This window comes from Chiloscyllium plagiosum, unplaced genomic scaffold, assembly GCF_037043375.1.
Source record: "Chiloscyllium plagiosum isolate Xiang-an unplaced genomic scaffold, Cpla_swu_hap1 HiC_scaffold_45, whole genome shotgun sequence".
Classification (NCBI taxonomy): Eukaryota; Metazoa; Chordata; class Chondrichthyes; order Orectolobiformes; family Hemiscylliidae; genus Chiloscyllium; species Chiloscyllium plagiosum.
This window is the reverse complement of record NW_028270183.1, coordinates 9,442,956-9,515,044: the sequence shown is the minus strand read 5'-3', so window position 1 is coordinate 9,515,044 and position 72,089 is coordinate 9,442,956. Positions and strand designations below refer to the sequence as shown.

Here is a 72,089-nt window from a genome sequence, read left to right as displayed (position 1 = left end):
CACTGAGCGCTCTGATAATGCATTTGAGAGTAGATGCTGTTATAAATTCTCGACTACTTGTTGCTGCCACATTTTCATGAGAATCAGTTCAAATGGAGTGGCAAGAGCGAACATGGCACTGGTTATTTGCTTTTGTGCCTGTAAACTGCATTGAGGCTGATGTGACAGAGACTGCCTGCAGTAACTCAGGGAGGTCCTATCATCAGCCATGATCATATTGAAGAGCAGAGCAGGCTAGAAGGACTGAACGGCTTGTTCTGGCTCCTAGTTTTTAGTTTCTACCTTGTGGGAGTTTGCTATGTGCAAATTGGCTTACAATTTTATTGCATTGAAATTACTTTACGTCGTTTGAAAACATATTTAATTTGTTGTAAAGTGCTTTGAAGCATCCAATGGTCATGAAACGTTCTTTACAAATGCAAATTTTCTTTCCAAAATATCCCAAACCATGCCTTGCAAAATTGGCAAGGTAGAACTTCACTGTGAGTTGTATAAGGTCAGAGGTCAGACGACACCAGGTTATAGTCCAACAGGTTTGTTTGCAATCACAAGCTTTTGGAGCGCTGCCCTTTCATCAATTTAAGTGAGAGAGAATTTAGAGGCAGAGAGATCAATGGGCGGAGATATCAAAAGATCATACAAATGGTGTGAGTGGAGTGTCAACAGTCTGAATAATAGGTCTCCGCAGGAAATCAAGAATGTCAGACAGTGTGAATGAAGTGTCAACAGCTGAATGACAAGCGAAGGGATGACTTATGATCTGCTGAGATGAGGAGGGAGGTGATGGACACCGAATGATTTTGAAGGATGCCCTCATAAGAACGGGATACAATGCTCAACTCATCGATCGCCAGTTATGACGTGCCACAGCAGAAAATTGCAACAACCTCCTCAGAGGGCAAACACAGGATACACCGATAGAGTACCCTTCATTGTCTAGGACTTCCCTAGAGCAGAGAAACTACGCCATGTTCTTCATAGTCTTCATCATGTCATTGATGATGACGAGTATCCCACCAAGACTATCCTTACGCCTCCACTTTTCACCTTCGAACAACCGCCAAACCATAAACAGAGCATCGTCAGCAGCAAACTACCCAGCCTTCAACACAACATTGACCACAACACTGCCAAACCCTGCCACGACAACTTCTGCAAGACATATCAGATCATCAACATGGATACTAACATCATAGTTAGAACACTCCCCACCACGTACATGGCAGATACCCATGTGACTCAGCCAATGTTGTCTATCACAGATGCTGTGGGCAAGGATGCCCCAATGGGTGATTGGATACCATGCAACTATCGCCAGACAGGAATGTTCCCTCCTAGTTGGGGAACACTTCAGCGGTCAAGGGCATTCATCCTCCAAGGTGACCTTTGAGATACATAACAAAGCAAAATCACCAAGCAAAAACTCATAGCTAAGTTCCATATCCATGAAGATGACCTGGGGTTCATGTCACGCTACATATGACCCCACCGTACTATTCTGTATCTGTAAAATCTTCCTTACTGTTATAATCTCTCTACTTTAATTAGTTTGTACAGTTTTGAAATATTTATTACTTTGGTTAGACCCTCAGCATGCAAATCTTATACCTATTATGTTATTCCAAGTTTGTCTCCAGCAACACCTTATTTTTAGTTATTTATAATTACCTCTGTCTATTTTATTCAGATTTTAAGTCATCCCTTCACTTACTATTCAGCTGTTGACTCCTTATTCACACTGTCTGACACTCTTGATCACCTGCAGAGACCTATTATTCAGTCTGCCGACATTCCACTCACCTCATTTGTATGATCTTTTGATCTCTCTGCGCACTGATCTCTCTGCCTATAAATTCTGTGCCTGCTTCGCTCTCTCTTCACCTGACGAAGGGGCAACACTCCAGAAGCTTGTCATTTCTAACAAGCCTGTTGGACTATAACTTGGTGTTGTCTGACTTCTGACTTTGTCCACCCCAATCCAACAGTGGAACCTCCACATTGTGAGTTATACATGCAGAACAAAAAGGACTCACCAACAGACTGGCCTTCACAAAATTTAATCTTTAATAGAGTCATAGAGATGTACAGCATGGAAACAGACCCTTCGGTCCAACCTGTCCATGCCGACCAGATATCCCAACCCTATATAGTCCCACCTGTCAGCACCTGGCCCATATCCATCCAAACCCTTCCTATTCATATACCCATCCAAATGCCTCTTAAATGTTGCAATTGCACCAGCTTCCACCACATCCTCTGGCAGCTTTATCTAAGTTAATTATCTTTTTCATCCCTACATGAAAATTATGACATATAAGCTAAGTTGCTTGGCAATTGATGCATTTTTAATATAGTGTGCACTTTGTAAACTACTGTTACTGTTACTCAAAGTAAAATTAAAATAATTTATTAGATTTAAAAAAACATTGCTATCAGTCTATAATCTTTGCAACAAATGTTAGAAATTTAAACGGAAGCTTCTACTTTATTAGTTTCTAACATGGTCAGAGATATGAAAAGTGAAAGTACATTGGAATAATTTCTGCAAGATAACCTTTCAAAACATTTGAAAAATATGAAACCAAAAAATGCATTTTCAATTTTTTTTCAGTTCAGCAAGCAACAATTTTGATAAAGATTAATCTAAAATTTTCTGAAAGATATTAATTAAGCTTGAGTTCAAGTAATACATTTCAAAATGTCAAACTGAGATTGTTATAGGTTTAAAAAGATATGAAACTATGGTGCACAGATAGGTTTAAAATACAGATGAACCATGATTTAATTTAATGACAGAACAGGCTCAAGGGATGAATAAGGACAGCACCTTTTCCTAATCCCTACGTTCTTGCTTTTTTTAAGACTAAAAATAAAATGATTTCCTTTTGCATACTCTAAATTAATATTTGAAGCAACACCGAGTTTGTATGTGATATGCATGTAGTTGCACATCTGTGGTGCAAAGAATTGTCTACTCAGACAATACACAAAAGAATTTCAACTACCAACTCAAGGTGTTCAGCCACAAAACGTAGAACTGAAATTAAGAAATGATATGACAATTTACAGGTGGGAGACTCGTTTCGTCTGCTGCTCTCAATCAATTTTGCATTAAAATTAACTTCAAAATCACACAGGAAACAAACAGTTCTTTAATTCTAAAGAAGGGGGCGCCATTGTATGAAAATCTGATTGTTCTTGAGAATGGGCACACAGGGAGTGGAATAGGCACTTCCAAGTTTCTTATTAGAGATTCAAGCAACACAGCCCTCTTGAGGTATAGCGCAATCTGGAGATCGGGGCAGAAGCATCTGTTCAATCCCAACAATAGAGTTATTAACCTCAGTAAAGCACTTTCTAGAATCTCTTCATACATCAACTGATGTATCTCTGATTGAAACTGTTGCAGAATGAGGTGTTCTATACCTTGGTCGTGAAGGCTGAATTTCCTTTTGGGTTGAATTGGGCAATATTGCAAAGGAAACCAAATCCAATGACACATTGCTACCCAGCTCCAACCCCATTTACGCCAATTAAACAGAATGTTCTGGCAAAATATATCTGATTGAATTGCAGAGAATGCTTAAGGGTCATTCACTAAACTGTGGCTAGACCACCACTCAAAGCTACTGAACCCAAATTATATAAGCAGACCCCAGTTTCAAGGAGGTGGCATTAATGATTTATTACCCACTCTCAGTGCATTTTTTCTATCGCTATCTGCAACTAACCAGACGTAAAACTATCTCAACTTAAAGAAAATGCTGTTCTATGAATGCAAGACAGTTATTTGAAAATTGTTTCAGTTACATTGATACAGACTTTGAAAGCAGTGTCAATAAACTCTTGAAGAAAGGTAATTAGATTTGAAATGTTAACTCTGTTTCTCTCTCCACAGATATTGCCAGACCTGCTGAATTTTCTGGTCAGACCACATTTGGAGTATTGTGCATAGTTTTGGGCCCCACATCTCAGGAAGGATGTACTGGCCCTAGAGCGCATTCAGAAGAGTCCTTGAGGATGGTCCCAGGTATGAAAAACTTAACATATGAGGAAAGTTTGAGGACTCTGGGTTTATACTTGACGGTATCTAAAAGGATGAGGGGTGATCTAATTGAAACATGCGGAATACTGAATGGGACAGAGTAGATGTTGGAAAGATGTTTCCATTGGTAGGAGAGATTAGGACTAAATGACACAGCATTAGAGTAAAGGGAAGTCCTTTTAGAATGGAGATAAATGGTAAATCTATGGAATTCATCACCACAGAAGGTTGTGGAGGCCAGGTTATTCTGTATATTTAAGACTGAGATAGAAAGGTTCTTGAGTATCAAGGGGTTCAAGGTTATCAAGAGAAAGTGAGAGAATGAGGTTGAGAAACTTTTCATCCATGATTGATGGCAGAGCAGATGTGATGGGCTGAATGGCCCAATTTCTGCTCTCTGTGTCTTATGGTCTTATTTCTCCAGGATATTCGGTTTTCGTTTTGGATTTCCAGCATCTGCAGTGTTTTGCTTTCATTTAATAACTTTCTTGTTGATGAAGACAAATTGGAAAATCATAGTTTTCAGAATCGACTGTAAAAGAATGCTCCTACGAATTTCACTAGTATTCTATCCCATATATTTTAAGATTAACATAAAGCAGAATTTTCTGGTCCCTGTGAGAACCTTCTGTTATTCATTTGTCACTTAGACAATTACTTAAATACATTTTAAAGCACATCAAGCAAAGTCTAAAGAGTTTAGCAATCTTGACCTTTTAGAAAGTAGCTCCTTTGATACAATATTATTGATTACTATCCTCACTGCTTTTATTCAATGAGGCGATGGCCAAGCGATATTATCTCTAGACTATCAATCCAGTAATTCAAGTAATGTTCCTGGGTCCAGGGTTTGAATCCTGCTGTGGCAGATGGAAGAATTCAATTTCAATAAAAATTGGGATTTAAAGAGTCTAATGATGACCAAGAAACCATTGTTGATTGTCAGGAAAAACTCGTCTGGTTCACTAATGTATGTTAGAGAAGGAAACTGCCATCCTTACCTACAATGGTCTACACATGACTCCAGACCTATATCAATATGGTTGACTTTTAGCTGCCCTCTGAGCAACTTGAGATGGGTAATAAATGCTGGCCTAGCCAGTGATGCCCACATCCTGTGAATGAATTAAAAAAAAACAATTCTTGGCAGTTTTTCAACTCTCTGGAAAATATTCACTGTTGACATGGTAGAGTAGGATAAAAGGTCTTAGAGTGGAATAAAAGGTTGGCACAACATCGAGGGCCGAAGGGCCTGTACTGTGCTGTACTGTTCTGTGTTCTAGAAGCTGGGGTATAACAACTGATAAATGCTCCAGGGTTGCAGAAATAGGGCCCTTATGTAACTAACTGGTTATTGAGATGCAACTAAAGCAGGACATCAGTCATTATCAACCTGTCACGGTGAGCATCAGTTGAGTAAATCATATTGAAAGTAATATTCCTGCAGGCAAGCTTCTTGGAGGTATCATACTCTCTTGTGGAGGAAACCTTTTTTTATTTGAAGGCACCTCTTTCACTTGCTACTTTAAATCTGTTCTTGTAGGGTCAGGAGGATTAGGATCTGGATTCCAAAAAAAAAAGGGCCGTGGTTCATCTGTCTCACCATTCCCACCCTTAAGTCCTTCTTCTGAAACATATCTCAATGCCCAAAGGCCACTTTCTTTCTGAGTGGATAATCCTGTTTTGGGCTGGTTGGTTATAAATGATTCCTGACGAAGAGCTCCTGCCCAAAACTTTGATTTTCCTGCTCCTCAGATGCTGCCTGACCTGCTGTGCTTTTCCAGCACCACTCTAATCTTGACTCTAATCTCCAGCATCTGCAGACCTCAATTTCGCCTGGTTATTAGTGAGCCCTGGGGTGAAAATTAGCCAGCCTCAAATCAAATTTATTTGCAATATTTTACCTTACCACTCTCTTTATCCAAATATATCTAGCTTTGCAGCTGCAGTTAAAAAAATTCCAACTGCTTATTTTACAGTGATGTTGAAGCCACTCGTGAAGAGTTAAAAGCACATCATAATTTTGATTAACCACTGAGAGAGTTTTCATTAGAATATAGAAATAACATAAGAAATAGGAGCTGGGGAAAAGAACAACGCAATGGGATTAATTGGGATGCTCTTTCTAAGAGTTGGCACACATACAATAAGCCAAATAGTCCCACTCTGTGCTGTACATTCTGTGATAAATAATTTGCAATTATCTTTCAGATGACAAGAACATGGGACTGATGGTACAATTTGGATGGTTTGAGCATCTGTACTCTAATCACTTCACATAAAAATATCAGTTTGTTAACAAATATGGTCTGACATTCTGCACAGAGCCCAATGCACTAGAAATACATAAACTTCAGAAGGTAGAATATGTCTTTTAAAAAAAACTGTTGCTCTTCCTGAAACATACACTGCAGGAAAAACAGCTACAAGACATTTAAATTTGGAAGTGCTCTGGCCAGTCCTCAAAAGCAGGAATAGTTCTTTACAAACAATTCTTCAGCCAGCACACCCTGAATGAGGGTCTGAAAGAAAGAATGGTTTGCATTTGAACCTTCTACAGTTACATCCTCATTTTGATAAATCTGAGTCACACTTTCTCTTTGCTACTTGTAATATGATGATTAAAATTACTTTCAATAACCAAAGTTCTATTCAATTTCCCATACTTCATCTGCTTATTAGTTTTACCCCAGATTTTTGTCCTTCTTTCTTAATCTGCATTGCTACTCTTAACGATTAGTTTCTGTAAACCCCCATGTTGCTGCTCCTCAACCCTATTTAGCCTCACCATAAGGTCATAGAGTCATAGAGATGTACAGCATGGAAACAGACCCTTCAGTCCAACCTGTCCATGCTGACCAGATATCCCAACCCAATCTAGTCCCATCTGCCATATCCCTCCAAACCCTTCCTATTCATATACCCATCCAAATGTTTGTTGATGATCTTATAATGTTCAACACCAGTTATGATTCCTCAGATACAGAAGCAGTCTGTAACCATATGCATTAAGATTTAGATAACATTTAGATTTAGATTAGATTAGATTCCCTACAGTGTGGACACAGGCCTTTCAGCCCAACAAGTCCACACCGACCCTCCGAAGAGCAACCCACTCAGACCCATTCCCCTACATTTACCTCGAATAATACACTTAACACCACAGGCAATTTCCCATGGCCAATTCACCTAACCTGCACATCTTTGGACTGTGGGAGGAAATCCGAGCACCTGGAGGAAACCCACACAGACACGGGGAGAATGTGCAAATTCCACACAGACAGTTGCCCGAGGCGGGAATTGAACCTGGGTCCCTGGTGCTGTGAGGCAGCAGTGCTAACCACTGAGCCACCGTGTCACCCCAAACTTGTGCTGACTTGTGCTGTTATGTAGCCAATAACATCCATGCCACTCAAGCGCCATGGAAGGACCATCGCCAACAAGAAAGAATCTAAACATTTCCCCTTGACACTCAATGGCATTACTATTACTGAATTTTCCCACTATCAATATTTTGGGTTTACCAATGACTAGAAACTGAACTGGACAAACCATTAAGAACAAGTCAAAGGCTGAGAATTCTGAGGTGGTAAATGATTCCCCAATGCCGGTTTGCAATCTACAAGGCACAAGTCAGAAAGTGATTGAATACTCTCCATGTGTCTGGATATGTGCATTTCCAAAAACACACAAGAAGCTTGACACCATCCTGGACAAAGCAGCTGCTTAATTGGTTCCATAGTCAGCACCTTCTGAACCCACAATCACTACACAGGCAGCAATGGAAACATCATCATCTGCATGTTCCATTCCAAGCAATTCACTATCCTGACTTGTAAGTATATCGCTGTTCCTTCATTGTTGCAGCATCAAAATCCTGGAACTCCCTCCTCAGCAGCACTGTGGGTCCACCTACTACTCTAAATGAAGTGCAGTGGTTCAAGTAGGCAGCTCACCATCACTTTTTTAAGGTTAATCAGGGATGGACAATAAACGCTGGCCCAACCATCGATGCCCACGTTCCTGAAGGAATTAAATGAAAATGCTACCAAAATGCTGTTATCACACTAAATAATAGTGCCCCTCTTCACATATGGTTTACTTCTAAAGGATTCTTCAATCTTCCAAAACTTACATTGATCAATTCCATTGACTGCCAAATTATTCCAAGGAGTAGTTTAATTTTCACATTCTGGTTCTAGGAAGCTGAGAATACATTTTTTACCCTTCAAACCCACATCTCTAGAAATCTATTTAAAGTTTAAAAAAAAATCACATAACACCAGGTTAGAGTCCAACAGGTTTATTTGGAAGCACGAACTTTTGGAGTGCTGCTTCTTCCCCAGGTGGTTTTCAAGCAGGATCATGAGATACAGAATTTATAGCAAAAGATCACACAGTTGTAGCATCTGCTTGGTCTCACCAATGTACCATGCTTCATCCTTGCCTGCAGCGCATGAGCTAGACATTTTATTTCGTTCAAAAAATGCACAACCTGTAGGCAATCAATGCAGACAGTCAACCCATGTAATATTTGGATTCTGGATCAGTGGTGCTGGAAGAGCACAGCAGTTCAGGCAGCATCCAACAAGCAGCGAAATCGATGTTTCGGGCAAAAGCCTTTCATCAGGAATAAAGGCAGTGAGCTTGAAGCGTAGAGAGATAAGCTAGTGGAGGGTGGGGGTGGGGAGAGAGTAGCATAGAGTACAATGGGTGAGTGGAGGAGGAGATGAAGGTGATAGGTCAGGGAGGAGAGGCCGTTCCCTCCGTGACTACCTGGTCAGGTCCTCGCACCCCTACGACCCACCCTCCCATCCTGGCACTTTCCCCTGCCACTGCAGGAACTGTAAAACCTGTGCCCACACCTCCTCCCTCACCTCTATCCAAGGCCCTAAAGGAGCCTTCCGCATCCATCAAAGTTTTACCTGCACATCCACTAATATCATTTATTGTATCCGTTGCTCCCGATGCGGTCTCCTATACATTGGGGAGACTGGGCGCCTCCTAGCAGAGTGCTTTAGGGAACATCTCCGAGACACCCTCACCAATCAACCACACCGCCCCGTGGCCCAACATTTCAACTCCCCCTCCCACTCTGCTGAGGACATGGAGGTCCTGGGCCTCCTTCACCGCCGCTCCCTCACCACCAGACGCCTGGAGGAAGAACGCCTCATCTTGCGCCTTGGAACACTTCAACCCCAGGGCATCAATGTGGACTTCAACAGCTTCCTCATTTCCCCTTCCCCCACCTCATCCTAGTTTCAAACTTCCAGCTCCACATTGTCCCCATGACTTGTCCATACTTGTCCGACCTGCCTAGCTCCTTTTCCACCTATCCACTCCACCCTCTCCTCCCTGACCTATCACCATCATCTCCTCCTCCACTCACCCATTGTACTCTATGGTACTCTCTCCCCGCCCCCACCCTCCCCTAGCTTATCTCTCCACGCTTCAAGCTCACTGCCTTTATTCCTGATGAAGGGCTTTTGCCCGAAACGTCGATTTTGCTGCACGTCGGATGCTGCCTGAATTGCTGTGCTCTTCCAGCACCACTAATCCAGAATCTGGTTTCCAGCATCTGCAGTCATTATTTTTACCCCATATAATATTTGGCAAATTCCACTTTGGAAATGGAACCAGTCTGACTGAAGATTGGGATACAGATAGACTCTGACCTCATACCTTTAATGCATTGCCTGAGCTGAGATGTCACCTTTTTTTTAAATAAAACCTTAAGTTATCTTGAGAATGTGACTTAAAATTAGTTCTGGGATTTACATATTAATGAACCAAAACCTGTAACCCATTCTAAAAGATGAAAGACTTAACAACAATCTAGGTTTATTAAATGTATCATTTTACTTGCTTGTGCTTCCAAATAAACTTGTTGGACTATAACCTGGTGTTGTGTGATTTTTGACTTTGTCCAACACTGGCTCCACCACATCAAATCTATTTAAAGATAGTGCTCTTGTGATGAAACTGATTTGCTATTGTGTAGCTCTGTCGTGAAGGTTCGGGGATTCTGCTGGAGATTGATGGATGACATTTGAAGTGCGAATGTAATTGATTCCTTCCGTGAGAATTTATCATTTTACTTGTGCCCCACAATTTTGCAGAGTGGCAATTTTCTTTTACTGTATTGTGCAACCTTTCGTTGGCTCTTCCCATTAAATTATTTATATCAAGTCTTCTTTTAGATGTTCTGAATGTTGCCATGGTTTTGAGATGTTTTACCAAAACCATTATCTGAATGCTGGTATATTGAGAATTTATCAAATAGTGCTCTAGTTCTACATGTGCACATCAAATGATTTCTTTCAGTTGTTAACTCATTTTAATGCACTTTCAAGACTTGTTCCTAATTGGCCAAAAACAAGGAAATCCCCGTTCAGAAATTCAACAAGGTTCCACATGGTAGTCTAGTTAGCAATGTTAGATGTCATGGCATCCAGAGAGAGCTAAGCCATTTGGATACAAAATTGGCTTGAAAATAGGAGACACAGAGTGATCATGGATGAATTTCTTTTGGACAGGCGGCCTATGACTAGCAGTGCATCACAAGGATGAGTGTTGGATCCACTGCTTTTTGTCATTTATATGAATAATTTGGATTTGAATAAAGGAGGAATGGTTAGTAAGCTTATTGATGACACCAAAATAGGTGGTGTAGTGGACAGTAAAGAAGGTTATCTCAGAGTATAATGGGACCTTGATCAGATGGGCCAATAGGTCAAGAAGTGGCAGAAGTTATTAATTTAGATAAATGTGTGGTGTTGCAGTTCAGGCAGGCAAACGAGGGCAGGACTTTTACACTTCCTGGGAAGTGTTGCTGAACATAAAGACCTTGGAATGCAGGTTCACAGTTCCTTGAATGTGGGTAGTGAAGAAGGTGTTTGGTAGACTTGCCTTTATTGGTCAGTGCATTGAATATAGCAATAGGGATGTCATGTTGCAGCTTTACAGAATATTGATTAGGCCACTTTTGGAATACTGTATTCAATTCTGGTCTCCCTGCTACAAGAAAGATTTGTTAAATTTGAAATGGTTCAGAAAAGATTTACAAGGATGTTGCCAGGGTTGGAGGATTTGAGCTATAGGGAGAGGCTGAACAGGCTGGGGCTGTTTTCCCTGGAGCATCAGAGGCTGCGGAAGTCGGCCTGTTCTTTTCCTTGTAGACTGTCCTGGGACGTTTTCGCACTGGGTCCGTTTCCTCTGACTCAGCTTCGTGTGCGAGTGGTATGTACCTGACGGAAGCTCATTTCTTGTGCCTGAAGCATCTTGGAAGAAATTCATCCTCCTCTTCTGGAAATAAAGGCATTGAGGCAATGTCAGCCGCCGCGCCCATCTCAGACTGCAAGGTTTCTTCAACACGAGATAGAGGGGGGCAACCCACAGGTTCCGGCAGCCTTTCTGGCTGTTCTGAGGGTGCGAGTATTTATTTAGATTCACTACAGTGTGAAAATAGGCCCTTCGGTCCAGCGAGTCCACACTGACCCTCCAAAGAGTAACCCACCCAGACCCATTCCCCTACCGTATATTTACCCCTGGCTAATGCACCTAACCTACACATCTCTGAACACTCTGGGCAATTTAGCATGGCCAATTCATTGAACCTGCACATCTTTGGACTGTGGGAGGAAACCGGAACACCTGGAAGAAACCCACACAGACATGGGGAGAATGTGCAAACGCCACACAGACAGTGACCCGAGGGTGGAAGTGAACCTGGATCCCTGGCGCTGTGAGGCAGCAGTGCTAACCACTGAGCCACCGTGCCACCGAGTATGTTTTGCTCCTGCCCCATTTGTGAGTTTGCAGCATTCGTGTGCTTATCCAGCACCGCCTCCCCCACCCAAACTTTGTACGTCATGTCCCTTACCTTGCATCATCCATGCCTCTTATCCATGCAGGGCCAAACTTCATCCCCTGAAGTAAACTGTCTCTCTCGCTTAGAGCAGTATTGTATCCACCATTGGTGTTCATGATGCCATTTCAGATACAATTGTTCTTCCTTCCAGAATGGTCTTTGGAATTTATTCAGATATTCAATAAAGTACAGGCAGCACAGTTCTATTCAATTAAGGTCTAAATATAGAGTACATCAAGATGTGCACAGTACTCAGAATCATAAATTAACCACAACGAGAAGAGCACCCTTTCAGTGAAATTGTAAGTTACAATCTTGTGGACCAATGATGGCATTATCATTCAAATCACGCTCATGGAATTCTGCTGCCTGCATCAGCAGCCTGATATCACGGTTATCTGAAGAAGAGTCATTTCAGACTTGAAACATTAATTCTGTTTTACTCTCCACAGGTGCTGCCAGACCCGCTGAGTTTCTCCAGAACTTTCTGTTTTTTCTCAGAGTTCCAGCAACATCTGGTTCAGTTTTAAACCTAACTTTGGGCAAATTATCAAACAAAGAACATGGAACCTGAGGATTGGCAGGTGGAGTTTAATTTAGAAAAATGTGAGGTGCTGCATTTTGGAAAGGCATATCAGAGCAGGAGCGTTGAATCTAGACTTGCACTACAATATACTGAGGAGGTGCTGCACTGTTGGAGACATTGCTTTTTAGAACTAAATCAGGACATTGCCTAATGCTGCCAGTGGAGACAAAATGATCTATTTGCATGCCAAGAATATGACTGCATCATTAAAATTCTGCATGTGCAATTCATGAAGGTAACAGGAGGAAACAGCAACCCTGATGCAGATTAGGTTAAATATGATAAATGACAATTTTACACAAAGACTAATATGCAAATAATAGGTAATGTGAGATATGGGAGGTGGAATAGATTGCTTGATAGCACTATCTGATACAGATTTAACATCAATGCTGGGGAGAAGTGATGAGTGTTCTTTGTAGCAGAAGTGAGCTAACCGTTCACAGCTCTGTATAATTCCAAATGCCTTTTAATTATGTAGAATTTTGTTCAGAGCATTACAGATTTGGTGGAGGAGGATTTATATGTACTGTGACACTTTGTCCCCTGCATTTATTTATATCTGTTCTAAACAGATCATATTCTCCCTGGGCTGTTCGCACATGTTTCTTCTCCCAGCAAGAATTTGGAAAATCACAGAATTATTACAGTGCAGAAGGAGATTATTCAGCCCATCATGCAGAGAGAAAGTGCAGTGGATTTAGAAGTCTTAGAATATGAAGTTAATGGGATGGTGACTGTGAGAAATTTAGATAAGTCAATTAGAGCTGTTAGTAGCCAGTGCAGTTGCTTTGTGGAAAGCAATAATCAGTGGTCAATGTTGTTGCAATTCCAATAGAACCAATGCTGTACTGCACTGGGTGAGTCCATAATACTTCAGCCCTTATGGACCCACTTGTCAGTTTGGACTGTCTGTTGAATGTTAATAGTGTGGGACAGCTGTAGATACAGTTCCAGAAGATTGTGTAGGGGTTGCTGTTGCCCTGGGTGAGCCAGTGTTAGCACCTTTACTCTTAGAGTGTTTCTTTGGGAGGTATCTGGTTAGTCCAAATCAATGGAACCAGTAGTCAATATTCAGGGCATAGAATTGTTGAATTCTTACAGTGTGGAGGAATGCCATAAGGCCCATCAAGTCCACACTGACCCTCCGAAGAACATCCCATGCAGACCAACTCCATCCCTGTAGCCCAGCATTTTCCATGGCTAACCCACCTACCCTGTCCAACCCTGGACACTATGGACAATTAAGCATGGCCAATCCACCTAATCTGCATTTCTTTGGACTGTGGGAGCAAAATGGAACACCCGAAGGAAAGCCACGCAGACACCAGGAGAGTGTGCAATCTCCACATAGACAGTCGCCCGATAGTGGATCAAACCTGGGTTCCTGGAGCTTTAAGTCAGTAATGCAAACCACTGAGCTGTACTGTCCAGGCGGCGATCAATATTGTTAACCTGGGCAGGAGCTAGGTCCAATGCCGGTGTCCTGGTAAAGTTCCAGTAACCAGTGCGGTTACTCTGGGAGGACTCAGTCACGAGTGGTGTTGTCTTAGACTGGGGTCAGTTGTCAGTGCCGTCCTGTGGCAGGGAGCAGTGGCCAGTGCTGACATGGAGAGGGGATGATGATTGATGTTGTGGGATCGGGGGTCAATGATGTCCTGGGTGGCTGGCGTCACTGCTGCCCTGGGATGGGAAGGTGGTGGGGGGGGGGAGTGGGTGGTCAGTGCTGTTGTTGGGGGGAGTGGGTCAGTGCTATGCTGGGGGCGGGGTCAGTGCTGTCTTTGGGGGAGGGGGTCAGTGCTGTCCTGGGGGCAGGGTCAGTGTTGACCTGGGGGCGGGGGCAGTGCTGTCCTGGGGCGGGGTCAGTGTTGACCTGGGGGCGGGGTCAGTGCTGTCCTGGGGGCGGGGGCAGTGCCGTCCTGTGGGCGGGGTCAGTGCTGTCCTGTGGGCGGGGTCAGTGCTGTCCTGGGGGCGGGGTCAGTGCTGTCCTGGGGGCGGGGTCAGTGCTGTCCTGGGGGCGGGATCAGTGCCGTCCTGTGGGCGGGGTCAGTGCTGACCTGGGGGCGGGGGCAGCGCTGTCCTGTGGGCGGGGTCAGTGCTGTCCTGGGGGCGGGGTCAGTGCTGTCCTGGGGGCGGGGTCAGTGCTGTCCTGGGGGCGGGGTCAGTGCTGACCTGTGGGCGGGGTCAGTGCTGACCTGTGGGCGGGGTCAGTGCTGTCCTGGGGGCGGGGGCAGTGCTGTCCTGGGGGCATCACTGACCCCGGCCTCAGGACACCACCGACCCCCTCTCCCCCAAAGACAGCACTGACCACGCCCCGCCCCTCCTTCGCTGGTGTTTTTTGTTGACCGACTTTAAAGCGCATCCCTGCCTTAAAGGCGCATTCCCGTGACAGAGCTGGCCCCTCACCCTCCCTGAGGAGAGGGAGGCTCCCCAGCCACACAGGGTGAGTATTACATTCCTCTAGCCACGGTCACGTCCCCTCACTGTGCCACAGAATGAAAACAGTTTCCATTGGACGGACTGAGGGTTGCTCTTCAACCATGTGGTGCCTCACCTCATGGCCTCATTATGTCAGGGGACACAATGTGTTAAACACAGGGGAGAGGCTAAATATCACAAAAAGGAGCAAACACAGGGATCTGGGGAGTGCACTGCTGGGGCTGAACGGCCTCTTCCTGTGCCAATAATGTTTCTTCTTCTGCGCAAACTCTTGTCTTCTGACCTGAGGGGATGCTGGGTGGAATTAGAAATTCTTTGATATTGAAATGGATTGGGGCTTGGCTGCAAGAGGGAGTCACTGACAACACTGTGGGGTGGAAAGGGTTTGCCTTGCACCTCAAGGACTCAGGGGTTAGAGAAAGTGGTTCACCACCACTACCTTCTCAGGGGCAACTGGGCATAGGCAGTTAATGTGTAGAGATATCCCACTCCTGCGAATGATCAGGTGGTGCCTAAGATTCCAAATTGCTTTAATCGTTTGAAAAACAATTTGAAGATTTGAGCGATTCAATCATAACGCTGTCCCAGTCATTACGATCTGGGAGTAAGAATCCAGAGACCAACGGTCTCAAGGAGCTTGTTGTCAGTGTTCCACAGTTTCCAAGCAAGCTGGCATCTGAGATTGTGTACCCTGGTGGGCTATGAGTCTCAGAGCGGGCTTTGGAAATTTCTGGACAGCTGGAAGGATTGCACATATATATTTTTAAGGTTCAACAACCTTAACAACATATTAGACTTGCTAACAGAATTGGAGTATCAATGCATGTTCCCTGTAAATGGTGTGTAAGCAGAGTATGCAGCTATAACTACTTGCAAATTGGCATGTTAAAAATAACTGTTTTACTTGGTGAAAAAGAGAATCTCGTTATCAACCAGTGACACAAATGTAAGTTATTTTAAATAAAGGGACATTGGAAAATGCATATTCTCATTGACAAATAAATTGATTTGTTCAAATATGCTGAAAAAGTTCACGGGAAGCTCCACTTTTTAAATAAAAGAAGTAACACTATTTTAACATGTGGGGGCAGAAAGTAGCAAAAGCAGAACATCTATTTACCAGGTCCTTAACAGTTCCTTTATCTTAATATTACTCACGTATTCAGAAGAGCAAATGACATGCTTACTTTGCACAGTGTTTAAAAGTAAATATAATCAGGTTTTTCAACTGGAAATTTTATTTTTAAAGTAAATTAATTGCAATGAGTTATAATAGCCAGAATTTGGGGGATCGTATGGGGGTCAGGCTGAAGAAAGGCAGGCAGGGAACGTTCCACTTTTACCTCACTCTTATCTCATTGTTAAAGTCCTAGTTTAGGTTTGGGTTAAATAGATATAAGACTGTGACAGACATTTCTAATCAGTAAAGGAATCAAGGGTTATGGGGGAAAGGGCTATAGAGTTGAGGATTATCAGAATAGCCAGATCTAATTCAATGGAGGAGCAGACTTGATTGGCCAAGTAGCCTATTTCTCCAACATATTATGGTCTTAACTCTCATTTAGATGCTTTCATGTATCATGACTTGCAGCTTTTAATTTATATCTACTTCATATCCTCAGGAAACACTCTGTTTGATATAAAGCTTGTTCTTTTCATCATTTAAAAAAATCTAAATATGTTGGACTGCTTACTCCCACAAGCATTTGAATTTCTTCACTTACGTTGTCACACATGGTTTTTTTTCTAGTCTTTGACCAATGCTGCTCATAATACTTTGTTTCAGAAGAATACACAAATTATACTTGCTCCAAGTTATGTCATAGCGATGTACAGCACGAAAACAGACCCTTCAGTCCAAGTCGTCCAAGCCGACCACATAGATTCATAGAGAGATACAGCATGGAATCAGACCCTTCGGTCCAACGCGTCCATGCCGACCAGATGTCCCAACCCAATCTAGTCCCACCTGCCAGCACCTGGCCCATATCCCTCCAAACCCTTCCTATTCATATACCCATCCAAATGCCTTTTAAATGTTGCAATTATACCATCCTCCACCATTTCCTCTGGCAGCTCATTCCGTACATGCACCACCCTCTATGTGAAAAACTTGCCCCGTAGCTGTCTTTTATATCTTTCCCCTCTCACCCTAAACCTATGCCCTCCAGTTCTGGACTCCCCCACCCCAGTTGTCTGTTTATTCCTATCCATGCCCCTCAAGACTTTATACACCTCTATAAGGTCATCCCTCATCCTCTGATGCTCCAGGGAAACAGCCCTAGCCTATTTAGCCTCTCCCTGGAACTCAAATCATCCAACCCTGGCAACATCCTTGTATATATTTTATGAATCCTTTCAAGTTTCACTACGTCCTTCCGATAGGAAGATCAGAATTGCATGCAATATCCCAAAAGTGGCCTAACCAATGTCCTGTACAGCTGCAAAATGACCTCCCAACTCCTATATTCAATACTTTGACCAATAAAGGAAAGCATACCAAACATCATCTTCACTATCCTATCTACCTGCGACTCCACTTTCAAGGAGCTATGAACCTGCACTCCAAGGTCACTTTGTTCAGCAACATTCCCCAGGACCTTACCATTAAGTGTATAAGTCCTGCTAAGGTTTGCTTTCCCAAAATGCAGAACCTTGCAATTATCTCAATTAAACTCTGTCTGCCATTCCTCAGCCCATTGGCCCATCTGATCAAGATCCTGTTGTAATCTGAGGTAATCTTTTTCGCTGTCCACTACACGTCCAATTTTGATGTCATCTGCAAACTTACTAACTGTACCTCCTATGTTCATATCGAAATCATTTATATAAATTACAAAAAGCAGTGGACCCAGCACTGATCCTTGTGGCACACCACTTGTCACAGGCCCCCAGTCTGAAAAGCAACCCTCCACCACCACCCTTTGTCTTCTACCTTCAAGCCAGTTCTGTATCCAAATGGCTAGTTCTCTCTGTATTCCGTGAGATCTAACCTTGCTAACCAGTCCACCTTGAGGAACCTTGTCGTGCGCCTTACTGAAGCCCATATAGATCATGTCTACTCCTCTGCCCTCATCAATCCTCTTCAATACCTCTTCGTAAAACTGAATGAAGTTTGTGAGACACTGATGTAAAATACTTGTTTAGTTTCTCCCCCATCTCCTGTAGCTCCACACAAAGGCAGCCTTGCTGATCTTTGAGGGGCCCTGTTCTCTCCCTAGTTACTCTTTTGTCTTTAATGTATTTGTAAAATCCCTTTCGATTCTCCTTAACCCTATTTGCCAAAGTTATCTCATGTCCCCTTTTTACCGTCCTGATTTCCCTCTTAAGTATACTCCTACAGCCTTTATATTCTTCTGAAGATTCACTTGATCTCTGCTGTCTTTACCTGACATATGCTTCCTTCTTTTTCTTAATCAATACCTCAATTTCTTTAGTCATCCAGCATTCCCTATACCTACAAGCCTTTCCTTTCACCCTAACAGGAATACACTGTCTCTGGATTATCGTTATTTCATTTCTGAAGGCTTTCATTTTCCAGCCATCCCTTTACCTGCGACCATCTGCCCCCAATCAGCTTTTGAAAGTTCTTGCCTAATTGTCAAAATTGGCCTTTCTCCAATTTAGAACTTCAACTTTTAAATCTGGTCTATCCTTTTCATAACTATTTTAAAACTAATACAATTATGGTCACTGGCCCCAAAGTGCTCCTCCACTGACACGTCAGTCACTTGCCCTGCCTTATTTCCCAAGAGTAGGTCAAGTTTTGCACCTTCTCTAGTAGGTAAAAACAAGGACTGCAGCTGCTGGAAACCAGATTCTAGATTAGAGTGATGCTGGAAAAGCACAGCAGTTCAGGCAGCAGCCGAGTTGCAGGAAAATCGACGTTTCAGGCAAAAGCCCTTCATCAGGAATAATCTTTTCATAACATATACCATAACCACCCTATTATTCTTACAGATAACTGAAATCTCCTTACAAATTTGTTTCTCAATTTCCTGCTGGTGATTCGGGAGTCTATAATACAATCCCAATAAAGTGATCATCCCTTTCTTATTTCTCAGTTCCACCCAAATAACCTCCCTGGATATATTCCCAGGAATGTCCTCCCTAAGTACAGCATTAATGCTATCCCTTATCAAAAACACCACTCACTCTCCTCTCTTGCCGCCCCCCCCTTCCCCACCCCCTTTCTATCCTTCCCATAGCATTTGTACGCTGGGACATTAAGCTGCCAGTCCTGTCCATCCCTGAGCCACGTCTCTATAATTGCTATGATATCCCAGTCCTATATTCCTTAGCATGCCCTGAGTTCATCTGCTTTCCATGTTAGGCCTCTTGCATTTAAATAAATGCAGTTTAACTTATCAGTCCTACCTTGTTCTCTGATTTGTTCATGCCTGTCCTGACTATTTGACTAACTGATTTTCCCATTTGTACCAGTTTCAGATTGATCTCTTTCCTTGCTATTTCCCTGGGTCCCACATTCCTCCTCCTCCTCCTCCTCCTCCCCCCCACCCCCCACCTTACTGGTTTAAATCCTCCCAAGCAGCTCTAGCAAATCTCCCTGCCAGTTCAGTCCCCTTCTAATTCAGATGCAATCCATCCTTCTTGTACAGGTCACTTCTATCCCAGAAGAGATTCCAATGATGCAGAAATTTGAATCCATCTCCCCTGCACCAAATCCTCAGCCATGCATTCATCTGCTCTACCCTTCTATTTCTACCCTCACTAGCACGTAGCACCAGGAGTGATCCAGATACTTATTGCCCTCGAGGACTTCCCTTTTAAATTCCTGCTTAACTTTCTATATTCTCTGTTCAGAATCTCATCCTTTTCCCTTCCTATGTCGTTAGTTCCAATGTGTACAATTACCTCCTGCTGGTCCCTCTCCCCTTTGAGAACATTTTGCACCCTTTCGGAGATATCCTTTATCCTGGCACTAAGGAGGCAATACATCATTCTGATTTTTTCACTGCCAGCCACAGAAACGTCTGACTGTGCCTCTGACTAGAGAGTCCTCTATCACAATCGCTCACTTGGAACCCAACGTACCCCTCATTACCTTGGAGCCAGTCTTGATACCTGAAACCTGGCTGTTCGTGCTACATTCCTCTGAGAGTCTCCGACATTTTCCAAAACAGCATACTTGTTTGAGATAGGGATAGCCACAGGAGATCCCTGCACGACCTGCCTAAGCCTCCAACCTTTCTTGGAGTTAAACCATTGACCTGACTGTATCTGCAGATTTTCTCCCTTCCTTTAACTGCCATCCATCACAACCTCGAGCTCTTGTAAATTCCTTAATGTCTCTAACTGCCAGTCCAACCGATCTATGTGATCTGTTAGGATTCACAACCAAAGACACTTACTGCAGACATAATCATCAATAACACAGAAACTCTCCATAAAACCCCACATCCGACAGTAAGTGCACATCACTCTGCTAAAGGCCATCTTTGCTCCTTCACAATCTACAGACCCAGAAAATAGCACCGTCTTATGTCAGTTTTAAAATTTTATAATTAGCAATGCATAGATTTGTTTAGTTTGCCACCGGCTTTTTAGGGAGCTTCCAGAATAGTTGCAACTTTTGACTGGGGAGATTCAGATATGTGGTTCTGGGCAAAAGATAACAGAGTGGAGTGTGAGAAAGGACCTTCCTTGTAGCTTGATGCCCATGCGGGTGCTGGAAGTGGCGATATACAATAGACTTCAAAAAGGAATTGGGCAGATACTTGAAGGAAACAACCTCCAGGGCTAGAGGGAAAAGAGCAGAGGAATAGAACTGCATAAAATGCTCCATAGAAACAGCAGAGACCTGAAGGTCTGTATGATCTCTTTTTGTGACGGGACTAATTTGATGCATACTGGAACATCGTTGTTACAAATCTTTTTTGTGGGAGTTGTCATGTTCACAACTGAAAATTGCTTGCCAGAGTGGGTACAATATTTGTTGCTTGTGGACCTTCCTGGTTTGTAAGTCTTTGTAGCATCTGCCTTATTACCAGCAAAGTACAAAATGACCATTTTTTCAGTCTGGCATTTGCCAGTTAAGTTCAGCAAGCTGTTTTGGTGTTGGGAATTGCTGCTCCCAAACCTAAATCTGTTCTTGCACAGCATCAATACTACATACTTTACAGAAAGAAATACCCAATGTGAAGCTGCAAGAAATTTGCTTTTACTTTCAGTAAGACGTTCAGGAAAATTGGCACCAGTTGCTGGTCAGCAGTTACCTGAGAGCAGCTAACTCCACAAACCAGGGGGCAAATTTCTAGTTGGAACCTTTACCAATGAAACCATTGAGAAGCACGTCCATCAAGCAGCTTTTGCAAGGGGCCAAAGGATTTCTTTTGCCAATTATTATTGGCAACTGCTTTGCCAAAAATGTAGCCAGGTTGAAGCCCTTTTAAGTGCAATGCAACCTATGAAAGCTACATATTATGCAACCAGTGGGGTGAACATTAAACTTACTCAATTTTTTTTCTCCCCAGTGGGAGAAAGAAGGGATCAGCAGAGATCAGGTGTGGAACCAGAGTATACATCAGGGACACTGTGGGTATAGGTGTGCGCAAGCAGAAAAGACGGCTTTCATTCAAGCTCCTAAAACTACAGTGCTGCTGCTTTGGTTAGGAGACTTCAAACAGGATTACTGACACAAAAAGCGTGGACTGAAACGGGCAACTTCAGATTTGAGCAGAATACATCAAGGCTACTACGTGAGGTAAGCTGACAAACCGATTGTTTGAAATCATTATCCTGTCTCTTAGGAAGTATAATTTGTTGATGCAAAAGTGAATTACAGTTTCCATTAAGAGTGAAATTTGATTGTGGACACACATTCAGTGACAAAATTTGAGGTCTTTGTTCTTTTAATTTATTGATGGAAGTTTTCCCTGTGAGATGGTATATTTGGTTCCATTTTATAACGCTTACTCCAACTTTAATTAAAGAAACAATAATTAAATTTTAGAGTAATTTTGAGTGCATTGATAAACTGTAATAGTACATTCGGTTGAAGAATGTAAATCTCCAGTCTGTTGAGAGTTCCTGACCCAGCAGCATAACAGAAAATAAAAGGTGGAAATTAGGGAAAAATATAAATGGTGTTACTACGCAGTCATCTAATCTCAAAACAAATTATGCATCAGAAGTTCAAAAATGAAAGAAAACTTTATGAAGTGGTAGAATATTCTCTCTGTAGGTTTCCAAAAGGAACAATGGATGATGCTATAACTGAGCCAGAATCAGAATTTTTGTTTTTGTATTGTTGGGGCAGGAGTAGTTTAATGTTTTTGCCTATATTCTTTGCAACTTAAACCCATATTCTATGATGTCCCCATAGCTAACACTTCAGTAAATCCATACTTGCAAATCCACCCAGGTCTGGGGGAAATCAGTGAAAAGCAAAAATAACAATTAATTTAAACTTCAGTTTATCTTTGCAAATCCTACTTTTGAAAGAGATTTCTATACAAAATGGCTGCCCTCAGACATCCTCTGAACCTCGGCGTTATATTCATTTCACGAGCCTGAAGGCTCAGATACAAGAAATATTCAGGTATATGTGAATTGTTAATAATCAACATGTTGATTCATTAAACAAAGATTAACTTAATATGCCATGAGGATACCACCTCCAAATGTAGCATGAAATTTTGAAATGATAAAAGGTTGTATCTTGCTTTACAATGATCTGCATTTATATCATGTCTTTCATGATCACCAAATATCACAAAATACTTTATAGCCATTGAACTGTTTATAGGGTCACTGTCATTTTGTAGGAAACACAGCAGCTAATTTGTGCACAGCAAGCTCCCATAGAGATGTGATAATCTGGTTTTGTGTGATACTTGTTATTGGATAAATATTGGACAGGACTCTTTTCCCGCACATCTTTGGAACACTGCATGGGATTTTTAATGGCTGTCTGACAGGGCATCAGTTCAATGACTCATCTGACAGATTACACTTTTGACAGTGTAGCACCCATCAATACCGCACTGAAGTGTCAGTCTTGATTTTTGTACTCAAAATGCTGGATACAGCTTAAACTCACAACATCCAGACTTGGGGCGATAGTGCTACTAGCAGAGCCATAGCTGATCTTATTATTTATTGTTATTAGTTACCTATTTTAAGTCCATTTTTTCACTTGTGCAGTGGAATAGTTAAGAGACATGACTGTCTCATTCCAGTTCCTCAGAACTTAAGAAAACCCAGCATGATTCAGCAATATTTCATTGAGCAAATGATAAATTTTGGTTAAGCATCAACTTCATGAATTTTGAGTCTATTTCTCCTTGTGTTCAAACTTTAATCGAGAGTTTGTGAGCTCTTGACAATAATTAATGATTGAAATGCAAAAGATACTTTGGTTCCAGTAAAGAAATGCTAAGGTAGGGCTAAAAAAACGTTGCTGTTGAAAATGTTACTACGATATATACACATGAACTAGGACAGAAGGTATTGCTATTCAGTTTACTGAACAGGCACGAGGGGCTCAGTGACCTATTGGGTAGCTGGATCCAGAGGGTACAATTTGACCTTTAAAATCAGGAAAAATCACAGAAATGTGAAAGCACAGAAAATAGATGAAAATTGCAGAAGAATTTAGTATGCAGAAGAATTTCAACCATTTTCAAATGAGATGAGGTGGAATCTTTTAAAGGATTGCGAATCTTTGGAAAACTTTACCCAGAGAGCTGTGAACTGTCACTGAATATGTTTAAGATAGAAGGTGACAGTTGTTGGGCACTGTGTGAATTAAGAGATGGAAGGATAGTGAGGGAAGCTGGGGTTGAGGTAGCAGCTCAGCCATGAACTTGCCGAGTGACAGAGTATGTTTGAAGGGCCAAATTACTTGCTCCAGCTGCAATTTTTCACGTGCTTAAATAAAGGCCATTCAGACCTGTGCCTAACTTGTTAAAAGAAGAATAATAAATTCCAGTTCCCTGCAGGAAAACAATTAGGAAGATCCTGGGTTTGACTTCATTTCTGCATAATCTTGAAGACACCACAGCATTCCTGTTGTACAGAATCCGGAAAGGAGGCAAAGTAGGACTGAAGTATCAATTAAAGTAGCAAGTAAAATGGGACCTGATGAAAATACAATAGAAAGCAAATGGTATGGAAAAAGTAAATTTAAAATGCAAACTTCAAATGAACCAATGGCACAACTAGGATAGAAAGTCAACCCAGTATGAATAATGTGATATAAAATAAGGCAAATTTAGGGCTGTTTCCAGAAAGATCTTTTTCACTCAGAGGGATCAGTATTTAGGATAGTTTATTTTTACATTAATCAAAACAAGTGTTGAAATATTAAGAGACAGTTTAGTGCTGTATTTTGGGAAAGGTAGATTCTTTCTGTAGAAGCTAGGATGAGCAGGCTGAACTTTCCCATCCTCATCTATCTGGTGATCTCATGAGAGGAAAGGTACTTGTGAAGTGGTTGCTCCTGTTCAGTATGCGTGTGGAGATTGGATCTAGTCCCAAGGCCGAGTGGTTTTACTAAAATCACAGTCCAAGCACATACCTTTAAGGGCACCACTGAGAGTGAGTTACTAAGGGTACTCACTATCTTTGAAATGAGCCTGAGAAAAGGGAAAGGAAACGGAGAAAGAAAAATGTAGCCTGGTGTCTGTCTTAAGGAGACAACAAATTACAGGACCGAGCTCTCTAAAGAACAGCAACTCCATGACTCACTCCATGAAGTGCATCATCTAGCAAGTCCCATACGTCGGAACATGCTGTCATATTGCACACCTGTGCCCTGGTTTATTTATATAATAATCTCAATGGTGAAATGTACAAATAAAATTCATGGAAAAGTAAAAAATAACTTATTAATCTAACAGACAGGACAATTTAAAATTGGAATTATTTCAGTGAGTGTATGTGAGCGAAGGTTTACCAATTGAGCCGCTTACTCCAAAATGATTGCTTCATCAGGAAGCTGAGTGCTTTACTGAATCCGTTGGGATCAAGTCAGTCTTTTTCCATAATATTACATCAACATTGTGCATGTAAATAAAGAAAAGTACTGTTTTTGCCGTTTAAATCGGATCTAGATACCTCTGTGGTTATAGTTAGCAACAATAAGGGACTTACATACCATTGAAACAAATGTATAATTCTTAGCCGCTCCTCCAATTAACTGAGGTTTATGGAACCTCATTTGAGCCAAATAAGAAGCATAGGCAAATATCTTTTCTTTGTTTCCCAATTGCAAAGAATAGTATGAAGAGAAACGGTGGCACAGTGGTTAGCACTGCTGCCTCACAGCGCTTGAGACCCGGGTTCAATTCCCGACTCAGGCGACTGACTGTGTGGAGTTTGCACGTTCTCCCCGTGTCTGCGTGGGTTTCCTCCGGGTGCTCCGGTTTCCTCCCACAGTCCAAAGATGTTCAGGTCAGGTGAATTGGCCATGCTAAATTGCCCGTAGCGTTAGGTAAGGGGTAAATGTAGGGGTATGGGTGGGTTGCGCTTCGGCGGGTCGGTGTGGACTTGTTGGGCCGAAGGGCCTGTTTCCACACTGTAAGTAATCTAGTCTAATCTAATCTAAATACCACAAAGAGGATATAGACATACTAAGTGACAGTTTAAAAATTTGGCAGATGGAATATTATGTGGAAAAATGTGAAGTCATACACTTGGACAGGAAGCACAGAGGAGCTGTTTATTGTTATCGTTTTATTCATTTATGGAATATGGGCTGGGCCAGCTGGGCCAGCTTTTATTGCCCATACTAGTTGCCTTTGAGAAGATGGTGGAGAGCTACCTTTTTGAGCCACTGTAGTCCACGTGCTATAGGCAGATCCACAATGCAGCTAGCAATGGAGATCTAGGATTTTGACCCTGCATCACTAAAGGAACAGTAAAATATGTTTCCAAGTCAGGGTATTAAGTGGCTTGGAGGGGAACTTGCAGGTGGTGTTCACATGTGTTAGCTGCCCTTGTCCTCCTGGATGGAAGTGATTGTAAATTTGGAAGCTGCTGCTCAAGAAGCCTTGGTGAATTTCTGCACTGCATCTTGTAAATGTTACACATCAAACGTATTGAGAGTCAGCGTGGAGGAAGAGGATGTTTATGGCTTCAGTGTCAATCAAGCGGCCTGCTTTGTTCTGGATGGTGTCAGACTTCTTGTTTGGAGCTGCACTCATCTGGGCAAGTGGGGAGTATTCTATCTTGACTTGCCCCTTACAGATGGTAGACAAGCTTTGGGGAGTCAGGAGATGAGCTACCTGCTGCACAATTCCTTGTTTCTGAGCTGCTTTTGTAACCACTATATTTATATGGCAAGTCCAGTTCAGTTTCTGATCATTGGTAACATCCAGCATGTTGATACTGGGAGAATTCAATGATGGTAACACCACTGAATATCAAAGGAAATGGTTAGATTCTCTCTGGTTGAAATGGTCACCGCCTAGTACTTGTGTTATCGGCCACTTTTCAGTCCAAGCTGAAAACTAAGAAAGACTGCAAAAAGCTGCAACACAGAGGCATTTGGGACTTCTCGTGCGTAAATCACAAAAAGCTAGCATAGAAGATCAGCTAGTATTCGGGAAGACAAATGAAATGTTGGCCTTTATTTCAAAGGGAATGAAACATAAAAATAGGAAAGTCTTGCTAAATCTATACAAGACACTAATTAGACCTAGAATACAGAGAACAATTTCTGTAATCTAAGGATATATGCTGACTTTGGAGAAAGTCCAGGGAATATTTATTAAGTTGATCCAAAGTATGAAGGAACTTTCTCATGAGGAGAAATTGAGGAGGTTGGGCCTGTAGTCATTAAGGTTTAGGAGAATGAGAGGAGATTTTACTGAAACTATCAGCATCTAAGGGGGGCTTGACTGAAGTCATCATAGGAATAGTCAGCGTGGCACTGTGTAGGGGAGGTCCTGTCTCACAAACTAGATTGAGAAAGTGATGAAGGGTAGGGCAGTGGAAGTTGCCTACATGGACTTCACTAAAGCATTTCACAAGGTGCCTCATGGTAGGCTGGTAGAAGATAAAGTCACATGGGATCTGGGGTGAGTTGGTTACAAAATTGGCATGGTCTAGAAGACAGAGGGTATTTGTGGAGGGGTGTTTTACTGACTGGAGGTCTGTGACTATTGATGTTCCACAAGGATCAGTGCTGGAACCTGTTTTGTTTGTAATACATATAAATGATTTGGATGAAAATGTAGGTAGTCAGATTAGTAAGTTTGCAGATGACACAAAATTGGTGAAGTTGTGGATAATTAGGGAGGTTGTCAAAGGGTATAGATCAGTTAGAAAGTTGGGCAGAGAAATGGCAGATGATGTTTAATCCAGACACGTGTGAGGTGATGCATATTTGGAGGTCATATGCAAGAGAAAAGTATACAGTCAATGGCAGGACCCTTAGGAGCATTGATATACAGAGAATCTTGGGGTACAAGTAAATAGCTCCCTGAAAGTGGCAACACAGGTGGATAAGGTAATAAAGAAGGTGCAAAACATGCTATATATAAAAATTGGCAAGGCATGTTACACCTGTATAAAAATCTTAATTAGGTCACATTTGAAGTATTGTATGCAATTCTGGTTGCCACACTATAAGAAGGATGTGGAGGCTTTGGAGAGGGAACAAAAGAGGTTTATCAGGATATTGTCTGGATTGGAGTGTGTTAACTATAAGGAGAAGTTTGAGAAACTTGAAACAAAAACAAAATTGCTGGGAAAGCTCAGCAGGTCTGGTAGCATCTGTGGAGAGAAATCACAGTTAATGTTTTGGCTCCAGAGACCCATCCTCAGACCAGTGAGGACCCACAAACAACAGTGAGATACATGATCAAATGACCTGTTTTAATCTTATTGCTTGAGAGGTAAATATTTTCCAGGATATCAATAATTCTCTCTACACTTGTTCAAATGGTGCTCCATTTGACAGCTAGCTGAGAGAGCTGAATTTCTCCATCAAAAGGTGACACCTCTGATGGTGCAGCACTCTTTCAATACTGCATAGAAGTATTTTCATTTTTTGTTGACATAAGATTTGTATGGAACTATTATCAGATACAAAATAAGTCTTGTTTATTTCACACTGTTGATAGCTTCAGATGTACCAAAGTGTTTCACTGCGGGGGAATTACTATTGATGTATGGCCACTCTTAAGTCATGAAATGCAGCAGACAATTTCCATATAGTGAAACCTCACATATAGCAATGGTTATTTAATCAGTCTTAGTTCTGTTAGATAAGGAATAAGTGCTAGCCAGTACATCATGATAATTCCTTCCCATTCAAACAGTATTCTGCAACTTCAGTTTAACATCTCCAAAGGTTCAGTACTCCCTCAGTCATGCTGTGGCGGGTCAGGCTAGATTACAAGCTAAAGACAGCTTGTATTCAATGTTGCTTCACAGAACGTTTCAAGGTAAAAATGGGCCCTTTCATCAATAACCTTACATCTGTTTTTCTCCATAAACCAGCTTGTCAAATTCCAGCTCCTGCCTTGTCCCACAGACATTTTAATATTCCCCAAGATCGAGGAAGTAGACACTCTTTAAAAGAAAAAACTCACTAACTCCAATTGTTTGGGGTGATGTTTTTTGTGTGTTTATGCCGGGGCCAGACGGAGATATTTTTGAGACATTTGCTCCTAATTTTGGACACGTGTCCAGAATCAGCCAGTGAAATGCTCTTCTCCACCTTTTGATTAATGAGTTTTTATTTTAACCTCCCATTTTCAGCTCGACACCTGCCATTACACTCAGTAAACCGGAGAAGGGCTTCACAGCAGATGTTCGTAGCAAGTCTTTCCGTGAGTGACTCCATAAATTTGGCACACTTTGATAGCCTTTTTTGGCTCAATGTCAGCCGTTGTAAAATCTACACCACCATGTTGTTGAAATTAAAATTTATTTGTGAATTCAAATGAAAATAATCCCCTACATAACATCATAAGAAATGGGAGGAAGAGAAACCTGAGTCTGCTGCCCCGCCAATAATTATTTTGTTGATCTGATTGTGGCTTTTACTCCACTTTTTTGCCTGTCCCCCATAATCCTGGACTCCCTTGTCAATCAATGATCTATCCAAACTTTGCATTGAATGTACTCAATGACTAAGCCTCCTATGCTGTCTAATGGTGTAGAATTCCAAAGTCTAATGATTATCTGAGACAAAACATTTCTCCTCATTTTCATCATAAGTGGGAGACCCGATTAGTTCTAGATTCCTGCATGAGAGAAAACATCCCCTCAGCATCTACCGTGTCAGACCCCCGTGAAATCACATATCCTTCAATAAGGTCACCTCTCCATTTTGCTAAACTCCAGCGAGTATACGCCCAGCCTCACCAACCTTTTTTAATAAGGCAAACCCCATTATCTCAGGATTCAGCATAGAAACTCTCCACTGAACTGTCCCCAAAGCAAATATACTCCTTCTTCGTTAAGGTGACCACAGAGATATCTCACCAATGCCCTGTACAATTGTTATAATACTGTACTTCCATTCAATACTGCGGTAAAGGTTACTATTCCATCAACCTTCTTAGTTACTTCCTGTGTGCTTCATGTAAAAAGACTATTGCATTCTGCAGTCTCCCCATTCAACTAATATCCTGCCAACCTCATATTTTCCCAGATTATATTCTATCTGCTAACTTGTTGCCCACTCACTTAATTAATCAGTATGTGTTTACAGGCTGCATGTATACTCCCCATAACTTGTTTTCCTTTCCATATTTCTATCATCTGCACATTTGGCCATGATACGGTCAGTCCGTTCATCAGTCATTAATGTGAATATAACTAGTCAAAGCCTCAGTACTGATCATATTGGGACTGCACTGGTTACAGTTTTCCAACTTGACACTGATTTATTGATCCTATCTCTTGGTTTCCTTTTAGTTGGCAGTTGCTGCTATATCACCCCAACATCATATGCTCTTGTACAATAATCTTTTATGTAATACTGTATTAAATGCCATTAGGAAATCCAATGATGATGCAGGTGGGAAGGTAGCAGTTCTAGAGGGATCATGAGGAAGAAAGTGAAAGTTAGCAGGTGTTTCTGATTTTAAAGCTGGCAACTAAGATATTTATTTACAAAATGTACTTTTTTGGTGGTACCATTTAAGGATTACTCATTAAGCCCCATGTTCATTTTGTGTAAATGATAACTTTTTGTGCTTATGGAACGGAGTGTCGACATTGGAACAGATCATTCCGTCTTGCTCCTAATTTTACCTTTAATCATCTTTGAGTCAATGAATAGTGGAGGACACGATTCAGTTTGGTAAAAGAAGCGTTAAATGGATGTTAAACCCCTTAGTTGCATATGAAAACCATCCAAAGCTTGTTTCAAACCATGCAGGTCTCTTTAATTGATAATGTACCAATATTGTTGACATTGTCCAGACTGTGTACACATATAATTTTGGATTTAAATGACAATTGTTTCAATCATGAATATTGACACTCTTCACTTCTATTTGCAAAAACATTTTTTTTAAAAAACTAAAAAGAATTTACAGTTTGGATGGGCAAACAGGTGGGAGTTTGTCCCAATGTGCAAATCAGCATCTTGCTCTGTGATAGGACTGTGATAGGATTGAAATACAAACATGCCAGGATGTGGGCTCTGTGATATGTCGTTCTTAAATAATTAGTTGCTCTGCAGAACGTTTATTATACTGTTCAGAAAGTTAGCTTTCTCAGCTCTGCTGTCCCTACTTGAAGAAGCTGAGCATTGCCATGGTCCAACTACATAGGCATCAATAGCCTTACACTACTCTGTCTTTGACCTCAACCAGTTACTTCAGCCCCAGGTGCATCAGAGTTCAGCCTCATTCTGCGCTCATCCAACATCAACCTTTAGAGCTGAAGGAGACGTCAAAGGATACCAGTTGAAAAAATCCTAGTTGAATAATTATATCTCTTTGACATAGGTTCCACATCTACATCATCCCAGACTGAAGAATGAATCATTGAGATTCTCAAGCCTAGCTACTTCATACAATTTTTAAAAAAATTTCATGTGTACTACCAAGCCCCAGACATTACCTTTTTATTTGTTATGTTTTACAGTGTTCATCATGGAGTTTTGTAGCCCATTCAGTAGCTACAGAGTGAATGATTATATAAGCATTCTTCCCTAATCTCACAGAGGTTGAGTCTGATGCTTAATCTTTTTTAAGAATTTACTAATATTTCAGTCACATGATCAATGCATTTGCCTAAGTTGACGAAATTCGCTGATAAAATGTAAGATTTGTATTTGAGGCTTTGCCCTTCTCAGTGTTCAGTTTTCTGGTGGGTTGATGATTCAAGACGGTGAAAGTGTTTTCGTCACACTTTATCCAAGAGTAGATGGATGGAGGAAATAAAAATCCAACACCATAAGCAATGCAATATCACCACTACTGACTGAGGTGGTAAAGTTCTGAATGACTTATCTTCCAACTTACCTGTTAAAGATGCATATTTTCATGACAGCATTGGTAGGAGTGATCATTGCACAATCCTGATGAAGGTGAAGTTCTGTCTTCACATCAAAGACACTTTTCATCATGTTATGTGACACTACCAGTAGTCCAGATGGCATAGGCTTAGAACAGAGCCAGTTGCTCAAAACTGAACATCTAGGATGTGTGACAGGCTATCAGCAGCAGAATGGAATTTCACCATTATCTGTAATCTCACTTCCAATATGTTCTTCACTGTACCAGTATCATCAAACCAGGCACCAAACCTGGTTTAATGGTAGTGTAGGAGAGCATACAACACAGAAGTGTGTGCATGCTGAAAAACAGAACCAGAATGTGATAGACAGTGCTAAAAAGGATTCACTTATAGCTTTGCAGTTCCAACACATCCAAACATGAATGATGATGGATGGTTACAGTAGAGGCTCTAAAAATGTCTCCATTCTCAATGATGATGGAGCTGAGCATCAGTGCAAAAGACAAGGCTGAAGAGTCTGCAACAATCTTCAGCCAGGTTGTCCATCTCAGTCTGCAACTCAAATGCAAGTCTTCAGACAATTTACTTCTCTCCATGAATTATCAAGAAGTGGCTGAAGCAATTGAATACATGAAAGGCAGTGGGCTTTGACGACAAGTATAGTTAGTTCTGCTATGACGCGCATTTCTTCAGCATGAATTGGCTATAATGCTATTGAAGAATTTAGACTATTATTTGTAGAACACAAACTTGTCTTACCTGTATTGGCTATAATGCAATTCCAGCCCCATTAGTTTAAATGGCACTGCTGTAACGCGATTTTCATATATTGCAGGATCTCACGGGAACAGAACTATCATGTTATTATCAGAGCCGACTGTAGTCATGAAGCCTTGTGCGTCAGAATTAGCCATTACCACAACCAAGCTATTCCAGTCTAGCTGCAACATTAGCATCGAACTGGAAGTGTGGTAACTTACTTAGGTATGACCTATCCACAAAAAGCAGGACAAATCCAGCCTCGCTATCAGAGCTCCACCAAGCTACACTCAATCATCAATAAAGTGAGAGAAAGCGTTGTTGATGTTGCTACTAAATGTCTCTTGGTTTACGAGGACCATGCAGCTGCAGTATAGATTGCAGCTTTAATCTAAAAATGAATTGAGGTCTTGAGGTGAGGTGTGAGTGACTGTCCTTGACATCAGGAATTCTAAACAAAATTAAAAGTTAATGGGAATCAAAGAAAAGAATCACCACAAAGGAAAATGGATGATTTTGGTTGTTGGAGGCAATTCATCTCCACTCCTGGATATTGTTGCAAGAGTTCCTCAAGGTAATGTCCTTGGCCCAACCATCTTCAGTTGCTTATTAGTGGCCTTCCCTACAACAAAACCTCTGAGCCGAGAATGCATCAAGATCTGTACAATAATTAGGCATTGTTCTGACAAGTGCCATATAACATTCATGCTTTACAAGCACCAAGCATTGTGGACTGCAACAAGAGAGAATCTAACTAACTCCCCTTCGCATTCAAAGACATGACCATTTCCAAATCACCCACTGTCAACATCTTGGATTTTCCCTCTGATCAGAAATTTAACTAAAATCAGCCGTTTAAATACTGTGGCTGCGAGAGAAATTAGAGGCTAAGAATTCATAGGTAAGCAACTCATCTCCTTTCTGTCAAAAGCCTATCCACCATCTACAAGGCACATGTCTGGAATATGGTGAAATGTACAGAGCTATTGAGTCATACAGCCAGAAAACAGACTCTTCCATCCAACTCGTCCGGCTGACCTGGTCCTAAATTGAACTAGTCCCAACTGCCTGCATTTGGCCCGTTTCCCTCCAAACCCTGACTTACTTTTGGGAAATAAGGCAGGGCAGGTGACTGGGGTGTCAGTGGGGGAGCCTTTGGGGCCAGCAACCATAATTCTATTAGTTTTAAAATTATTATGGAAAAGGATAGACCAGATCTAAAAGTTGAAGTTCTGAATTGGAGAAAGGCCAGTTTTGACGGTATTAGGCAATAACTTTCAAAAGCTGATTGGGGGCAAACATTCGCAGGTAAAGGGACGGCGGGAAAATGGGAAGCCTTCAGAAATTAGATAACGAGAGTCCAGAGACAGTGTATTCCTGTTAGGGTGAAATGAAAGGCTGGGAGGTGTAGGGAATGTTGGATGACTAGAGAAATTGAAGTTTTGGTTAAAAAGAAGGAAGCATATGTCAGATACAGACAGAAGAGATTGAGAAAGTGCTTAGAAAAGTATAAAGACAGAGGAGTATACTTAAGAGGCAAAACAGGAGGGCAAAAAAGGGGACATGAGATAGCTTTAGCTTTAGTAAGGAGAATCCAAAGGGTTTTAATAAATCCATTAAGGACAAAAGAGTAACCGGGGAGAGAATAGGGCCCCTCAAACATCAGCAAGGCGACCTATGTGGAGCCACAAGTGATTGGGGAGATACTAAACGAATATTTTGCATTAGTGTTTACTGTGGAGAAGGACATGAAGATATAGTATGTGGGGAAATAGATGGCGACATTGTTAAAAATGTCCATATTACAGGGGAGGAGGTACTGGCTATTTTGAAATGCTTAAAAGTGGATAAATCCTCAGGACCTGATCAGGTGTACCCTAGAACTCTGTGGGAAGCTAGAGAAGTGATTGCTAGGCTGAAAATGTGTTGCTGGAAAAGTGCAGCAGGTCAGGCAGAATCCAGGGAACAGGAGAATCGACGTTTCAGGCATAAGCCCTTCTTCAAGAATGAGGAAAGTTTGTCCAGCAGGCTAAGATAAAAGGTAGGGAGGAGGGACTTGGGGGAGGGGCGTCGGAAATGCGATAGGTGGAAAGAGGTCAAGGTGAGGGTGATAGGTCAGACTGGGGTGGGGAGGTCAGGAAGAAGATTGCAGGTTAGGAAGGCGGTGCTGAGTTCGATTGATTTGACTGAGACAAGGTGGGGGGAGGGGAAATGAGGAAACTGGTGAAATCCGAGTTCATCCCTTGTGGTTGGAGGGTTCCTAGGCGGAAGATGAGGCGTTCTTCCTCCAACCGTCGTGTTGTTGTGGTCTGGCGATGGAGGAGTCCAAAGTCCTGCATATCCTTGGTGGAGTGGGAGGGGGAGTTGAAGTGTTGAGCCACAGGGTGGTTGGGTTGGTTGGTCCGGGTGTCCCAGAGGTGTTCTCTGAAACGCTCCGCAAGTAGGCGGCCTGTCTCCCCAATGTAGAGGAGGCCACATCGGGTGCAGAGGATGCAATAGATGATATGTGTGGAGGTGCAGGTGAATCTGTGGCGGATATGGAAGTTTCCTTTGGGGCCTTGGAGGGAGGTGAGGGGGGAGGTGTGGGCGTAAGTCTTGCACCTCCTGCGGTTGCAGGGGAAGGTGCCGGGAGTGGAGGTTGGGTTGGTGGGGGGTGTGGATCTGACGAGGGAGTCACGGAGGGAGTGGTCTTTATGGAATGCTGATAGGGGAGGGGAGGGAAATATATCCTTGGTGGTGGGGTCTGTTTGGAGGTGGCGGAAATGACGGCGGAGATTGGTGGGGTGGTAGGTGAGGACCAGTGGGGTTCTGTCCTGGTGGCGGTTGGAGGGGCGGGGCTCAAGGGCGGAGGAGCGGGAAGTGGAAGAGATGCGGTGGAGGGCATCATCGACCACGTCGTGGGGGAAATTGCGGTCCTTGAAGAAGGAGGCCATCTGGGTTGTACTTTTTTGGAACTGGTCCTCCTGGGAGCAGATGCGGCGGAGACGAAGGAATTGGGAGAATGGGATGGCGTTTTTACAGGGGGCAGGGTGGGAGGAGGTGTAGTCCAGGTAGCTGTGGGAGTTGGTCGGTTTGTAGTAGATGTCCGTGTTGATTTGGTCGCCTGAGATAGAAATAGAAAGGTCGAGGAAAGGGAGGGAGGAATCTGAGACTGTCCAGGTGAATTTGAGGTCGGGGTGGAAGGTGTTGGTGAAGTGGATGAACTGTTCAACCTCCTCGTGGTAGCACGAGGCGGTGCCGATACAGTCATCGATGTAGCGGAGGAAAAGGTGGGGGTTGGGGCCAGTGTCGTTGCGGAAGATGGACTGTTCCACATATCCTACGAAGAGGATATGTGGAACATAGCTGGGGCCCATGCGGGTGCCCATGGCTACTCCTTTCGTTTGGAGGAAGTGGGAGGATTGGAAAGAGAAGTTGTTCAGGGTGAGGACCAGTTCAGTCAGTCGAAGGAGGGTGTCAGTGGAAGGGTACTGGTTGGTACGGCGGGAAAGGAAGAAGCGGAGGGCTTTGAGTCCTTCGTGATGGGGGATGGAGGTGTACAGGGACTGGATGTCCATGGTGAAGATAAGGCGTTGGGGACCGGGGAAGCGAAAATCATCGAGGAGGTGGAGGGCATGGGTGGTGTCCCGAACATAAGTGGGGAGTTCTTGGACTAAGGGGGACAGGACCGTGTCAAGGTATGCGGAGATGAGTTCGGTGGGACAGGAGCAGGCGGAGACAATGGGTCGGCTGGGGCAGTCAGGTTTGTGGATTTTGGGCAGGAGGTAGAAGCAGGCGGTGCGGGGTTGTGGGACTATGAGGTTGGAGGCGGTGGATGGGAGATCCCCCGAGGTGATGAGGTTATGGATGGTCTGGGAGATGATCGTTTGGTGGTGGGGGTGGGGTCATGGACAAGGGGGCAGTAGGAGGAGGTATCTGCGAGCTGGCGTTTGGCCTCAGCGGTGTAAAGATCGGTGCGCCAAACTACTACCGCGCCTCCCTTGTCTGCTGGTTTGATAGTGAGGTTGGGGTTGCAACGGAGGGAGTGGAGGGCTGTGCGTTCCGAGGGTGAGAGGTTGGAGTGGGTGAGAGAGGTGGGGAGTTCAGGTGGCGGTTAATATCGCGGCGGCAGTTGGCTATGAAGAGATCGAGGGCAGGTAGGAGGCCAGCACGGGGTGTCCAGGTGGATGGGGTGTGTTGGAGGCGTGAGAAGGGGTCGTCAGAGGGTGGGCGAGAGTCTTGGTTGAAGAAGTAGGCACGGAGGCGAAGGCGGCGGAAGAATTGTTCGATGTCACGCCGTGTAGCCGTCACGCCCAACCACCCTGTGGCTCAACACTTCAACTCCCCCTCCCACTCCACCAAGGATATGCAGGGCTTTGGACTCCTCCATCGCCAGACCACAACAACATGACGGTTGGAGGAAGAGCGCCTCATCTTCCGCCTAGGAACCGTCCAACCACAAGGGATGAACTCGGATTTCACCAGTTTCCTCATTTCCCCTCCCCCCACCTTGTCTCAGTCAAATCCATTGAACTCAGCACCGCCTTCCTAACCTGCAATCTTCTTCCTGACTTCTCCGCCCCCACCCCAGTCTGACCTATCACCCTCACCTTGACCTCTTTCCACCTATCGCATTTCCGACGCCCCTCCCCCAAGTCCCTCCTCCCTACCTTTTATCTTAGCCTGCTGGACAAACTTTCCTCATTCCTGAAGAAGGGCTTATGCCCGAAACGTCGATTATCCTGTTCCCTGGATGCTGCCTGACCTGCTGCGCTTTTCCAGCAGCACATTTTCAGCTCCGATCTCCAGCATCTGCAGACCTCACTTTCTCCCCAAGTGATTGCTGGGCCCTTGCTGAGATATTTGTATCATTGATAGTCACAGGTAAGGTGCCGCAAGACTGGAGGTTGGCTAAGTATTTAAGAAAGATGGTAAGGACAAGCCGGGGAACTATAGACCGGTGAGCCTGACATTGATGGTGGGCAAGTTGTTGGAGGGAATTCTGAGGGACAGTATTTACATGTATTTGGAAAGGCAAGGACTGATTAGGGATAGTCAATATGGCATTGTGCATGGGAAATCATGTCTCACAAACTTGATTGAGTTTTTTGAAGAAGTAACAAAGAGGATTGATGAGAATTTGGGGAAAAAGATGGTGACATTTTGAAAAATGTCCATATTACACAGGAGGAAGTGCTGGATGTCTTGAAATGCATAAAAGTGGATAAATCTCCAGGAGCTAATCAGGTGTACCCTAGAACTCTGTGGAAAGCTAGGGAAGTGATTGCTGGGCCCATTCCTGAGGTATTTGTATCATCGATAGTCACAGGTGAGGTGCCACAAGACTGAAGGTTGGCTAACATAGTACCACTATTTAAGAAAAGTGGTAAGGAAAAGCCAGGGAACTATATACTGGTAAATCTGACCTCTGTGTTGGGCAAGTCATTGGAGGGAATCCTGAGGGACAGAGTGTACGTGTATTTGGAAAGGCAAGGACTTATTAGGGATAGTCAGCATGGCTTTGTGCGTGGGAAATCATGTCTTACGAACTTGATTGAATTTTTTTGAAGAATTAACAAAGAGGACTGATGAAGGTAAAGTGGTGGACATAATGTATATGGACTTCAGTAAGGCTTTTTAAAAATTCATTTGTGGGACTTGGGCATCACTGGCTGGCCAGCACTGATAGCCCATCCCTATTTGCCCTCAAGAAGGTGATGGTGAGCTGCCTTCTTGAATTGCTGCAGTTCACTTGCTGTGGGTGAACCACAATGTCAGTAGGGAGGGAATTTCAGGATTTTGACCCAACGACTATGAAGGAATGGTGGTATATTTCCAAGTCAGGGTGGTGAGTAGCTTAGAGGGGAACTTGCCAGGTGGTGGTGTTCCCAAACACCCGCTGCCCTTGTCCTTCACAGTGGTAGTGGTTGTGGGTTTGGAAGGTGTTGCCGAAGAATCTTTGGTGAATTTCCGCAGTGCATCGTGTAGATTGTACACACCACTGCTACTGAGTGCCAGTGGTGGAGGGATTGAATATTTGTTGATGTGGTGCCAATCAAGTGGGTTGCTTTGTCCTGGATGGTGTCAAGCTTCTTGAGTTGTTGGAGCTGGACCCATCCAGGCAAGTGGAGAGTATTCCATCACACTCCTGACTTGTGCCTTGTAGATGGTGGATAGACTTTGGGGTGTCAGGAGGTGAGTTACTTGCTGCAGTATTCCTCGTCTCTGACCTGCTGTTGTAGCCAGTGTTTATGTGGTGAGTTTTTGGTCAATGGTAACCCCAAGGATGTTGACAGTGAGGGAGTCAGTGATTGTAATACTGTTGAATGTTAAGGGATGGTGGTTAGAGTGTATCTTATTGGTGATGGTCATTGTCTGGCATTTGTGTGGCGTGAATGTTACTTGCCACTTGTTTGCCCAAGCCTGGATATTGTCCAGATCTTGTTGCATTTGAGCATGGACTGCTTTAATATCTGAGGAGTTGCGAATGCCACTGTGCAATCATTGGCGAACATCCCCACATCTGACCTTATGACAAAAGGAAGGTCATTGATGAAGCAGCTGAAAATTGTTGGGCCTCAGACATGACCTTGAGGGACTCCTGCAGAGATGTCCTGGAGCTGAGATGACTGACCCACCACAACCATAACCATCTTCCTTTGTGCCAGGTGGAGTGTTTGCCCCTAATACTCATTGATCCCAGTTTTGCCAGGGCTCCTTGATGCCACACTCAGTCAAATGCGGCTTTGATGTCAAGGTTGTCACTCTCACCTCACCTCTGGAATTCAGCTCTTTTGTCCGTGTTTGAACCAAGGCTGTAATGAGATCAGGAGCTGAGTGACGCTGGCAAAACCCAAATTGGGCATTGCTGAGCAGGTGCTGCTTGATAGCACTGTTGATGACACTTTCCATCGCTTTACCAATGATGGAGAGTAGAATGATGGAGTAGTAATTGGCTGGGTTGGATTTGTCCCACTTTTTGTGTACAGGACATACCTGGGTAGTTTTCCACATCGTTGAGTAGATGCCAGTGTTGTATCTGTACTGGAAGAGCTTGGCTCGGGGAGCAGCAAGTTCTGGAGAACACTTCTTCAATACTATTGCCGGCATATTATCAGGGCCTATTGCCTTTGCAGCATCCAGTGCCTCCAGCCTTTTTTTGATATCACGTGGAGTGAATCGAATTGGCTGGAGACTGGTATCTGTGATGCTGGGGGACCACTGGAGGAGCCTGAGATGGATCATCCACTCGGCATTTCTGACTGAAGATTGTTGCAAATGCATCAGCCTTATCTTTTGCACTGATGTGCTGGGCTCCTCCATGATTGAGGATGGCGATATTTGTGGAGCCTCCTCCTCCAGTGAGTTATTTAATTATCCACCACCATTCACGACTGGATGTAGAAGGACCACAGAGCTTAGATCTGATCCATTGGTTGTGGGATTACTTAGCTCTGCCTATCACTTGCTGTTTATGGCATGTAAGTAGTTCTGTTTGATAGCTTCGCTAGGTTGACACCTCATTTTTAGGTATGCCTGATGCTGCTCCTGGCATGCCCTCCTACTCTCTCCATTGAATCAGGATTGTTCCCTTGGCTTGATGGTGATGCTTGAGTGGGGGATATGCCAGGCCATGTGGTTGCAGATTGTACTGGAGTACAGTTCTGCTGCTGTTGATGTGCCTCATGGATGCCCAGTCTTGAGCTGCTAGATCGGCTTGAAGTCTGTCCCATTTAGCATGGTGGTAATGCCACACAACACGATGGAGGTTGTTCTCAATGTGAAGGTGGGATTTCGTTTCCACAGGGACAGTGCAGTGGTCACTTTTAGTTATACTGTCATGGACAGATGCTTCTGCAGCTGGCAGATTAATGAGAATGTGGTCAAGTATGCTTTTTCCTCTTGTTGGTTCCTTCATCACCTGCTGCAGACCCAGTCTAGCAGTTATATCCTTTAGGACCAGACCAGCATGATCAGTAATGCTGCTGTCAAGCCACTCCAGGTGATGGACATTGAAATCCCCCACCCAGAGTATATTTTGTGCCCTTGCCAGCCTCAGTGCTTCCTTCAAGTATTGTTCAACATGGAGGAGTACTGATTCATCGGCCAAAGCAGGACGGTACGTGGTAACCAGTAAGAGGTTTCTTTGCCCATGTTTAACCTGAAGCCATGAGACTTCATAGTGTCTGAGTTAATGTCAAAGACTCCTAGTGCAACTCCCTCCCGACTGCAGCCCACTGTGACGTGACCTCTGCTGGGTCTATCCTGCCGGTTGAACAGGACATTTCTAGGGATGGTAATGGTGTCTAGAGTGCTATCTGTAAGGTATGATTCCATAGGAATGACTATGTCAGGTTGTTGCTTTACTAGTCTGTGAGACAGCTCTTCCAATTTCAGCACAATCCCCCAGATGTTGGTAAGAAGGACTTTGCCTGTTTGTGTTTTTGCGGTTGCCTTTTCCGGTTCCAAGGTCGATGCTAGGTGGATCAACAAGGTTCCTCACAGGAGACTGGTTATCAAGGTTAGGTCTCATGGAATACAGGGAGAATGAGCCATCTGGATACAGAACTGGCTCGAAGGTGGGTGATGGTGGTGGGAGCGACTTGCTTTTCAGACTGGAGGCTTCTGGCCAGTGGAGTGCTACAAGGATTGGTGCTAGGTCCATTACTTTTTGTCATTTATACAAGTGATTTGTGAGGTTCTCATTATTAAATAAGCTTGTAGTTTGTACATTAGTAAGTTTGCAGGTGACACTAAAATTGGAGGTGTAGTGGACAGCGAAGAAGGTTACCTCAGAGTACAATGGGATCTTGATTGGATGGGCCAATGGACTGAGGGGTGGCAGCTGGAATTTAATTTAGATAAATGTGAGGTGCTGCATTTTGGAAAAGTAAATCATAGCAGGACTTATACACTTAATGCTGAGGTCTTAGGGAGTGTTGCTGAACAAAGAGACCTTAGAGTGCAGGTTCATAGTTCCTTGAAAGTAGAGTCGCAGTTAGATAAGATAGTGAAGAAGGCGTTTGGTATGCTTTCCTTTATTGGTCAGAGCATTGAGTGTAGGAGTTGGGAGGTCATGTTGCGGCTGTACAGGACATCAGCTATGCCACTTTGGGAATATTGTGTGCAATTCTGGTCTCCTTTCTATCGGAAGGATGTTGTGATATTGAAAGGTTTCAGAAAAGACGTACAAGGATGTTGCCAGGGTTGGAGGGTTTGAACTATAAGGAGAGGCTGAATAGGCTGTGGCTGTTTTTCCTGGAGTGTCAGAGGCTAAGGGGTGACCTTATAGAGGTTTATGAAATTATGATGGGCTTGGATAGGATAAAGAGATAATGTCTTTTCGCTGGTGTGGGGAAGTGTAGAACTAAAGGGCATAGGTTTAGGGTGAGAGGAGAAAGATATAAAAGGGACCTCAGGGGCAACCTTTTCACACAGAGGGTGGTGCGTGTATGGAATGAGCTGCCAGAGGAAATGGTGGAGGCTGGTACAATTGCAACATTTAAAAGACACCTGGATGGGTATATGAATAGGGAGGGTTTGGAGGGATATGGGCCGGGTGCTGGCAGGTGGGACTAGATTGGGTTAGGATATCTGGTCAGAACGGACGGGTTGGACCGAAGGGTCTGTTTCCATGCTGTACATCTCTATGACTCTCTGATTCTATTCATTTATCTATCCAAATGTTTTTTAAATCTTGTAACTGTACCCACCTATACCACTTCCTCTGACAGTTTACTGCATACATGCATAATCCTTGTCGCTCATGTCCCTTTTAAGTCTTTCCCCTTTCAACCTTAACCTATGCCCTTAGTTTTGGATTCCCTTACCGTGAAGAAAAGATCTTGGCTATCCACCGAATCTATTTTCTGGAGTCCTGGATGGATACAATTCCAACAAGACTCAAGAAGCTCAACATCATCCAGGACAAAGATTGGTTCCCATCCATCATCTTAAACACCTACTCCTTCCATCATGGGTGCACGGGGGCAGTCGTGTGTACTATCTTCAAAATGCAAGCAATAATTCTCTAGGTTACTTTTAACAGCCTCGTCCAAATCCGTGACCTCCACCAGGACAAAGGCAGCGCATACATGAAAGTTTCCTCATAGCTACACACCATCGTGATTTTGAACGAAATCAGCATTCCTTTATTGTTCTGGGTCAAAATCCTGGAATCCTATGGATGCAGCTATACCATATGGTCAGCAACTCAAGAAGGCGGTTCACCATCATCATCTCAAGGGAAATTGGAGACAGACAATAAACGCTGCCCTTGCATCTACCAACAAAGGACAAAAAAGAACACATGGAAAAAGACAGTTCTGAAATGCCTAATTGCTTCATTCCTATCAGAACAGACAGAATTGATTAGATTAGATGACTTACAGTGTGGAAACAGGTCCTTTGGCCCAATATGTCCACACCGACCAGCCGAAGTGCACCCACCCAGACCCATTCCCCTACACCTAACACTACGGGCAATTTAGCATGGCCAATTCACCTAACCTGCACATTTTTGGACTGTGGGAGGAAACCGGAGCACCCGGAGGAAACCCACGCAGACACAGGGAGAATGTGCAAACTCCACACAGTCAGTCGCCTGAGTGCTAACCACTGTGCCACCGTGCAGTTCACATTGTGGTGATCTATGGTTCCAGCAAACTATGTATTTATCTGACAGCCCCCTTATTAGGAGCACTTGAGGCTCAGTGGTAGCATCCTCACCTCTGCAGCAGAAACTCCAGTTTCATAACTAACCCAGGACAGATACACTATGGAAAGTGCTTTTGTAATGCGGCCAAGTAGGTAATTTGTCACCCTGTAAATTCTTCCAATCCACTTGATGGGCAGGTGGTTAGAGCAGGAGATTCTCCTGGTCAGCCATTCTGCAGAAGCTAATGGCAAAACACTGCAGTACTTTGCCCATAAGCATGGACCAACCCAATGGAAATCCATGACCCAGCCTCGGAAAAAAAGGATTGGAGAAAAGATGCCTGTTAGTATACAAGGCAATTAAATAAATGCCCACTAGCAGCTTTACTGAAGATATTGAACGTGTTTTATTTGTCATACAAAGCTCAGTGATGGTCACATTACAATATTTTTTAACATGTTTATTAGACTAGTCTTGGTGTATTTTACGCAGGAAAAGATATTATTGTTACCCTTGTAAAGACATAACTTTGCAACGGCAGGTTGCCAACAATATTTCATTATCACGGTGAATTATTGACCTGAGGTTTAAAGAGGTAAATTGCACAATAATGTATCAAATCTTTTGAAATTTATCATCAACTGCACAGAGGTTTAGATAATACTCACATTTTTCAGACATATCCTCGATCTATATTTATTTAAAAGAACGGATAAGTTTATTCTCATTTTGGCATATTATCGTTCAAATTAAACACTCTTGTACTTTGCAAAGTCAACAGGAAGCTGATTTTCATTGTAGGCAATTGTATTTTCAATAACTAGTTAACTAGTTATTGGTTAACTAGTTTTAACCAGTTAAAAACTGTCTCAATATAGATGCAAAGGAGGATTATAGATTTATAAACGTCACCAGAATTGTTCCTTTTGTTAATTATCTGAGGTACTTCAATCACATTTTGATCATTACCTATCCATTTTGTTCCATTTGTTGTGAAATGTAATTCTACTTAAAGATTGCCTGGGCATAAAGGAACTTGTTATATCACTTGTATCCCACAATCAGATTTTGCAGAAAGCAAAACCACCCAATCCTTCACTGAAAACAGATGTTACTGCTGACCTCCTCCATTGAGGATGTTGTCCTAATATCATGTGTTTCATGTATGTGTGTTCAGCACCTGTTGCCCACCCCTAATTGCCCTTGCAATCAGTTAAGAATCAATCACATTGCTGTGGATCTGATGTCAAATGTAGCCCAACTGGGTAAGGATGGCAAATTTCCTTCTCTAAAGGACATTAGTGAACCAAACATGTTTGCAGCAATTGGTAATAGTTCCAAGGCACCCTTTATTGAGGCTAGATTTAAATTCCAGACTAATTGGATTTAATATTGACCATTTGCTATGGTTACATTTAAGCCAATCTGAGCCTCTGGATTATCAGTCCAGTGATATTACCCATGGGCGACCATCTTCCCCTGTATATGATACTGAGTCACACCTGGAAGATCCTGGGTTCCAATTCTTGTATATGATGTATATCTGTGACAACAGGTTGACAGCATTATAAAACACAGTCTGATATGTGTTCAAGTTTGAATGAATTCAAATTCAGAAACCAGTTGTGTGTCTCTTTTTCACGTGGTTCATTGTACAGGTTTATCATTGTGTGAAAACAGGTAGCATCAACCTGCTTGATCGTTCAAAATTACTTATAAAGACACAGTTATAACTAATAAATACTGGATAAGTCTGTAAGCATGACATTACTAAAGAGCATTCCAAAGATGAAATATTTGAAGGGAATCATTCAACAGCTTTTACTGCTTATATTTGTTATTTTTCTTAGATGAAAGATGAGAAAAAAATTGTCTTTTTGATGTTTAGATAACAAAAGATAAAGAGAAGATGAGTTGCTTCAAATTTTTGAAGATGATGATGATCTGCTGCAATTGTATCGTCTTTGTAAGTATCATAATAACTAATTCACTGGAGTTCTTGGCTAAATGTTGGGAACACTAATATCTAGAATCATAGAGGGTCAAACATAGGCTTAATGCTCAGCCCCAACTAAACCATGCAAAATGTAGCATTATCGAGTAAACATCCTGGACACATTGGACAGTGAGACAGATAAAGTTTGAGTATTGTATGGTGCAGATAGTACTCTGTACCTACAGGCTATTCTCTCGTTACTTTGTTCAACATAGCTTCTTCTTCTTAATTTTCTTAAACTTTAGCTTTATTTTCCTGATTTCCTATTCTGTATCTTTTCTTTACCCAAACCTAAATCAACAAATTGAGTTGGAGAATTTGCTAGAGGGAAAACATTGCTTGTAATCATGCACATGCCTATTTTTTGTTTCAATTTCCCGAGTTGTCTAAACTCACCATTTTCCTGGATGAGTGCAGCTCCAGCAACATTCAGGAATTTGAACACCGTCCAGAAAAAAACAAACTGCTTGAGTGGCACCCCGTCCACCATCTGCAGGAATTCATCTCACCATGTGGCCAGTTCATGTTATGCAGAAGCAGTCACAGATAAGACAGGACATGGGATGAACCCTATCATAAATTTATCCAGGAGCTCATTACTCTTACAAAAACGTCCAGCTAACTTTTTTTTAAGCTTGTTTTCAAGCAAGGCTGTCCAGTCATGCTCAGCACTAGGTTCAAAGAATCCGACTTTGGACCCATCATTAAGGATGTTATGCATTTTGATGGTATATTCACACTTCTTTAGGATGAGTTTTCCTGCTTCTTTGTCAGGTTTACTGATATGTATATTCAGGTTCCTCTTGAGGCTGCCAGAGATTCGCGTTGCATGTGAAAACTTGGAAATCATACAGAATCCCTGAAAATAGGGCCAAGCCGTTTGTTCACCTTGTGAGCTTAATGCCAAAATCAGGTTCGTCAAAGTTTCCTACAGGGTAATAGCTGCACGGTTCAGATAATTTCTTGGTGTATCGCACAAATTCATGATTGTGCCTAAGACCGTTATATTTAGTTCTGAAACTTGCCTAGTCCATCTGAGAGTACCCTCCGAGTATCTCAATCATTTGAATAATAAGTGAAGCTATTCCTGATGAAGTGCGTTTGCCCGAAATGTTGATTTTCCTGCTCCTCGGATGCTGCCTGACCTGCTGTGCTTTTCCAGCACCACTCTGATCTAAACTCTGGTTTCCAGCATCTGCAGTCCTCACTTTTGCCTAATAAGTGAAGCTAGCTGAGTCATGTTTCTACTGTACAGAAGTGGTATTCGCCACTGACAGGATGCCATCATAAAGTCAAAAAGACGTTTTGCCTATGTTACAAATGAGTCATGTGGGAGATGAATTTCTGTCAGGTTTGTATGCTGTCCTTCTGTACAAAACAGGTGTATCCCTGTATCCAAACAAACAAAAATAACTTTGTCTGTTCACAGCAGTTTAGAAACTGACTATATGCAACCAGCTTACGTAGCTCAAAATACAGAGTTCCACCATTAGATGTGATATTGTTGGGGGCAATTTTTACTAAATAATTCTGTATGCTCAGAATTATGCTGGCAACCAATTTAGGATTGTTTGTCAGACTCACGATGTGTCATGTTTGCATGCACTGGAAGCTACATTAATGAATATACACTGTCCTGTTCTTTACAGAGAGAAATAACATGTAGCCCTGTTTAAACTCAGTAAAACTGCATGTGGCTCAGTGGTTAGCACTGTTGCCTCATAGCGTCAGAGACCTGGGTTTGATTCCAGCCTCAGGCGACTGTATGTGTGAAGTTTGCACATTCTCCCGTGTCTCTGTGGATTTCCTCCTGGTGCTTCAGTTTCCTCCCAATATTTAAAGATGTGCAGGTTATGTGAATTGGCCATGCTAAATTCCCCATAGTGTTTAGGGGTTTGTAGGTTAGGTGCTTTTGTTAGGGGCAAATATAGTGTAATACTGTAGGGGAATGGGTCAGGGAGGGTTACTCCTCGGAGGGTCGGTGTGAACTTGTTGGGCCTAATGGCCTGTTTCCACACTGTAGGGATTCTTTGAAAACAGATGACAGCCACTCTCTGGTCCAGTTCTCAAGGGAAGGATTTTGCAATCAGTTTGACAGTTAACTGTCAGTCTTCATCTAGCTGGTGCATTCTCCTTGGCAATCCTGTACCAATCAGAGTCCATTGGTTTGCAAATCAGTATTCTGTTCTTGTACAGTATAAAATTCTTTTTTCTCTTTACAGTTGCATTTCTTGCAAATTTGTTCTGATAGGCAGGCTCAGTGGTTAGCACTGCTGCCTCGCAGCATCAGGGACCAAGGTTCAATTTCAGCCTTGGGTGACTGTCTGTGTGGAGTTTGTATGTTCTCCCTGTGTCTGTGTGGAAAAGTGAGTGCTCCAGTTTTCTCCCACAGTCAAACGATGTGCAGGTTAGGTGGATTAACTATGGGAAATGCACAGTTAGGGGGATAAGGAAGGGGCTGGATTGGTGGAATGCAGTTCAGAAAGTCAGTGCAAACTCAGTGTATCAAACAACCTCTTATGCAATGTGAGGTTTCTATGAATGCAAGACAAAAAGCTTTGACAAAATGTGTCTGTTTTTCAGTAACACCTAAGTTATATACTACAAAATTACTATATACAGTAGAATTAAATGTCAGCTTTATGTACACAAAAAAAAAAGAAATAGGATTTGGAGTAGGCTGTTTGAACCTTTGAACCTACTCCATTATTCACCCAGATCTTGGCTTATCTTTTATCTCAACTCCTCCATCCTTCACTATCTCCATATTTCTTAATGACCTTTTCATCCAGAACTCTATGCAACCACAGCCCACAGGATTGGAGAATTCCAAAAATTCATAACCTATTTGAGTAAAGAAATTTCTCCTTACCTCGGTCCTAAATGACCAGCCAAGGGAAATAAGCTCTCAGAGTCTATCCTGTCAAGTCCTGTAAGAACATCATATATTTCAACTTCACCCCTCATTCTTCAAAACCTCGCCCAGAATGACCCCTTCTCCAGAAAACAATGCAATTTAATTCCCTTTAGATCAATTATGTGCTTCCAAACAGTAGTCTCAGTGTGGCCCTCATCAGTCCCTGTGTAATTGTAAACACAGATATACATGTGCAGAATGCATAGATAATTTTATTCGCGTGCACAGCATATATAAATACAATATTAACTCTTACCATTGATTGATTGGAACTAAGATCCTTTGATAATGCACCAATTTGCTTTACAAATCTGTTCACTAACAAAGATGTCACATTTTTTGTCATTTCCAGCTCGGAGGCAGTGCTATATTGGGAGTTGGAGTCTGGGTGAAAGTGGATGGTGGTTCCTTCCTTGATATCCTGGCAAAACTAGCACCACAGCTGAAGCAATTGGTGAATGTGGGGTATCTCTGCATCGCCATAGGGGCCTTCTTAGTACTGATTGGTTTCCTGGGTTGCTACGGAGCTGTGAAGGAGAACAAGTGCATGTTGATGATAGTGAGTAAAAACTTCTTGTTTGCTACAGTTCTGGGTTCTGCTGTTTAATGGCTTTGCTGGATATGAGATTGAGTAGCTGAGCTACACAGATCAGTAACATTTTGCTCAGTCAATGTTATCTAGTCTCAGCTGGAACAAGGATAGGGTTGTTCCAATCTTTCTCAGGTATCCCATGTGAACGATCTAGAAAACCATCAGGAATTCTTGACTGCCAGCTAATGACCCTCCAGGATGTCAAATTTGGGTGTGTTAAGTTCAGCCATGATACCCCCTTCAATCAAATCTTAACCCACATTTTTTATACTCAAACTGAAAAAATGGGTACTTGGTTAAGGAAATAAGGCTAATAAGTAGCTGCAGAAAGCCTAGAATCGACTCTTGCAAGAGTAATATAGAGGAACAAGTTGGAAGAAGAAAATAAAAGGGAAATTAGAACTAGAAATTAGATTGACATGAGAGTGTGAGTCAGTTTTGTGCAGTGAGGAAAGTGTGTTAGTTGGATGCTCTTACCTTTAATAACTCGGAATTTCATAAGTTATATCAATTCACTGTAAGTCACCTGTGATAGGATCAGGGATAGGCTTCAGGCTGTGAAGGTTTTTCTCGAATAATATATCTAATTATTATTGATGTATTTCTTTCCACTTTCAATGTTCAGATCCAGCTGAATGATTTAAGACACTGTCCTTTAACCTCTAATTTCAAATTCAGCCCTGTTAGACTGAAAGTCTCCCCTCTTTGCAAAAAGGTGAGGTGAACATGGACCAAAAAAAATACTACAGACATTGGAAATGAAAATAAAAATAGAATATGTTGAAAATGCTCAAGAGGTCAGGTAGCATCTGTGATGAGAGAAGCAGAGTTAATTTTTCAAGTCAGTTTCATCAGCACCGAAAGTTGTTGGAGAATTAACAACTTTATGAAAGTAGCAGGCCTAGTAAAAGAGGGTTGAAGAGTAGAGAACAAATGCGAATGTCTATCATAGAGTAAAGAACAGGAGTGATTGAATGACAGAAGGTAAAAGTGATTGGTATCAGGACAAGCAAAGAATCAAAAGATAGATTTAAGGGAGTTATAAATGGTTACAGCATTATTACAGCAACGGTTACAATAACAAAGGGGAGGAAAGAATGGGAAATTTTGCAAAAAGGAGCTATCAGTGCAGATCTGAGTTTGGGCATGTTTGCATAGAATGCTAACTGCTCTTAATTTGGAAATATCTCACCTGAAAATGGAGACAAGGAGAGCTAATGGAATAAATAATGGGGAGACGGTGGCTTAGTGTTAATGTCACTGGAACAGTAAATGAGAGCTTCAGTTCAATGCTCTCAGAATTAGGTTTAAATCTCACCATGGAAGATTTTGAAATGTGAATTTGATTTTTTTAAAAAGCATTCAAAATAAACTAGCTTAACTTTGACTATTGTCTTATGACGAACAGTGTAGTTGCAAAAAGTCAAGAAAATTTAATCGTGTAGAAGTCAAACTCCTAACTGTCATAAGTATATTCTTGTGATAATGACAAAACATTAAGTAAAAATGGAGAGACCTTTGAAAACTGGATGCTACAATATTCTAAAAATTCCATATCCAGATGAAAAGACAAATGCAAGGTCCTAGAATTTGCAAGAGTAAAAAGAATGTAAAAAATGACATCCAAAAATGAAAATATTCCAGCCGTTTTATCACAGCTAAAACACTACAAAGTTCTCTTCTAGAGAGAAATGAGAAAGGCTGGAGGAAGCATAGGTATGTTTGAATGATGGATGTCACAGAGCGGTCACAGAGCGGTTGCAGACAAATTACAGTAGCTCCGTGAAGTTGTCACAATACAGATGCTTGCGACAGGTCACGATGATAGATCTCTAGGCAGAAGTAGTTACATGCAACAACTGCAGGAACAGGAAAGTCACAGATTCAAAGCCTTGTCTCAGGGATAACAACCTGGTAAATGAGAATACATAAATGTTAAATGGGGGAAGAATCAGTCTCAGGTTTTGTGCCTCCATAGTCAATTGGCACATTGATGCTCATTGTCTGGCTTGCAACTGAAGACTGTCTTTAAGCACAGTGAAATATTTATACCATTTCTTGCGTGTGTGGAACAAGCACATTGATGATTTGGAATTGAATAAAATTCAGTTAACATTTACTTACTTTACTGTGGATCAAAGGAACTTTCTGGCACAATCTGTTGGCAAGTTCCATTTGTTTTTTGCTGTGACTAGTAAGGTTAATGCATCAGTCCACTGGATTGCCTCCAGCTCTCATCTGTTGTTATCATCTTAAACACACAAACAAAAATATTTTTAAAGCATCTGGATTTCCCAAGGTACCAGTAAATTACGTGGAAGAAGTGTTGATTTTTGCTTTTCCTCCTTCTAGTTTTTCATCATAGTACTACTGATCTTCATAGCTCAGATTGCGGGTGCTGTGGTTATCCTTGCATTCTCTGGCTTGGTAAGTATTTCCAAAATAAAATTGGTTCGTTCAACAATATCAGACCAACATAATCATGGAAGGAAAAACATTTAGGAGATGTATTCAGGAGAATGGATTGCACAATAACATAACAAGAAATCATCCAATTGCTCAGGAAGTGATGCAACATGTAACTGAGTATATTAGTCAGATCACTGAATGATAGAAATTTACAACACGGGAGGCCATTTGGCCCATCATATTTGCACCAGTTGAAAAAGAAATATCCAGCCTAATCCTACTTCGAGGTGTATAGCATGGAAACAAACCCTTCAGTCCAACTCATCTTAATAAGGGCGGTGCGGTGGCTTAGCGGTTAGCCTCAATGTGCCAGGGACCTGGGTTCGATTCCAGCCTTGGGTGACTGTCTGTGTGGAGTTTGCTCCGGTTTCCTTCCACATTCCAAAGATATTCAGTTTAGATGAAGTGGCCATGCTAAATTGCCCAAAGTGTCCAAGGATGTGCAGGCTAAGTCAATTAGCCATGGGAAATGCAGAGTTACAGGGATAGGGTCGGAGGGGTGGGTCTGGGTGGGATGGTCTTCAGAGGGTCAATGTGGATTCAGTGGAATGAATAGCCTGCTTCACACTGTAGGGATTCTATGATTCTGACAGTACCTCAGTCCGAACTCTGAAGGTTACAGCATTTAAAATAATTTTTAAATGCAATGCGGATTTCTGCCTCTACCAGTCTTAAACTAATGAGTTCTAGAGCAGTGGTACAGACTTGATCATTCTTTCCATCATGTGGGTGCCCAGGAATCTTGCCTACTCTTACCACCTGTCTTTGGCTTGTGTGGTGGAAGGATTTGCAGGTTAATAATCAACCTGCTTTGGCCAAGATATGAATGCACTTTCCTTTGAGTTTAAGGTACAACTTGAATCTGTTGCCTCTGACTCAAAAGCAGACCTCACTGCACCATAAGTCTGCCCTCATTGTTTTATTCAACTCAATTGAATCTCACCTCAACATGCTCTGTTCTGAAGAAAACAACATTTGCCAATTCATTTTGTCCTTGTAGCTAAAATTCTCCAGTCCTGTCAACACTTATGCAAATCTTCTGAACTAGCTGGTTTTACCCAGGGTAGTTGATCAGCTACAATGCTCTCAGCAACCAGCCGTAGGATGGAAATTAGCTGGAGTTTGTGTTGAGACTGCATTGCTGTGATTTAAGCTGGAAAGTGTACTTTCACAGATGATGGTTGAGGATAAAAATACATTTGTATGAACTAGCTAGGCAATAATGACTGTCAAGTTTCATGTGTGAAGACTGACCAATTGGGTAAGGAATTTAAAATGGAGAGAGGTTAGTAACTTGAAGAAATAATTGCCTTTGTTAGAAGAATAGGAACCAAAAAGCCATCTTTGTTACATCATCACATATTTTTAATATTTATAGGACTCTGAGGAGTGTTGCGGAACAAAGAGACCAAGAGGTGTCGGTGCCTCTTGAAAGTGCAATTGCAGGTAGACAATGTAGTGAAGAAGACGTTTGGCACACATGCCTCCTCTGGTCAGTGCACTGAGTACAGGAATTGGGATGTCATGTTGTGGCTGTGCAGGACACTTTTTAGAATATTGCATTCAATTCTGGTCTCCTTGCTATAGGAAAAATGTTGTTAAACTTGTTTGGAAAAGATTTACATGAATGGGTTGGAGGGTTTGAGCTAAAGGAAGAGGCTGAATAGGTTGTTTTTTTTTCATGGAGATTTAAAAAATCATGAGGGGCATGGGTAGGGTGAATAGCCCAGGTGTTTTTCCCAGGGTAGGGGAGTCCAAAGTTAGAGGGCATAGGTATAAGGTGAGAGGGGAAAGATTTAAAAGGGACCTGGTGCAGTGAGTAGCGTCTCTGTTTTTGAGCCAGTAGCATCAGATTCAAGTTCAACCTTGTGCGCAAATGAAGGTGCTTTCATACCATGACCAAAACAAGTTGTTTATTAATCTGCAAATCCTTCCACCACATAAGTCTTTTCACGCAGAGGGTGGTGGGTGTATGGAACAAGCTGTCAGAGGAAGTGGTGGAGGCGGGTGTCTTGACTCAAAAGTTCCATTCCACATCACCCTTGAGCTTGCAGACTATTTACCTCCTGGTCAAACAACATCTTGATTCTAAAACTCTCATCCTTGTTTTCAATTTCCTCCATAGCCTTGCCCTTCCCTTTCTTTGTAATCCCTAAACTCCTGATATTCTGGCCTCTTGTGCATTCTCAATTGTAATTGATGTACCATTGATGACCATATCTTCAATTATGAAGGTCCCAATCTCTGGAATGCTATAACTATAACCATATGTCTCTCTGCTTCACTTTCCTCATTTAAGACGCTCCTTAAAACCTACCTGTTGATCAAATGTTAGGTCAGCTGACCTTATATTTTCTTATGCGACTCAGTGTCATACTTTATAAAAATAATGTTCCTGTGTGGATCTTGGGACATTTTATTTTATTGAAGATGCCGTAGAAGGCGGCACGGTGGCTCAGTGGTTAGCACTGCTGTCTCACAGCACCAGGGTCCCAAGTTCGATTCCGACCTCGGGTGACTGTCTGTGTGGAGTTTGCACGTTCTCTCCGTGTCTGTGTGGGTTTCTTCTGGTACTCCGGTTTCCTCCCACAGTCCAAAGATGTGCAAGTCAGGTGAATTGGCCATGTTAAATTGCCCATAGTGTTAGGTGAATTAGTCAGACGGAAATGGGTCTGGGTGAGTTATTCTTCGGAGGGTCGGCGTGGACTGGTTGGGCTGAAGGGCCTGTTTCCACACTGTAGGGAATCTAATCTAATCAAATATAAATTGTTTTGTTTGTACAAACAGAATGATAATCAGGCCCAGCAAATCAGCAATAGTAACAGTAGATATTGCAGATTGAATAGTAGGTAACAATTAATATGCTTTAGCTGAGTGTTATTGCTAAATCTAACCTCTAGAATCAACATAATGAATGTGTTGAAGTAGCCATGATCCTGCATTAAATTATCTCTTAAATTAAATCTTTTTGTTTTGTTTTCTAGGCTGACATTTTTATTACTTACATTCGGATCTGGGCAGTGAAATCGATCAAAGATGAATATGGCAAAAGTTCAGACATAACTACACTATGGGATACAGTGATGAATGAGGTAAATAATGTTTAAGATATGAATGTTTTAAAATTATACATATGGAGAGTAGATTATAAAGGATGTAATGGAGGAGCATTTAGAAATATGTAATATAATCAAGCAGAGTCAGCACAGCTTCACAAAGGGGAAACCATGCTGAACAAAATTATTAGAATTTGTTGAGGAGATAAGCAGGATAGGTGAAGGGGAATAAAACAAAGAAGTGCAAATCTGAAACAAGCATAAACAGAATTTGCTCGTGAAACTCAGCAGGTCTGGCATATCTGTAGAGAAAGAAACAGAGTTAATGTTTCAGGTCCTGTGACCCTTCTTCAGAGCAGGCTAGCATACAAGTTCAGCAGGTAATAGGGAAAGCAAATGGAATATTTGTTTTTATTTCAAATAGAATAGAGTATAAATAGAGAGGGCATGCTTAAACTATGCAAATAGTAGTCAAATTACAGCGGGATACTATGGACAGTTTTGTGCTCTTATCTCAGAGGGACTTTGGAATATATTAGCACTGGAGGCAGTCTAGAGAATATTCACTAGGTCCATCCTAGGTATTGGGATACTATCTTATGAGGACAGATTGAGTAGATTGGGTCTGTACTCATTGGAGTTTAGATGTAACCATCAAGATTCTTAGGAGATTTGACAGAGTAGAAGTGGAAAGGTTGTTTCCCTTAAGGGAAAGTCTACAACCAGAGGGCATAATCTCAGAGTAACTGGAAATTCATTTAAGATAGAGATGAGGAGGAATTTCCTCTCATGGGGGGGTATTGAATCTGTGGAATATTTTTTACCTTCACAGAGGGCTGGAGCTGCTGAATTGTTAAGTATATTCAAGGCTGATCAATTACAAAATTAAGGGTTATGGGGAAAAGGCAGAAAAGTGGAATTGAGGATTATGATCTCATTGAGCAGACATGATGGGCTGAATGACCTACTTCTGCTATTATGTCTGATGAATCTAATGTTAAGAATCAGGCCGAATTTTGTCGTTAAAAGTGTATTTTTTTTATCGTGAGTTTGGAGAACTGATCTGTACATTGTCCCAATGAATAAAGAACAGATGCATCACTCAATAGTAATTTAAACGTGTTCAGTTACATCATGTGCTGCAAGTGTTGGTCCTTGAATCACAGTTGTCAATTTGGGGAAAACACCCTTAGTGAAGAAAAGGAAGTGGAGTTGTGTAAAATCAATAAGTCTCCAACATAGGAACACTAAGAAATGGTAGTTTGAATTTGATTTTGAACTTAGGGCAGACTGGAGTCCACTTAATGCCTGATTGTACAAGGTGGTCTATGTGCAATGGACATTCCATTCGCCATGACTTCAGAACTACATTGGGGGAGTCACACAGCTAGCACAGAACCTCAATTTTCACACTGGTAATACACTTGCATCTGAAACAGCCCACCACCTTGACTGTTGTCATCTAACAGGATCCTGTGGGTGACGCTGAGGCCTAATGGAACTGTGAATGGATGATGGTTATATATTAATTGAGATAATTTGGTATTGATGGTGTCTGAGTTGAAATAAAACCCTGACCATAAAAACATACACAGGGTATGTGTTATAATGTTTCTGAATAGATTGATTTAAAAATAACTACAGGGTAAAACAAGGAAAAGAAAGATTTGAATTTAGCACCATAGAAATCATACAGCAAAGCAGGGGGGCATTTGGCCTATCTTATCCATGCTGAAGTTTTTCCTCATGTTCCCTCTAATCTTTCTGTCGCTTATCTTGAATCTATGATCCCTGGTTTTTGAACTCTCTGCCAAGGGAAACAGCATCCTCCAGTCAACTCTATCTCTACCCCTCACAATTTTGTAAACCCCCCTCATTCATGTCTCCCCTCAGCTTTCTCTCTTGCAAGGAAAACAATCCCAACCTCTCCAATCTCTCCTTATATCAACATTCTGTAACCCTGGCAACATTCTTGTAAATCTTCTCTGCACTCTCTCCAGAACAATTACATCCTTTCTGTAATGTGGTGTCCACTGCACACAGTACTCCAGCTGTGGCCTCGCTAGTGTCTTATACAGTTTCATCACTATTTCCTTCTTTGGTATTCTGTATCCCTGCCAATGAAGGAGAGCATTCCATTTGCCTTCTTTACTACCTTATCTACTTGCACTGCTACCTTTAGGGACATGAGCAATTGCACACCAAGATCGCTCATTTCGTCTACCCTGTCAGTACGTTCCTGTTCATTGTGTACTCCTTTTACTGTTTCGCCTCCCTAAATGCATTACCTCACTCTTATCAGAGTTGAATTCCACCTGCCACTTTGCTGCACTATTTCTCTCAGCCAATCCATCTATATCATTTTGGAGCTAACAGATATCCACTGCACGGCCAATTTTTGTCATCTACAAATTTCCTAACTGTGACCCCATATTCAAGTTGAAATTGTTATTGTTTAAAAAAAAAAGCAAGAGTCCCAACACCAAGCCCTGCAGAACACCACTTGAAACAGCTTTCCATTTGCAAGGGCAGCTATTGACCATTACCCTTTGCTTTCTGTTAAGCCAATTTTGCATGCATTTCAACACATTACCCTATATTCTACGGGCTTTTACTTTTTTGACTAGATTGTTACTTGGGACCTTGTCAAATGTCTTACTAAAATCCATGTAGTCAACATCCACTGCACTACCTTCATCAATCCTCCTTGTCACTTCTTCATATAATTCAATCAAATTTGTACAGCATGACCTTCCCTTAACAAAACCATGCTGACTATCCCTGACTAGTCCATATCTTGAAGGTTTACCTGATCCCTCAGTGTTGATTCTAACAATTTGTCCACCACCAAAGAAAGACTAAATGGCCTCTAATTATAACCTTGTTAAACAACAAAACCACATTTACATTGCTCCAGTTCTCCAACACCTCACCTGAGTCAATGATGATTGGAAAATAATGCTCCAAGCATCTGCGATTTCCTCCTTGACCACCTCCAACAACCCAGGGAACAATCCATCCGGCCCTGGTGATTTATTCACTTTCAAGGATTCCAACTCCTAGAACACTTTGTCTCTCATTATGATTATTTCATCCAATATTACACTCTGCTCCTCTTGGATTTCTGTATCTACATCATCCCTTTCCTTTATGAATATGCAGATAAACATTTCATTTAAAATTCATCCCATATCCTTTGCATCTTCACACAAGTTCCCTCCTTCATCTGCGATACATCTGTTTCCTTAAGTGACCTTTTGTTTTATATATATACTGACAAAACATGTTTGTGTTTTATTTTATCTTGTTTGCTAATATTTTTTCATGCCCTCTCTTTGATTTCCTTTTGTTTTACTTGAATCTTGTACTTTCTATACTCCATTCTGCAATGTTGAGTTTTTTGTGGTTTTCAAAAGTTTTCATTTCCTGTTTAGTCTTTTCCTATTCTTCTAGACAACCATGGGATTCTAGATTTGGCAGTAGCATTCTTATTTTTGGAGGAGCCACATCTACTTTGTGCTCCAAGGATCTCACTTTTTAGCAGCAGAGAATCAGATATTTAGAAAAGAGAGGTGTTGTGGTGGGGTAGCGCCCCCCACTTTTGGGGCAGAAAGCCCAGGTTTAGGTCTCACGTGCCAGACATGAAACGTTCGGTTTCTACAGAAAATCTATACCTGGACTCTGACTAATCGACACTTTAACCTCTTGCTTCCATCCAATACTGTTCTATCTCTGTCAATCAGCTCTCTATCTCAAGTAGGCTTATTATTCCCGATAAAGGGCTTAAGTCGTAATATCGACACTCCTGCTCCTCAGATGCTGCGTGCCCTGCTGTGTTTTTCCAGCGCCACTGTTTTCAACTCTAACTCTGTAGTATCTGCGTCCCCACTTTCTCCTTATTCTCTCAACATTCTACGAGTTGGGTCAAGGTATGTAAAATGTTCCTTTCTTTCACTTTTCCACTACTGTCATCTCGTTGTTATATGTTGGTACAATATACTGTAAGTATCATTAAAAGGAGTAAAGAATTTGAGTAAATAGGAGGACCACCACAGACTGAATCCGTTGAGCAGTCGTTTTCTGTGCTATAACTATTGTATTCTATTGTATATATGTATTGCATTCCATGAAAGCAAGCTGAAAATTGCATTTCAATAGAAATTTTCAATACAAACTAAAACATTTATATATTTTCTAACTAACTTGTTTAGAGAGGGTATTGCACACCTATGAAGCAGGTGGGACCTGAACACAGGACTTTTGGTCTAGAGGTATGGTCACTACACTGTGCTCCAAGACTACCCCCAAAACGTTTAATTGACTTGACTGTCACATGGTTCAGATGAGTTTGGTGAAGCTGTTCCACAGCCAACTGAAAACTACCACAGCCCTCATAAAAAGCATTTCATGGAGACATATCTAGAATTTACATTTATATGGCACCTTTGACATGTAGTTATTTAGTACAGCTCTGCATTCAGCTTGAATTTGTAAACAATAACAAATCCAGACATGCTATGTTGTTTTAAATTAAATACACAGAAACCTATTCTAATTGCTGATCAGTATACTTTAGCATCTTGAGTATTAGAAAATGTTTTGAAACCACAGTCATTGTTTAGTAAATCTCTTTTTCCTTTGTTCCTTTTCCAGTTCAAGTGTTGTGGATTCAATGACTTTGATGATTTTACAAACTCACCTTTCTACAATAATTCATTAAATAAGTATCCCAAGCATTGCTGCAAATCTCAATCGCATTGTTTTGGTGGCGACATTAATCATTCTGTGATGGTAAAGTATGAATTGATAAACACCTTTACCTCATCATCTGACATTTTTGTGTATTTATGCCTCCATGCCATCTGTTACAAAGCAACACTGGGTCACTGCTGAGGTACTGAGTCTCCCACTTGAGAAGGTGGGGTCAGTTGCTGGTTTGCCGCTACACCCAAATAGTGACTTTCCACCTTCAGGCCCACAGCGATACCTTTATGTTGAACTTCTCTGGGGGGGGTTGTGTCACAATGTTTTTTATCGAGACCCGGTCAAAGGTTGGGACATACTGAGGAACAGATTCCTTTATCAACATGGGTTCCACTAGAGGAGAGTTTTTGGGCGCTGAGTTGACCAGTGTCAGAGAAGTGTTGGGTAGCGAAGGTGTGAGTGGATAACACCAGAATAGTTGGCTGAGAGGGTGTTGGTCAACATCTAGCACACGGCCTGAGACATCCACAACTTCATGAATGAGGCGCTAGGGCCTAACATGTCACATAAAATTAGGGCCTTTCCTGTTTCCATTGGGGATCTGGGGTTAACAGTGCTGCACAAGATAGTTCCATGCACACACAAACTTTGGAAGTACACTAGGTCCCGGGCTACATGTTTTTCATCCTGGACATAAATGTTTTTCATATCTGTGTTGATTGTTTTCATGTGCAACTCTTCTTTAGCTTTTGAACAGGATTCTCCTCAATTTTTGGTTACACTTCAGCCCCACACTCCTGAAGTATGTGTGCCCTGAGAAGAGTGGGACAGGCAGATCACATGGCCTCCTCGTAGATCTGTCCCTGGGCCTGGCCAAAGTGACCATCAAAAGGTCCGGCAACAGGTCATGGAAGGGTTCATAGTGCCTGACTGCCTGCTCCTGTTTCACAGTTACATCCATGTTCAGGGAGTATGCACTATCCACTGGTCTTTAGAGACTAGTGGGCACTGCAGGGGCTGGGGTGGATTATCACTCTGGACAAAATTTGTTATTTTGTTTAGCAACTTCCTGTTTTGTTATGTAAGTTTCCATTATATAAGTTTCCATTAACCGTTAATTTGCATTATTGTTACAGTGTCCTCTTAGAGGCTGTTGAACCAAATTTGTTTTTCTAAAGGGATAGAACCCATTATAGCTGCCTAATGATGTAGATTAAAGCAATGATTAACATCAGGAAGTCTCATGTTCAGCAGAATGTAACTTATCAGTATTTTTGGTTTGATCCCATTATCTGGTTATTCAGCTGAGTTCAATGACACCAATGGAAAGAGAGAAAGAATGTGTAGTGTCATTACTACCATAGGATGTCCCAAAGTGTCTCACAGTCAATAAATTACTGATTGAGGTGTAGTCACTGTTAGTAAGCAGATAAAGTAGCGGACACTTCACAAAAACAAATTCTCCCCAAAAAAACATGAAATAAAGATTGGTTAACTTTGTTTTAGTGCTGGTGAAGGAGAAATGTTATCCATTTCCCTGGTCAAACAGAGACATAGGATCTTTTACAAAATCTTTGCGGACAGGCTTACGTTTAAGGTCTTGTCCAAAAGATGTTACCTGAGACAAGGCAAATTCCCCTAAACCAGTGCTTCCAAAACTTGTTGCCAGTGTGACCCCATTTTGAGACTTGAGCCCTGTCATGACCCCTCAGTGACAGCTGTGAGAATGAGCTGTGAGAGTGAAGACCTGCAGTCAGTGTTAAAACAGACCATGACGCTGGACCTTTTTTGGAGGCCTCAAAATTCAGTCAGTTAGACAATGTTCAGATGGAGGATTTAAAGGCCTCTTGTGATTTAAATGGATTTGGAAAGGCAAGGGCTGATTTGGGATAGTGAACATGGCTTTGTGTATGGGAAATCATGTCTCACTAACTTGATTGAAGTTTTTTGAAGAGGTGACAAAGAAGGTTGATGAAGGCAGAGAGTAGACATTGTCTATATGCACTTCAGCAAAGCATTTGACAAGGTTCCACATGGTAGCATGGTTAGGAAGGTTACATCACATGGGATACAGGGAGAGCTAGCTAATTGAATACAAAATTGGCATGAAGTTAGAGAACAGAGGGTGGTGGTAGAGGACTGGAGGCCTGTGACCAGCAGTGTGCCACAAGCATCAGTTCTGGGGTTCAATACTTTTTGTCATTTCTATGATTTGGATGTGAATATAGGAAACGTGATTAGTAAGTTTGCAGATGACACCAAAATAGGTGGTGTAGTGGACAGTGAAGAAGAATATCTCAGAGTACAACTGGATTTTGATCAGATGGGCCACTGGGACGAGGAGTAGCAGATAGCATCCACCGCTTCCTCTGGAAGTTCATTCCACACACAAACCACTCTCTTTGTAATTGTCCCTCATGTCGTAAATCTTTCTTCTCTCACCTTAAAAATATGTCCCATGGTCTTGAAATCCCCCCACCCTCGGGAAAAAGACATCTGTTATTCACCTTATCTATACTCCTCATGATTTTATAAACCTCTATAAGGTCACCACTCAACATCCTATGCTCCTATGTTTGTGAGGCCTCTTCTAGAGGACTGTGTTCAGTTCTTATTGCTATATTATAGGGAGGATATTATTAAGCTGTACATCCTCAACATAATGTCCCAACTCCTATACTTAAAGGTCTAAGCAATGAGACAAGCATGCTAAGGCCTTCTTAAGCCTCTATCTATATGTGATGCAAATTTCAAAGAGTTATGTATCTGAATCCCGAAGTCTCTTCGTTCTACAACACTATCCATGGCCCTACTTTTAATTGTATAAGTCCTGTCCTTGTTTGTTTCACTAAAATGCAATACCTTACATTTATCCAAATTAAATTCCATCAGCCAATCTTTAGCCCATTGACCCAATTGATCAAGATCTCTTTATAATCTTAGATAAACTTCTTCGCGTCCACTATACCACCAATTCTTGTGTCATCCACAAACTTACAAACTGTGCTGTTGAGTCACAGTTTTGAACTGAATCAAGGTCTACTTCCTAAACAAAAAAATCATGAGGTGTGGGGTGTCGCTGGTGGTGGTGGAGGGGATGGGGAGGGGGGGGGGGGGGGGGGAGAAGAGGTGAACAGCATTTATTACCAATCCTTAGTTGCATCTTGAGAAGATGGTAGCGAGAAGCCTTGAAGCGCTGCAATCCATTTGGTGTAGGTAGACCCAAGTGCCTTTAGGGAGAAAGTTTTAGGATTTTGACCGGGTGACAGTGAAGAAATGGCAATATATTTCAAAGTCAGGATAATGAATAGCTTGCAAGGATATTTACAGGTTCTTGGTGTGCCTATTTCTGCATTTGCCTTTCTACATGGTAGTGGTCATGGATTTGGAAGGTTCTGTTGCAAGTGTATTTTAAGTAACAAGAAATCCCAATCATAATGGAAGGGAAGCTTCCTCTACCTGTCCCACCACAAACCCTCACCCAGAAATTTGGGTAAAGCTCAAAGATATCTAATTACTTAAAGACACTTGTGAAATACACTCCTGCAAAATTCAACATGACTGCTTTTACCAAGAGTAGAAGTTGGTCCTGTCCTGAGCTGAGTGAAAGGAACAAGTGTGTGAACTCCGACAAAGGTCAATACAGGTTGAATCCTCTGAGTTTCTGCTGCCTTTATGTGTCTCTGATATGCTGCTGTGATATTGCAAAGCTCAATTATTTCAGTGATCCTTGGATTTGGAACAAACCGACCTGCACGGGCCACAGTGGCAAAAGAAATGCATTCTTGCTGTAAGGTCAGACACTTGATGTCGCTGTAGGATTTCTGGGCTCATATCTTTTGAGAAGAAATGTAAGAAATCAAAGACAAAAGATTGTATGTAATTTTTTAAATTGTTTTCAGGGTTGCTACAACTCACTTCTTGACTTTCTGAAGACCAACACCAAGATTCTTGGTATCGTGGCTTTGGGAATTTGTGTGCTGGAGGTAATGTAATTCGTATCACATATAGCACAGAAACTGGCCATTCAGTCTAACCTAGGGTCCATGGTTTATGCTCCATACTTTCTATCTTTAAGCACCTAAATCTATCATTGTAATGTTCTTTATTACATTCTCCCTCAAATGCTATTTTTAGCTTTCCCTTAAATGCAGCTGCACTATTCACTACAGCCACTCCCTGCGAGTTCCTGCATTTTCATCTCCCTCTGGGTAAAGACTTTACTTTTGAACTCCCTATTGGATTTATGGGTGACTCTCCTATTTTGCTAGTCTCCAGCTATGCTCTTCCCCTCAACAGGAAATATTGATTTGTATCCAGCTTATTAAAATGTTTCATCATTTTAAAGATCTCTGTCAGGTCACCCCTCTGCTTTCTTTTTTCAAACCAGAAAGAGACCCTATCATCCTCTGATATGTAAACCCTCATATTTCTGGTATCTTCCCTGCAAATCTTCTCTGCACACTGTCAAGTGCCTCAATATCCTTTTTATAATATGACATCCAGAACTACACACAGTAAGTGTGATTGAAGTAAGGTTCATTACAGATTTAGTATAAATTTCACTTTTTTAATTCTACTCTATTTTATACCCGAACTTTGAATATTTATAATGGAAATGATGACAGCATTTATAAATTTATAAGGGTTAAATTATGAAAGGGTTAAATTAAGTTTGCACTCTATTAAACTACAAGAATAAAGTGCAAGATGATGAAAGGTATTGATGGAGGAGGTAGAGAAAAATCATTTCCTGTGATCATGGAGTCAGAATAAAAAATGTATCCTTAAATAAAAACAAAAATACTGTGGGTGCCAAAGATCTGAAATAAAAAGTGGGAGCCATTAAGCTCATGTAGCATCATTTGTAGAGAGAGAAACAGAGTTGACATTTCAAGTTGATGTAATAGTTATGAAAAAGACCTAAAAATGAATATTTCCAATACTTTCAATTTCTATTTCAACATTTACTTTAAAATAGAGCTTGCCTATCCAGGGTGATGTCTGAAAGAAATTCTTCACCCACAGGGTTCTGAAAATTTGAAAATCTCTCCCACAAAAAGCTGTTGAGGCTGGCTGTGTAGTTAAACGAAAATGTCAAAACTGAGAATGATAAGTTTTTGATGGATAAGGATGTGAAAGATTACAGACCCAAGGTGGGTCTGTAATTTTTGTTTCAGCAAAAGCAGGAAGAGTGGGAGCATCGACAAGGGGGCTGACGGGAAGGTGAGTCGCTGATTCAAATACTTACCTCATGACTAGGCAGAGGACACACTGAGCAGGAGCGGACATGGGACGGCTGAGTAAATGAAGTAATATATTTGGGTGGTTGCGTTACCCAAAACACTACTTAGGTAGTGTCTCCCACCCATCCTCCTGCTCTCACCAAAACAAAAGTTCTGTGCGCCGGATTGGTAAGTTTTTTTGTATTCTTTATTTTTCTAGTCTCTTTGGGAATTTAGAATAGTGGGAATGGAGATTAGGGCAGTTGAATGTTCCTCCTGCAGAATGTGGGAGGTAAGGGCCACCAGTAGTGTCCCTGTGGATTTCATTTGCAAGAAGTCCACCCAATTCCAGCTCCTTGAAAACCGCATTAGGGAATGGGAGCTGGAACTAAATGAACTTCGAACATTTGGGAGGTAGAGTGGGTTATTGAGAGGAGTTACAGGGAGTTAGTCACACCTCAGGTAAAAGAAGAAGGCAGATGGATTACAGTCACAGGACAGAAAGGGAACCGGCAGGCAGTGCAAGGAGCCCCTGTGGCCGTTCCCCTCAATAACAAGTACACTGTTTTGAATACTAGGTGAGATGACTTACCAGCGGTAAGCCATAGGGTACAGTTTCTGGCACAGATTCTGTCTCTGTTCCTCAGAAGGGAAGGGGAAGAGGAGCAGAGCATTAGTCATTGGGGACTCCAACGTTAGGCGGACAGATAGGAGGTTCTGTGGGAACGAGAGAGACTCACGGTTAGTGTGTTACCTCCCAGGTGCCAGGACTCGTGATCTCTCAGCTTGAGTTTTTGGGATCCTTGAGGGGGAGAGGAGCAGCCCCAAGTCATGGTCTACACAAGTAGGAAAAGGGTTGGGGATTTAAGGCAGAAATTCAGAGAGCTAGGGTGGAGGCTTAGTGCTAGAACAAACAAAGTTGTTATCTCTGGTTTGTTGCCTGTGCCACATGCTAGCGAGGCGAGGAATAGGGAGAGAGAGGAGTTGAACACATGGCTACAGGGATGGTGCAGAGGGAGCGTTTTGAATACCTGGATAATTGGGGCTCATTCTAGGGTAGGTGGGACCTCTACAAACAGGATTGTCTACACCTGAACTGGAGGAGTATTGATATCCTGGGGGAGGGGGATGCTTGCCAATGCTCTTCAGGAGGGTTTAAACTAATTCAGCAGGGAATGGGAACGTAAATTGTAGTTCCATTGTCCAGGAGGTTGAGAGTAGTGAGGTCAGAAATGAGGTTTCTAGGTCGCAAGAGTTCACCGGTAAGCAGGAAGATGATCTGAAGTGTGTTTACTTCAATGCCAGGAGCAGCTGGAATAATGTGGGTGACCCTTCAACATAGGTTGGTACCTAAGACTTCGATGTTGTGGCCATTTTGGAGATGTGGATAGAACAGGGACGGGAATGATTGTTACAGGTTCCGGGATTTAGATGTTTCAGGACGAACAGAGAAGACGGTAAAAGGTGGGGGGTGGGGTTGTAGCATTGTTAGTCAAGGACAGTGTGACGGTGGCAGAAAGGACGTTTGAGGACTTGTCTACTGAGGTAGTATGGGCTGAAGTTAGAATCAGGAAAGGAGAGCTCACCCTGTTGGGAGTTTTCTATAGGCCTCTGCATAGTTCCAGAGATAGAGAAGAAAGGATAGCAAAGATGATTCTGGATAGGAGCGAGAGTAACAGGGTAGTTGCTGTGGGGGACTTTAACTTTCCAAATATTGACTGGAAATAATATAGTTTGAGTACTTTAGATGGGTCAGTTTTTGTCCAATGTGTGCAGGATGGTTTCCTGACACAGTGTGGACAAGCCAACAAGGAGTGAGGCCACATTGGATTTAGTACTGGGTAACAAACCAGGCCAGGTGTTAGCTTTGGAGGTAGGTGAGCACTTTGGTGATGGGGACCACAATTCAGTTATGTTTACTTTAGTGATGGAAAGGGCTAGGTATATAATGCAGGGCAAGATTTATTGCTCTGTGAAAGGCAGTTATGATGTGATTAGGCAAGATTTAGGATGCATTGGATGGGGAAGGAAACTGCAGGGAATGGGCACAATTGAAATGTGGAGCTTATTCAAGGAACAGCTACTGCGTGTCCTTGATAAGTATGTATCTGTCAGGCAAGGAGGAAGTAGTCGAGTGAGGGGGCTGTGGTTTACTAAAGAAGTTGAATCTCTTGTCAAGAGAAAGAAGAAGGCTTATGTTAAGATGAGAAATGAAGGCTCAGTTAGGGTGCTTGAGAGTTACAAGTTAGCCAGGAAAGACCTAAAGAGAGAGCTAAGAAGAGACAGGAGAGGACATGAGAAGTCATTCGCAGATAGGATCAAGAAAAACCCTAAAGGTTTCTATAGGTATATCAGGAATAAAAGAATGACTGAAGAAAGATTAAGGCCAATCAAGAATAGTAGTGGAAAGTTGTGCGTGGAGTCCGAGGAGATAGGGGAAACACTAAATGAATATTTTTCCTCAGTATTCACGCTGGAAAAAGCCGATGTTGTTGAGGAGATAGTACTAGATGGGATTGAGGTTCACAAGGAGGTGCTAGCAATTCTGGAGAGTATGAAAATAGATAGGTCCCTGGGCCAGATATGATTTATCCTAGGATTCTCTGGGAAGCCAGGGAGGAGATTGCAGAGCCTTTGGCTTTGATCTTTATGTTGTCATTATCTAAGGAATAGTGCCAGAAGACTGGAGGATAGCAAATGTTGCCCCATTGTTCAAGAAGGGGAGTAGAGACAATCCTGGTAATTATAGACCAGTGAGCCTTACTTCAGTTGGGTAAAGTATTGGCAAAAGTTATAAGAGATAGGATTTATAATCATCTACAGAGGAATAAGTTGATTGGGGATAATCAACATGGTTTTGAGAAGGGTAGGCCGTGCCTCACACCTTATTGAGTTCTTTGAGAAAGTGACCAAACAGGTGGATGAGGGTAAAGTGGTTGATGTAGTGTATATGGATTTCAGTAAAGCGTTTGGTAAGGTTCCCCACAGTAGGCTAATGCACAAAATATGGAGGCATGAAATTGAGGGTGATTTCGCGGTGTGGATCAGACATTGGCTCGTTGAAAAAAGGCAGAGGGTAGTGGTTGATGGGAAATCTTCATCCTAGAGTTCAGTTACTAGTAGTGTACTGTAAGGATCTGTTTTGGGTCCACTGTTGTTTGTCATTTTTATAAATGACCTAGATGAGGACGTAGAAGGAGGGGTTAGTAAATTTGATGATGACACTAAGGTTGGTGGAGTTGTGGATAGTGCTGAAGGATGTTGCAAGTTACAGAGGGACATAGATAAGCTGCAAAGCTGGGCTGAGAGGTGGCAAATGGAGTTTAATGCGGAAAAATGTGAGGTGATTCATTTTGGAAGGAGTAACAGGAATAAAGAGTACTGGGCTAATGGTAAGATTCTTTGTAGTGTAGAAGAGCAGAGAGATCTCTGTATCCATGTACATAGATCCCTGAATGTTTCCACCCAGGTTGTTAGGGTTGTTAAGAAGGCATACAGTGAGTTAGCTTTTATTGGTAGAGGAATTGGGTTTCGGAGTCACAAGGTCATACAGCAGCTATACAACACTCTGGTGCGGTTTCATTTGGAGTATTGCATGCAGTTCTGGTCACCGCATTATAGGAAGGATGTGGAAGCTTCGGAAAGGGTTCAGAGGAGAGTAACTAGGATGTTGCCTGGTATGGAGGGATAGTCTTATGAGGAAAGCTGAGGGATTTGAGGCTGTTTTCATTAGAGAGAAGATTGAGAGGTGACTTAATTGAAACATGTAAGATAATCAGAGGGTTAGATAGAGTGGACAGTGAGAGCCTTTTTCCTTGGATGGTGATGGCTAGAATGAGGGGACATAGCTATAAATTGAGGGGTGATGGATATAGGACAGAAGTAGTTTCCTTACTCAGAGTAGTGAAGGTGTGGAACACACTGCCTGCTACAGTAATAGATTCGCCAACTTTAAGGGCATTTAAATGGTCATTGGATAAGCACATGGATGAAAATGGAATAGTGTAGGATAGATAGGCATCAGATTGGTTCCACAGGTTGATGCAACATCGAGGACCAAAGGGCCTGTTCTGCGCTGTAACGTTCTATGTGGGTAAACAGACACAGATATTCCATGATCTAATTTTTTGGCTGAACAGACCTACTCATGTAATTATTATGTCATTTTTTTATTTGATTTGATATCCTGTATTAAATATCTGCTCAATGGGGAGTGTTGAAATAACCTGTTCACTCTGGAGGGACAAAGCTGTCAGACAACAAAAAGCTGTAAAGGCCTTGCCAATAAGGAAAATTGCTTGATATCCTATTTTACATTCTGTGTAATACCCCAAAATATAGACTATGTTGCAATAGTATCAGCAATTAAATAACTTGACAATTAACAACACAATAAAATAATTGCTGTTAACCAGGATTTTCCTTTAAAATTAATACTTATTTCAGGATAGTAAGACAGTAAACTACATTCTTACTGTCACTCCTGTATATTGATCCCCCTGGTCACTGCAGACCTTCCCCTGCTCTGCCCCTCTGAGTGGAGCCAAGGCACTGCTGCCCAAAGTCTGCAGCAAGAAATCTCTATTCTTCAGGATTCAGAATACCTGTTTGAGCTGTGGATTGTTCCTGGCCACATTGTAAAGTGAAGCAAAGTCACCATAGCCCCAGACGACCACAGTTTCATTGGAAGAGATGACTAGTGGTGGTTTAACCTGAGGGTCACCATGTCTCAGGTGAGGGGAAAGGTTGAGAAGATGGGACCTTCGTGGTAATCTCAGCTGGTGCACGAATTGAACCCATGCTGATGGTGTCACTGCATCGTAAACTAGCCAACTGGGCTAACTGACTCCCATCAGGAGATACAGGCCCATCCTATTTAAATTGAATCAGTGACCACAATATATGCACTGAAGTCACTAGCACTTGGAGTTGTTGAGATCCCTCTCATGTTTATAGTTGATAAACAATGCTGTCCGGTCCTATTAATATTCAAAGGGGTTATAATTATTTAAAATAATAAATGTTGAGTTTGATTTACTTGCTTTGGTTTATGAGCAAATTCCTATCTGCAAGTTTGTGTTTACATAATCCTTCTGAATCATACAGTTGTACTTCTCCGACTGAGATGTACTTTGCCTTGAATTATGTAAAGGTTCTACCATTTTAATTCTTTGTGAAATTATCTTTAACTGTTTGAATATCCAAATTAGTGCCATGCAGCTCAATGGTTTATGGGAAAATGGCTCACCAATCATGTCAGGTCAATGTAGGTTTAAAAAAGTACAGGCAATATTCCTCAGCACGGGATCCCCCTGGATTTCAGAGGTATTTAAGATATAATGTGTTACTGTTTTTTTTTCTCCTTAATGTTTCCACTTCTCCATAATTGAAACAATGTGCAATGCTACAACGTAAATAATTGTATACTGACTGTTCTGTTTCTTTTTTACAGATAGGGGCAATGGCAGCATCCATGGTAATGTACTGTCAAATCAGAAAAGAGGAAAAGAGCGTATGAATATGGAGAAGGAATTACACACTTGGCATTTAACTTTACAATTTGTGTTTCTTTAAATTGCATTGGTTTAATATTAGACAAAAGAATGTTTGTTGCCAATAAACTAGAAAGCTTCACAATGCCTATCTATTAATGTACAACATGTGCACAGGATGTCAGTGGAACAAGAATGTGATCTCTTCCAGCCATGATCCCATTTTTATTAAGGTTTCCTAATATCTGGGTTTTGGACTGACAGTCCCATTTTCTCAGTAGAATGGAATTATGTAAACCATTACAACGTAGTGACATTCATTATTGTAATCTTTAATACTTGTAATTAATTTTTAATATTAGCAAAGTCAATCTCAGATACCTAATTTCGCCCCTCCATTTTTTTGTCTTGACCTTGAACAAAGATAGCAACTCCAGCTATAACTAAAATCTGCCTCCCTGCTTCCATCAAGAAAATAATTAAAGATGTAGAATAAAAAGATTGGAGCCTGCACTTAGCAAATTGTCCATTATGGTAATTGTCTCATTTCATTAAAATAAGTGGGGAAACCAGACATTTCTAGAAGACATTACATCAGCAGTGTTCATCTTAGGTAACTTTGCGTCTGATACAATTCAAATGGGTTAGATAGGATTTGCACTAGAACACAAAAATGAATTGAAATTTGGCTATTTTTTGGGTGCTGGATAACCTCCTAAATATTCTGTGACAAGCTAGAAGCACAAAACACATTTCCTTCTAAAAGTGCACTGCTCACCATATTGGATAAGATTGCTGTGCTGACAGCTGGAATGTATTTTGGGAATGAGAACATTCAAATTTATTTATTTAAATTAATGCCCTTTGCTTCTTACATGACTTGTTCTTAATTGTTAAATGCCCTGCTGTTTCACCTGTCTCATATTGAACTTGTACAGCATTTAGTAATAACTGGCAGGAATGCTCCTACATTTACCTGACTAAGGAGACACAAGCAGCAGCCTTACATCACTCCCAATCCTACATTTGAGACAATATAGGAAGACCAACTCCATCAGCTTTGGATCACATTCTAAACCAGCACTCATCTTCTCTCCTCATGTACCTAAGCTTGATCATCAGCAATATTTTACCTGGCCAGATAACTGTTACTCTGTCGCACACTCATCCATAGCCAAGTATCAGCAAGTACTTGAACTTCTAGCTCAAAGCCTTTTAAGCAAAACAAGAGCATTCCTCAGACTGTTACAGATAATCAGATTCCTTTCCACATGAAGAGCAGCATAATATGCTAATAGTTCACACATTCTACAAACAGGTTTCATATGAGTTAGTTTAGTTCAAGATTTGCTTATCACTATTCAGGGCAGATGAGACAAAAATAATTTATAGTCCTGATAGAAAATATCTACGAGACAAACAAAATGTGGATTTTCTTTTGATTCTTAAATGCAATGGAGGGTAACAATCATCAGTTAAAATCTTATAAGAACCTTGCTTATATTGGAAAACATAAAAACTATTAAAATAACATGTTGCTAACTACATAATAGTGATTATTGCAATGCCCACAATCAAACAAATATATTGTGTTGTATTAAATGTAAAATATTCATTTTTTTCTGCAAAGATAAAAATTCTCTCCTACAATAATGCACTTTATACATTCTGAAGTTACAGGGGGTTAAGGGGTAGTGGGGGAAATGAGGGAAATGATATGCTCCCCTGTCTAAGTTATCCCTCCATAGAGTGATACATTCCAACCACAGTGCTGGGTGAGCTGGATGACTTCTAAGAACTGCATGCAACTGTGCAACTACTGCCTTCTGAGACCAGCATTCAAGTTCAAAAGCTTTTACAGAATATAGAATGGAAAATGAATGACAGCTGTGCCCTCTCAAAACAGTTAGAAATATTACTAATTTGTCTAGAAAGATGCAGCTCAATATGTTTCCCAAACATGGTTTGTCACTTCTTAAAAGTTTGCAGCAAATTCAAATTGATACAGAGAAAGTTATTTCTATCTAAACAACTTGACTATCAATAGGTTGAGAAAGGAGTACTTTCATAACACTGAAGTCCATCTATGGATTACTGAATAAAGTAGCTGACAATGCAGCTGTGAAAGACCTGGTTCTCAATTGCAAATAAATACTGCTGTGGAAAAAATGGATTAATCATCAACAGTGACTTTAAAAACACATGAGTTTAGTTTTGTTTGACGTATGTACAGAGATGTTATAACTTAATTTACATCTTGCTTAAGCAATCCCAGAGTTAAATCCGATTTTTTTCTTTGATGTTAATAGGAGCTGCAGGTTTATTACAGGAAACAAATGTTTCATGTTTGGAAAAGGCAGTGTATTGATAGAGTAATACTCTCCTGCTCAAAAATAAATGATATTATGTGGTTCCAAATTAAGAATGCAAAGAAATGTTACGTGATAAGACACAAAATTTTTAAATTTGAAAATTAGTCAAGAAAAGGAATTATAAAGTTAAAGTAGAATCTTTTAGGAAGTAACAGACTTTTTTTAAAAGAATAAATCTTCTGATTGTATTTTTAATATTCACAGTTCTGTATTCACCTGCTATAGTTTCCGAATTATATTTGACAATAAATGATTATCTGAATATATATGTAGTTTACTTGTTTTATTTTCATTTTCTAGTTTCACAGGAAAGTTGTGACTGATGCTGAATTTAAATCCCTAAACTCTCTTCTAACTAACTAGTTTTCCAAATATCAGCAGTGTGTGATTTTTGCACACAATCACAAATGAACCCAACTGGTGCTTCCCAATTGTGCAGAAGTATTTTTTTCACCTCTGCCTTGAACTCAGCTACTGCACCA

General features: G+C 41.8%; 1 protein-coding gene across 2 annotated transcripts; it reads left to right on the top strand.

The window, feature by feature from the left end:
• The first annotated feature begins 21,528 nt into the window (after window positions 1-21,528).
• Window positions 21,529-71,865, top strand: LOC122552452 (tetraspanin-1-like). 2 transcript variants are annotated; one of them, XM_043695184.2, is made up of 9 exons: window positions 21,529-21,664; window positions 28,672-28,742; window positions 44,673-44,750; window positions 48,050-48,256; window positions 50,642-50,716; window positions 53,743-53,850; window positions 58,468-58,605; window positions 62,421-62,504; window positions 69,196-71,865. In XM_043695184.2, exons 2-9 carry the CDS (start codon window positions 28,722-28,724, stop codon window positions 69,259-69,261), a joined length of 777 nt encoding a protein of 258 aa, XP_043551119.1. In that variant the 5' UTR covers window positions 21,529-21,664; window positions 28,672-28,721; the 3' UTR covers window positions 69,262-71,865. The 2 variants fall into 2 exon arrangements, with proteins under 2 accessions (XP_043551119.1, XP_043551120.1); XM_043695185.2 differs by lacking the exon at window positions 28,672-28,742 and having other exon boundaries at window positions 21,537-21,664.
• The last annotated feature ends 224 nt before the right edge of the window (window positions 71,866-72,089 follow it).

Excerpts from the sequence above, each read along its gene's own strand:
- LOC122552452 (XM_043695184.2), top strand. The coding sequence starts at position 28,722 with ATGTTCGTAGCAAGTCTTTCC. Across the intron at positions 44,751-48,049 it reads GCTGCAATTGTATCGTCTTT|CTCGGAGGCAGTGCTATATT; the intron begins GTAAGTATCATA and ends TGTCATTTCCAG. Across the intron at positions 53,851-58,467 it reads GGGATACAGTGATGAATGAG|TTCAAGTGTTGTGGATTCAA; the intron begins GTAAATAATGTT and ends TTCCTTTTCCAG.